The sequence below is a fragment of the Ranitomeya variabilis genome, chromosome 2 (genome assembly GCF_051348905.1).
Source record: "Ranitomeya variabilis isolate aRanVar5 chromosome 2, aRanVar5.hap1, whole genome shotgun sequence".
NCBI classification, from domain to species: domain Eukaryota; kingdom Metazoa; phylum Chordata; class Amphibia; order Anura; family Dendrobatidae; genus Ranitomeya; species Ranitomeya variabilis.
The window spans coordinates 285,119,365-285,191,453 of NC_135233.1; the positions used below are offsets into that span (position 1 = coordinate 285,119,365).

Below are 72,089 nucleotides of genomic sequence, written 5' to 3' on the forward strand. Positions count from 1 at the left end.
CAAATAGACAATAAGGTGCTCAATGAGAGTTGCAAGGGGTATATAACCTTACCACAATAAGCAGGGTATCTTGGGGGGGAATAAGATCTGTGTGTGCACGTGCACCCTGACGCGCGTTTCGGTTAGACTTCCTTAGTCAGGAGGAGTACCGATAATGTGAAAACGCCCTATATTTATATCACCTATCGTTGGTGATATAGCGCGGTCCGGGTGTATTCGGCGCATGCGCAGTCAGGAGGTACCAAGAGTCCCAGAACGCCGCGTCACGTGACCTGCCGCACGGCATTATGGATCCGGTCCAGGTGTATTCGGCACATGCGCAGCCAGGAGGTACCAAGAATCCCAGAATGTCACGTGACCGGCCGCACAGCATTATGGATCCGGCGTTGCCAAGGACACGACGAAGCGGGGCCCGAGGACACAGGCCGCGCACACGCACTGCCAGGAGCGCGATATCAGCGATGGATTAAGCTAATGGGAACAGAACCGCCGTACAAGGCACACAAATGGCCGAGAGGATCACATACTGACTCAAAGTGGGGCCATAAAAAATCTAAATGCTTAGACATATGCTGTCCCATTAAAGGAGAGGGGAGAAAAGACTACAAATGTGATAGGGATGGAGAAATATATATGGAAAGGAGGAAAAAAGAATGATATAATAATAATAAAGAAAATTATATATAAGAAAAAGAAAAATAAATAAATCAAAAAATATATAATAAAAAAGTTTTTAAAAAAGAAAGTAAAGATGAATCTAAATAAGGTGAATAATAACATAATAAATATGAAGGAAAAGGGACAAATTAATAACATTTTATTTGGGATTTATTAATTTATTGAGAATTGTGACAAATAATATATTAATAATTAATGAAAAGGAAAAATAATATAAAATAATAACATAGTCCCAATTATAAACAGAAAATGTCCATATAGTCTCCAATTGTAGTAAGAAAATATAAATTGGGTGGTCACTTGAAGATGGAATATATCCGTAGAAAATATCCATAAGATGTCAAAAAGTAAGCGATCGGTGATAAGGAGTATAACTTCAAGAGAAATCCACAGGCCATAGTAGTCAAGACAATAGAGAAATCATCTAAATAAATAAAATAAGGTTAAAATAATAAAAAGCGTATACACACTCCATAAAAATTAAAATATTACATTAAAATGAGAGGGTGTACAAGAGAGAATCATAAGAAGGACGCAAAGGATAAATTCTCATTCAAACCTTTGGGAGAGACAGTATCTAATGTCCAGATCCATTTAGTTTCCAACATAGCCAAACGAGAACCAATTCTCCCACCCCGTTCATTAGGCTTGATCAAATCAATACCCATCACTTTCAATAGTGATGCGTCACAATTATGGAAGATTTTAAAATGTTTAGGTAAAGTTTTTAGGGTGGAGGTATCATTGGTTTCCTTGGCCGCTTGTATCCCTAAGGGTATGTGCACACGATGCGGATTTTGCTGCGGGTCCGCAGTAGTTTCCCATGCGTTTGCAGTTCAATGTAAACCTATGGGAAACCAAAAACGCTGTGCACATGCTGCGGAAAAAAACGCGTGGAAACACAGCGGTTTACATTCCGCAGCATGTCACTTCTTTCTGCGGATTCCGCAGCGGTTTTACAGCTGCCCCTATGGAAAACCGCAGTTGTAAAACCACAGAAAAACCACGGTAAATCCGTGATAATCCGTGCCCTGCAGATTTATCAAATCTGCTGCGGAAAAATCTGCAGTGGCCAAGAATACGTGTGCACATAGCCTAAAACATGACGGCTGATTGCCGTATGTGGAGTCGGGAAGGCATTTTTTTCCCCAATGTGGAGCTTACTCTTTGCCACATGGTTTTTTTTTTGCCTTCCTCTGGATCAACATGTTAGGGCATGTTGGGTTAGGCTATGGGTTGAACTAGATGGACTTAAAGTCTTCCTTCAACCTTAATAACTATGTAATAACTATGTAATAACTATGTAACTATGTTCTCGAATCCAGACTTTCAATTGCCTCGTTGTCATGCCTACGTAGATAAGGTCACATGGGCAAGTGGCATAATAGATAACTGCCTTTGTTTTGCAAGTTATTTCATTTTTAATATCAAAGGTTATATTCCCTTTTGAATTTGAGAAGGACTTGGCTCTCAAGATGTTGGGGCAAGCAACACAGCTATTACAGGTTTACAGTTTACGCCGCGTCGTCATCAGTTTACGCCGCGTCGTCATGTCCTTGGCAACGCCGGATCCATAATGCCGTGCGGCCGGTCACGTGGCGTTCCGGGACTCTTGGTACCTCCTGGCTGCGCATGCGCCGAATACACCTGGACCGGATCAATAATGCCGTGCGGCAGGTCACGTGACGCGGTGTTCCAGGACTCTTGGTACCTCCTGGCTGCGCATCCGCCGAATACACCTGGACCGCGCTATATCACCAACGATAGGTGATATAAATATAGGGCGTTTTCACATTATCGGTACTCCTCCTGACGAAGGAAGTCTAACCGAAACGCGCGTCAGGGTGCACGTGCACACACAGATCTTATTCCCCCCAAGATACCCTGCTTATTGTGGTAAGGTTATATACCCCTTGCAACTCTCATTGAGCACCTTATTGTCTATTTGCAATTGCCTGCTTTTCACTGCACTTTATATTTTGGGTACTATGGTACCAGTTGCTCTATGACACATTTTTTTTTTATCAGCAATTGATCTTTGTTCTCCCTTTTTTCTGGCACTTTTAGTTCCTCATTTTGCACTGTTTGCACAATATTGCACCAAGATTTTGGTCCTTTTTTTCAATTTTTGTCTTGTTGCATAATAAGTATATATTTAACTACTATATAATACCTTCCCACATATATAACAGGACTCTATTATTGGTATTTACCTAAAGAGGGGGGTAAATATTTATTATATACTGTGGTGTGCACATTTTTAACAATTTTTATTGTTTGTTATTGCATCATTACCTGATGATAAAATAAAAATGAACTTATATCATACCTATCCTTGTCTGGCATTTCCTTCCTGTTACCTGTGCGTTGGTTTGGGTTTATCCTATCACTAATATATATATATATATATATACTATTTTATTTTTATTTACTTTTTCAAGAGCTGTGGTTTGCTCATAATCAGCGCAGCCTACAGACGCTAAGGCCATGTTCACACAGTATCTGTAAGCCAAAACCAGGAGTGGGTGATAAATACAGAAGTGGTGCATATGTTTCTATTATACTTTTCCTTTAATTTTTCCACTCCTGGTTTTGACTTACACATACTGAGGTAAAATACTGACCAAATACTGAACGTGGCCTAACAGTGGACAGGTTGCAACCCCACAACCTATAAAATACAACCAGCCAAACAGCACTCAAAAGGTAGATTCTGAAAGGCAGCGTGACTACTTTCATTGTCCTATGTTACAACGTTTTGTTCAACTGAGTTTTTTTCATGCAAAGGTCGGGGTCACACTACCGTATAATACAGACGAGTGCTATGTGAGGAAACATTGCATAGCACTAGGACCAATATTAATCCATGGGGAAGCTCACATCACCGTATTTATTCTCGGGCATATTATATGTGCGTGTAAAATCCCAGCATCCTGTGATTGTACGCGTATATCGGCCGAATCTCACCAATCAAGTCTATGGGTGCGAGAAAACATCGGACACCACACGGACCATTCATGTGACTTGCAAGAAATACGCACACATTTTTCTTTCAATGGGGAAAATCAGTAAGAAATGTAAAGCCATACAGATGACATACGGATGTCACACGGATACATAGGTGCGAGAAAATCGCATCATCACATTAGGGCAGCAGGGTAACTCAGTGGTTAGCACTGCAGCCTTGCAGCGCTGTGGTCCTGGGTTCTAATCCCACCTTGGACAGCATTTGGAAGGAGTTTGTATGTTCTCTCCGTGTTTGCGTGGGTTTCCTCCGGGTTCTCCGGTTTCCTCCCACATTACAAAGACATACTGATGGGAATTTAGATTGTGAGCCCCATCGGGAACAGCGCTGATAATGTGGGCAAACTTTAAAGCGCTGTGGAATATGTTAGCGCTATATAAAAATAAAGATTATTATCACATTGCAAACGCATGACACACAGATTCCCATATGGTGAACACTTGTGCGACTCTCAGCCGAGAGAATCGGACCGATGTTTCATGCGTTAAGTGTGACCCAGGCCAAAGAGAAAGTTACAAGTTGATATATATTTATATTTAGCAAACATGTCCATATTTAAATATATGGCAGTGTCCAAAAATACTGTAATATTGCACAACACCTTGATTTCTAGGTGCTTCTCACAGGTTTATTATAAGGCCGGTGTCCCACTTGTGAGTGCAATGCGAGAAACTCGCTCATCAATACCCGGCACTGCCGCCGGCACTCGGGACCGGAGCGTTCAGCTGCATAGAAATACATGTAGCCGCACACTCCGATCTCGAGTGCCGGCAGCAGTGCATAGTATTGATGCAGATTTCTTGCATTGCACTCACAAGTGTGACACTGGCCTAAGGCACAATATGTGACTCATCAATCACGAAAGAAAATCATATTCAAAGAAGAATCAGCTGCCACTATCAGCATCCTATATAACCCCATTAATTGCACAGCGCCATATACATTATCATCACTGTCCCCAATGGGGCTCACAGTCCAATTTCCGTATCAGTATGTATTTGGTGGGTGGGAGGAACCTGGAGGAAACCCAAACAAACATGGGGAGAACATACAAACTCCCTGCAGATGTCTTCCTTGGTGAAATTTGAACCTAGTACCCCACTGCTGTAAAGTAAACATGTTATCCATTAAAGGGAATCTGTCATCACGTTTTTGCTATGTAATCTGAAGACAGCACGCTGTATGGGTTAAACACACATTTCAGCAATGCCTCTCTAAAGGTACCGTCACATTAAGCGGCGCTGCAGCGATATCGACAACGATGCCGATCGCTGCAGCGTCGCTGTGTGGTCGCTGGAGAGCTGGACTTCAGCTTCCCTGCACTGTGTAAGCGCCGGCCCTAAAGCACAGCGGTGACATCACCGCTGTGCTTTGCTTTACGGCCGGCACTGACACATTCAGTGCAGGAAGCTCTGAGCAGCAGCGCGGACGCCGGGGGACGTGACGTGACAGACATCAGAGGGTGAGTATGTAGTGTTTTTTTATTTTACTTTTACAATGGTAACCAGGGTAAATATCGGGTTACTAAGAGCGGCCCTGCGCTTAGTAACCCGATATTTACCCTGGTTACCATTGTAAAACATTGCTGGCATCGTTGCTTTTGCTGTCAAACACGACGATACACGCTGATCTGACGACCAAATAAAGTTCTGGACTTTCAGCAACGACCAGCGATATCACAGCGGGATCCAGATCGCTGCTGCGTGTCAAACACAACGATATCGCTATCCAGGACTCTGCAACGTCACGGATCGTTGTCGTTCTCGTTGCAAAGTCGTTTAGTGTGAAGGTACCTTTAGGCTTTGTTCACATGTCCAGTATGGATCAGTTAGATCGGATCCAGCAGGACTCCATTGGCAAAAAAGTTCTGCAAACACAACTTTCTAGTCCATTTTTAAATAACTGAACTCTGCTGGATCCATTTTTTAACAGTGGTCTATGGAAGGATCCGTTAATTAGCCATCCATTTTTTGCTTACTCGATCAAAAACCTGCTGACAGATCCCTTTAAAGATAATCTTCATTGAGTATTACATGAAGAGACAGCATGATTCAAGAGACAGTGAGATTTTAACTCAGGACCCTAAAAGTGCCAACCACAGAGCCACTGCACTGCGTCCTATATATACCAAAAGGGCCAACCACCAAGCCACTGCACTGTGTCCTATATATACCAAAAGGGCCAACCACCGAGCCACTGCACTGCGTCCTATATATACCAAAAGAGGCAACCACCGAGCCACTGCACTGCGTCCTATATATACCAAAAGGGCCAACCACCAAGCCACTGCACTGCGTCCTATATATACCAAAAGAGGCAACCACCGAGCCACTGCACTGCGTCCTATATATACCAAAAGAGGCAACCACAGAGCCACTGCACTGCGTCCTATATATACCAAAAGGGCCAACCACCAAGCCACTGCACTGCGTCCTATATATACCAAAAGAGGCAACCACCGAGCCACTGCACTGCGTCCTATATATACCAAAAGCGCCAACCACCGAGCCACTGCACTGCGTCCTATATATACCAAAAGCGCCAACCACCGAGCCACTGCACTGCGTCCTATATATACCAAAAGCGCCAACCACCGAGCCACTGCACTGCGTCCTATATATACCAAAAGCGCCAACCACCGAGCCACTGCACTGCGTCCTATATATACCAAAAGCGCCAACCACTGAGCCACTGCACTGCGTCCTATATATACCAAAAGCGCCAACCTCCGAGCCACTGCACTGCGTCCTATATATACCAAAAGCGTCAACCACCGGGCCACTGCACTGCGTCCCATATATACCAAAAGCGCCAACCACCGAGCCACGCACTGCGTCCTATATATACCAAAAGCGCCAACCACCGAGCCACTGCAATGCGTCTTATATATAGTCATGGCCAAAAGTATTCACACCCCTGCAATTCTGTCAGATAATACTCAGATTCTTCCTGAAAATGATTGCAAACACAAATTCTTTGTTATTATTATCATCATTTAATTTGTCTTAAATGAAAAAACACAAAAGAGAATGAAGCAAAACATTGATCATTTCACACGAAACTCCAAAAATGGGCCAGACAAAAGTATTGGCACCCTCAGCCTGATACTTGGTTGCACAACCTTTAGCCAAAATAACTGCAACCAACCGCTTCTGGTAACCATCAATGAGTTTCTTACAATGCTCTGCTGGAATTTTAGACCATTCTTCTTTGGCAAACTGCTCCAGGTCCCTGATATTTGAAGGGTGCCTTCTCCAAACTGCCATTTTTAGATCTCTCCACAGGTGTTCTATGGGATTCAGGTCTGGACTCATTGCTGGCCACCTTAGAAGTCTCCAGTGCTTTCTCTCAAACCATTTTCTAGTGCTTTTTGAAGTGTGTTTTTGGGCATTGTCCTGCTGGAAGACCCATGACCTCTGAGGGAGACCCAGCTTTCTCACACTGGGCCCTACATTATGCTGCAAAATTTGTTGGCAGTCTTCAGACTTCATAACGCCATGCACTCGGTCAAGCAGTCCAGTGCCAGAGGCAGCAAAGCCACCCCAAAACATCAGGGAACCTCCGCCATGTTTGACTGTAGGGACCGTGTTCTTTTCTTTGAATGCCTTTTTTTTTCTCCTGTAAACTCTATGTTGATGCCTTTGCCCAAAAAGCTCTACTTTTGTCTCCTCTGACCAGAGAACATTCTTCCAAAACGTTTTGGACTTTTTCAGGTAAATTTTGGCAAACTCCAGCCTGGCTTTTTTATGTCTCGGGGTAAGAAGTGGGGTCTTCCTGGGTCTCCTACCATACAGTCCCTTTTCATTCAGACACCGACGGATAGTACGGGTTGACACTGTTGCACCCTCGGACTGCAGGGAAGCTTGAACTTGTTTGGATGTTAGTCGAGGTTCTTTATCCAACATCCGCACAATCTTGTGTTGAAATCTCGTCAATTTTTCTTTTCCGTCCACATCTAGGGAGGTTAGCCACAGTGCCATGGGCTTTAAACTTCTTGATGACACTGCGCACGGTAGACACAGGAACATTCAGGTCTTTGGAGATGGACTTGTAGCCTTGAGATTGCTCATGCTTCCTCACAATTTGGTTTCTCAAGTCCTCAGACAGTTCTTTGGTCTTCTTTCTTTTCTCCATGCTCAATGTGGTACACACAAGGACACAGGACAGAGGTTGAGTCAACTTTAATCCATGTCAACTGGCTGCAAGTGTGATTTAGTTATTGCCAACACCTGTTAGGTGCCACAGGTAAGTTACAGGTGCTGTTAATTACACAAATTAGAGAAGCATCACATGATTTTTCGAACAGTGCCAATACTTTTGTCCACCCCCTTTTTTATGTTTGGTGTGGAATTATATCCAATTTGACTTTAGAACAATTCTTTTTGTGTTTTTTCATTTAAGACAAATTAAATGAAGATAATAATACCAAAGAATTTGTGTTTGCAATCATTTTCAGGAAGAAACTGAGTATTATCTGACAGAATTGCAGGCGTGTGAATACTTTTGGCCATGACTGTATACCAAAAGAGCCAACCACCGAGCCACTGCACTGCGTCTTATATATACCAAAAGTGCCAACCAAAGGAGCCACTGCACTGCGTCCTATATATACCAAAAGCGCCAACCACCGAGCCACTGCACTGTGTCCTATATATACCAAAAGAGCCAACCACCGAGCCACTGCACTGCGTCCTATATATACCAAAAGAGGCAACCACCGAGCCACTGCACTGCGTCCTATATATACCAAAAGCGCCAACCACCGAGCCACTGCACTACGTCCTATATATACCAAAAGAGCCAACAACCGAGCCACTGCACTGCGTCCTATACAGTTTATACCAAAAGCGCGAACCACCGAGCCACTGCACTGCGTCCATACCAAAAGCGCCAACCACCGAGCCACTGCACTGCGTCCTATATATACCAAAAGCGACAACCACCGAGTCACTGCAATACGTTCTATATATACCAAAAGTGCCAACCACCAAGTCACTGCACTGCATCCTATATATGCGAAAAGAGCAACCACCGATCCACTGCACTGCATCCTATATATACCAAAAGCGCCAACCACCGAGTCACTGCACTACGTTCTATATATACCAAAAGTGCCAACCACCAAGTCACTGCACTGCATCCTATATATGCGAAAAGAGCAACCACCGATCCACTGCACTGCGTCCTATATATACCAAAAGCGCCAACCACTGAGCCACTGCACTGCGTCCTATATATACCAGAAGCGCCAAACACCAAGTCACTGCACTGCATCCAATATATGCCAAAAGAGGCAACCACCCATCCACTGCACTGCATCCAATATGTGCCAAAAGAGGCAACCACCGATCCACTACACTGCGTCCTATATATACCAAAAGCGCCAACCACCGAGCCACTGCACTGCGTCCTATATATACCAAAAGCGCCAACCACCGAGCCACTGCACTGCGTCTTATATATACCAAAAACACCAACCACCGAGCCACTGCACTGCGTCCTATATATACCAAAAGCGGCAACCACCAAGTCACTGTACTGCATTCAATATATGCCAAAAGAGCCAACCACCGATCCACTGCACTGCGTCCTATATATACCAAAAGCGCCAACCACCGAGCCAATGCAGTGCGTCCTATATATACCAAATACACCAACCACTGCACTGCGTCCTATATATACCAAAAGCGCCAACCACCAAATCACTGCACTGCATTCAATATATGCCAAAAGAGGCAACCACCGATCCACTGCACTGCGTCCTATATATATACCAAAAGCGCCAACCACCGAGCCACTGCACTTCGTCCTATATATACCAAACACACCAACCACCGAGCCACTGCACTGCGTCCTATATATACCAAAAGCGCCAACCACCAAGTCACTGCACTGCATTCAATATATGCCAAAAGAGCCAACCACCGATCCACTGCACTGCGTCCTATATATACCAAAAGCGCCAACCACCGAGCCAATGCACTGCGTCCTATATATACCAAAAACACCAACCACCGAGCCACTGCACTGCGTCCTATATATACCAAAAGCGCCAACCACCAAATCACTGCACTGCATTCAATATATGCCAAAAGAGGCAACCACCGATCCACTGCACTGCGTCCTATATATACCAAAAGCGCCAACCACCGAGCCACTGCACTTCGTCCTATATATACCAAACACACCAACCACCGAGCCACTGCACTGCGTCCTATATATACCAAAAGCGCCAACCACCGAGCCACTGCACTGCATCCTATATATACCAAAAACGCCAACCACTGAGCCACTGCACTGCGTCCTATATATACCAAAAGCACCAACCACCGAGCCACTGCACTGCGTCCTATATATACCAAAAGCGCCAACCACCGAGCCACTGCACTGCATCCTATATATACCAAAAGAGCCAACCAGCGAGCCACTGCACTGCGTCCTATATATACCAAAAGAGCCAACCACTAAGCAACTGCACTGCGTCCTATATATACCAAAAGAGCCAACCACCGAGCCACTGCACTGCGTCCTATATATACCAAAAGCACCAACCACCGAGCCACTGTACTACGTCCTATCTATACCAAAAGAGCCAACCACCGAGCCACTGCACTGCGTCCTATATATACCAAAAACACCAACCACCGAGCCACTGCACTGCGTCCTATATATACCAAAAGTGCCAACCACCAAGTCACTGCACTGCATTCAATATATGCCAAAAGAGGCAACCACCGATCCACTGCACTGTGTCCTATATATACCAAAAGCGCCAACCACCGAGCCACTGCACTGCGTCCTATATATACCAAAAGAGCCAACCACCGAGCCACTGCACTGCGTCCTATATATACCAAAAGCACCAACCACCGAGCCACTGTACTACGTCTTATATATACCAAAAGAGCCAACCACCGAGCCACTGCACTGTGTCCTATATATACCAAAGTGCCAACCACCGAGCCACTGCACTGCGTCCTATATATACCAAAAGTGCAAACCACCGAGCCACTGCACTGCGTCCTATAAAAACAAAAAGAGCCAACCACAAAGCCACTGCACTGCGTCCTATATTTACACCAAAAGCGCCAACCACCAAGTCACTGCACTGCGTCCTATATATGCCAAAAGCACCAACCACTGAGCCACTGCACTACGTCCTATATTTACCAAAAGCGCCAACTACCGAGCCACTGCACTACATCCTATATATACCAAAAGCGCCAATCACCGAGCCACTGCACTGCATCCTATATATACCAAAAGAGAAAACCACCGAGCCACTGCACTGCGTCCTATATATACCAAAAGAGCTAACCACAGAGCCACTGCACTGCGTCCTATATATACCAAAAGCGCCAACCATCGAGCCACTGCACTGCGTCCTATATATACCAAAAGAGCCAACCACCAAGTCACTGCACTCTAGGTAATGTGAGGTCAGAGAAGGATTTGGCAGATGGCATAAGTAGAAAAGTAGCGAGGGGAGTAGTGAATTAATCATGCAGTGGAGCGAATCAAGCACTTCCAAGAAATGTTTTATTCCCTAAACGAGTGTAAATGTGAAAGCAGTGTAGTATAAGTGGAGTAAAATACTGATTCCTGATTTCTATTGCCACTTTGGTCCTCTTCTCACTGACATGACTTAAAATTTGAACCACTTCATGACATTTGACATACTTATACGTCATGGTCTGTTGGGGTTCCCAACCAATGACGTATAGGTACATCATGTTGGTCGTACATGGCACAGGAGCTGTGCCAGCGCTGCCCCAGTCTGTTTAACCCGCTAAATGCTGTGATATCGATTGCAATATTTAGAAGGCTAGGAGAGGGAGGGGGCTCCCTCTCTCTTCCAATCGGTGCCCCTGCGACGATATTGCGAGGGTCCGATGGTCGTCATGGCAACTTGAGGTCGTTATGACAACCTCCACTTGACTGTGTCCTGCTTAGACCATCGTCTAAGAGGCTTCCGACAGTGTAACACTTAAAGGTATAAAGCATTACAATGCATTATACCAGCGATCAGGCTAATAAAAGTTAAAGTCCCACAGAGGGACTAAGTAAAAAAAAATTGTAAAAATATAACAAAAAAACAGTTGAAGATGCCCTATAATGAGGCAGATGAAGACACTGTGGACACTGTCTGGCCTATGATCCGGCGATGTCCATCATTTTAGGAGTGCATAAAAGCGTGGCCGACCACAGGTTTGTGCACTTCTGAAAAGAAGTAGACTACTGCTAAACAGAGGCCAGATGGTGTCCACAGTAACGCTGATGCCTCATTGTAGTGGTTGGATTCATTAGGAGTTTCATATGAATCACGCCATTCGGAGATTTAGATGGAAACCCCGTTGTAAGAGGTCAGCGTAGAGCACCGGATAAATGTGATCCCAAATGTTATGTAAAATGTTCCCAATAAAAGCTTCAACCTAATCCACAAAAAAACAAGTCCCCACTCAGGTCCGTCAACTGTCAGTGGAAATTTAGGGGCTTCGACGTTATTGTGTTATGACCCCAATGGCGAGGGTCTCAGAGGAACGTGGAAGTCTGCAGAATACAAAAATCCAGCTCATAGGGCAGTGGTAACTGGGTTGACCATATATCTACTCCTAACGCCAACACTAGAAGTAGCCGGGGATAATTCCTACGTTGATTCTAGATGACACGCGCCAGCCGGAGAATCTAGCTACCCCTAGTAGAGGAAAACAAAGACCTTTCTTGCCTCCAGAGAAGGGGACCCCAAAGCTGGACAGAAGCCCCCCACAAATAATGACGGTGAGGCAAGAGGAAACGACAAACACAGAAATGAACCAGGTTTAGCACAGAGAGGCCCGCCCACTGATAGCAGAATAAAGAAAGGTAACTTATATGGTCAACAAAAACCCTATCAAAATCCACACTGGAAATTCAAGAACCCCCGAACCGTCTAACGGTCCGGGGGAAGAACACCAGCCCCCCTAGAGCTTCCAGCAAAGGTCAGGATATAGATTTGGAACAAGCTGGACAAAAATACAAAACCAAAACAAATAGCAAAAAGCAAAAGGCAGACTTAGCTGATATAACTGGAACCAGGATCAGTAGACAAGAGCACAGCAGACTAGCTCTGATAACTACGTTGCCAGGCATTGAACTGAAGGTCCAGGGAGCTTATATAGCAACACCCCTAACTAACGACCCAGGTGCGGATAAAAGGAATGACAGAAAAACCAGAGTCAAAAAACTAGTAACCACTAGAGGGAGCAAAAAGCAAATTCACAACATTATTGGTAACACAAAGGCTCTGGAAAAGCACTATGGTTCCTCCCTACCCCCAAAAAAAGAAAACCAGCTAATTTTGTACTCTCAAATTCTAATGCCCCCTCCTTTCTGAGCCCCAGTGTGCCTTAACCACATTTAGCATCCACATGTTTGGCATTTTTGTAGTGATGAGAGCCCGCCTAATTTATGGGTGTGTGCCTCCAGAAGCATGAGCTGGGTATAACATATTGGTGACTGCAATGTACGGGAACTACCATGGCAGATTTTGTATTTTCACTTAGCTACATCCACTGCTGCTCTGGAAAACAACTGTGGAGTTAAAATTATCACTGCACATGTAGATAAATTCCCAGAGGGGTGTAGTTTCCAAAATGGGGTCACTTGAGGGGGATTCTACTCTTCTGGCACTTAGGGGATCTGCATTTTGAGTCTGCAAACTATTCTAGGAAAATCTGCACTATAATATGGCCTCATTTCTTTTTGAGCTTTGCAATGGGTCTGAAAAGTATTTCCCGATTAGGCAGGCGTCACACACAACGTCTAAAAAAAAATCGGTCCGTTTTACACGGACGAGAATCGCAGAATTGTTCACTGAACAGTGATCCGTATGTCATCCGTGTGCAGTGCGAGGATGCGATTTTCTCGCATGTAAGCATCCGTGTGACATCCATATGGCGAGATTTTCTCACCGGCTTGCAAAATTTACATATAATGGATCCGTGGGCTCAAATATTCGTGAACACACATATAATAATAATAATAATAATAATCTTTATATAGCTCTAACATATTCCGCAGCGCTTTACAGTTTGCACAGATCATCATCGCTGTCCCCGATGGGGCTCACAATCTAGATTCCCTATCAGTATGTCTTCGGAAGGAAACCGGAGAACCCGGAGGAAACCCACGCAAACACGGAGAGAACATACAAACTCTGCAGATGTTGTCCTGGGTGGGATTAGAACCCAGGACCCCAGCGCTGCAAGGCTGCAGTGCTAACCACTGCACCACCATGCTGCCCTATATATCTACTATATAACTGTCTAAGGGTCACTTCCGTCTTTCTGTCTGTCCTTCTGTCTGTCTGTCACGGATATTCATTGGTCGCGGCCTCTGTCTGTCATGGAAATCCAAGTCGCTGATTGGTCGCGGCAAAACGGCCACGACCAATCAGCGACGGGCACAGTCCAGCGGCAAAATGGCTGCTCCTTACTCCCCGCAGTCAGTGTTCGCTCCATAATCCCCTCCAGTCAGCGCTCACACAGGGTTTATGGCAGCGGTAACGGACCGCGTTACGCCGCGGTGTAACGCACTCCGTTACAGCTGCTATTAACCCTGTGTGACCAACTTTTTACTATTGATGCTGCCTATACGGCATCAATTGTTAAAAGATCTAATGTTAAAACTAATAAAATAAAAAATCGTTATATACTCACCGTCAATCGGTCCCTCGGATCCAGAACCGGCCTTTCCCGCTCCTCGCAACGCTCCGGTGACCGCTCCATGCATTGCGATCTCGCGAGATGATGACGTAGCGGTCTCGTGAGACCGCTATGTCATCATCTCGCGAGACCGCAATGCACTCTTGGGACCAGAGCGCGCGAGGAGCGTCGGTAACCGCTTTTCCTGGATCCGGGGCCAACAGAAGGTGAGTATATAACTATTTTTTATTTTAATTCTTTTTTTTAACAGGGATATGGTGCCCACATTGCTATATACTGCGTGGGCTGTGCAATATACTATGTGGGCTGTGCAATATACTACGTGGCTGTGCAATATACTACGTGGGCTGTTATATACTACATGGCCGGCCGCAAACAATCAGCGACAGGCGCAGTCCTGCCGCGAATTGGCGCGGGATTTGAACCACGCTTCGCTAATTGGTCGCAGCCGGCCGAATCCTGTGTATTCAATGTATTATTCTAAAATCTTCATAAATAAACTACATACATATTCTAGAATACCCGATGCATTAGAATCGGGCTACCAACTAGTGTATATATATATATATATATATATATATATATATATATATATATATATATATATATATATATATATATATATATATATACACACTGTATATATCAGTGAGACATATATATATATATATATATATATATATATATATATGTTTATATCTCATAGAGAGTTAGGTAACAGAATAGCCAGAATTGCACAAGGCAATCTTGCCTTACACAGGCGTGTACTATGGAGGACAGAGAATGAACTTCAATCCAATATTGCAGCCAGCATGCAGCCAGCGGCTAAGGAAAGGTTGAATCAAACACCCGAAAACCCCGCCCATATGACTGAAAATTGTTCCCTCCACATTCAGGTGACAGAGTCCCTTTAAGAAGGCTGTTCCACATTATTAAGCAGCCTACATTTTTTGCCAAAATCGGAAAGAAAAAGGATGTGTCGGCTGCTGAGAAGCAACAAATTGTGGAGTATTTAGGTCAAGGCATGACTACAATCAACATTGCCAAGACACTTCATCGTGATCATCGCACAATCAAGAAGTATATAGCTGATTCCCAGCACACACGTGTGCGTGCTGATAAAGAAGAATCGAGGACTTTTTCCAACAGGCAATTGCGTAAGGTTAAAAGAGCAGCTGCAAAAGTGCCTTGTCATAGCAGCAGACAAGTTTTTGAAGCTGCTGGTGCCTCCAACGTCCCCAGAACAACAAGATGCAGGGTCCTTCAGAGGTTTGCAGCTGTGCATAAGCCATCCTGTCGACCACCTCTATCTACTGCACACAAGCAGAAACGGCTCCAGTGGGCCAAACGATACATGAAGACTGACTTCCAAACTGTTTTGTTCACCGATGAGTGCCGTGCAACACTCGATGGTCCAGATGGATGGAGTGGAGGATGGCTGGTTGATGGACACCCCATGAAAACACGGCTAAGGCGCCAACAAGGAGGTGGAGTAATGTTTTGGGCTGGAATCATGGGGAGAGAGATTGTCGGCCCCTTTATGATCCCTGAAGGGGTAAAGATGAACTCCATAATCTATGTGGAGTTTCTAAAACAACACTTCCTGCCATGGTTCAAGAGGAAGAACCGTGCTTTCCGCAGCAAGATCATTTTCATGCATGATAATGCACCGTCTCATGCTGCAAAAAACACATCTGCATCTCTGGCTGCTATGTGTATAAAAGTAGACAAACTTATGGTGTGGCCACCATCTTCCCCTGACCTCAACCCCATTGAGAACCTCTGGAGCATCATCAAAAGGAGTGTCTATGATGGCGGGAGGCAGTTCACATCTAAGCAACAGCTCTGGGAGGGTATTCTGTCCACATGCAAAACAATTGAAGCAGAAACCATCCAAAAACTGACAAATTCAATGGACGAGAGAGTTCAGAAGCTTCTTTCGAACAAGGGGTCCTATGTGCCAATGAAACATCACCTAGAATAAAGTTTTCACTTTAAAACTGTTTGATTTCATTTTGTAATAAGCTGATAATGCTTATAACTTCACAATTGACCATTTTTTTGTTCAAAATAAAAAAACTCTGCTGTGCATAATAATTTGGAACATGCATGTTGAGTGTTTGTTTGTTTTTTAAAGATACTGTTTTCATAGGCAGTTTGTTCCAAAACATTGCAATTATACTAGAATAGTAGATGACTGGAAAATAACAATGACTGCAATTCAGATAGGTAATTTAGAGAAAATATGAGGAAATATTATTTGCATAATAATTTGGAACACAGTGTAGTTTTTAAAATAGTCACTTTTGGGTATTTTCTGTCATTTTAGCCCTTCATAGTCAATTCAAATGTGATGTGGTCCAAACAAAAATTGGTTTTGTAATTTTTTGTTGGAAAAATAAGAAATTGCTGATAAACTTTTAACCCTTCTAATTTCCTAACCCAAAAAATGTTTTAAGGGGGGCGTGGCTATGTAATCCAGGAGAGAGGACGCACCTTGTGGGAGCTCCGGTCATCCTGGTCCCAATCCTGCCATAAATTCCCCTGACTCACCGACTGTACCGGCTGGAACGGTGCCCTTGGGACCTCAGGAGACCGGCGATCTCCTTAGACGGTAGTTCTGGAGCCCTGGGACGTCGGGTGTTAAGGCGGCCTGGACGGGCGGCAGAATCCCTGAGCTGCGGCGGCCATCTTTGAACGCGCGCTCCAACGAGCAGGACACAGCGCCGGCAGCTGCCGAAGCCGGGTGTATTCCCCTGGGACACGGCAGATACCTGCACTGCAGCGGGGACGCTGTGGAGCACCGCAACACAGGTGCTGGGTCCGGAGTGGCGGGCGGTGCCTGGGGAGACAACAGCCATCATCGCAGCGCGCACTCCAGCAGTAAGGAGAGCGGCGCTTTACAGCATAATTGCGGTGCAGCTCAGGAGGTCAGCAAATAACCTGAAATAGTAGAGGGGTGGTGCGGTGTGTGCCCTGGAAGATTGGGCCCTGCACCCCCTTACCAGACAAACTCCTGTCGGCACCATAACTCTGGAGGGATTACCCCCCCTCCCTACTGCTCTGCCTGTGGGGGCTGTGGGCTGCTCTAGTGCGCAGTGCCTGGGCAAATCCTCAGTTGCTGCTCCTATAAATATCTGACAATCCTTTTGCCTGGCCGGTAGCCTTCCTGGGATCTATTCCAGTGTTTGACTTTGCCGGGTCTGCTGTTGGAGAGTAGACCAGCCATAACTATAAGTGTGGTCCTTTTGTGGGGTCCTTCTGTTGATCGCCATGCATCATTCTAAAGGAGCGGGGGCTGCTGACAAGTTAAAGAAATATGCCAGAGAAGATACCCCTGATAATGTACGCACCCTCAGAAATAATCCCACGCAGAACCAACGCAAAAATCGTCTTTCTGACAGTAATGAGGAGGGAGAACAAGACGAACTGACTCTTAAACAAGTGTCTGAGCAATTGATGCAGGCCATATCCCTCACTAGATCTTCTCTTACTGAGAAAATAGAAGACGTACATACTGAAGTGGGTCGTTTGCGACATGATATGCAAGCTATGAGAGGGCGTATCTCGGAGGTTGAAACAAGAGTGTCTCAGATAGAGGACACCATTACCCCTATGGAAGCTAAGCTGTCAAAGGCCGCCGGCTCTGTGAATGCCTGGAAGCAAAAAGCAGATGACCTGGAAAACAGATTGCGCCGTAATAACATTTGAATTATTTGCCTACCGGAACGCTCGGAGGGTCAGCAACCTGAGCAATTTCTGGAGGACTGGCTTAAAACCTCCCTGCGCGATGGATTCTCCTCAACATTTTCTGTGGAAAGGGCCCATAGGGTTCCAAGGAGGCCTCTTCCCTCCGGAACTCCACCCCGGCCTTTTTTGGCGCGTCTCCTTAATTGCAGAGACAGGGATGCGATTCTTCGCTTGGCGAGGCAGAAGGGCCCTATTAAATTCAATAACGCTACTATATCAATTTTCCCAGATTTCTCCATGGAGCTCCAAAAACAGCGAGTTCGATTTATGGAAGTTAAAAAGCAGCTCAGGGATAAAAACATCATTTACTCCATGCTTTACCCAGCTCGACTCCGCATTGTCCATGAAGGCTCTTCCTTGTTCTTTACAGATCCGGCGGAGGTAGCCGAATGGTTGCAGTCATACAAGGTGTCTAGTGTGCCGGACTCCTAAGCAGTTCTCCTTATCTAATGGCAACACAAATTGGAGCTCTCCGTATAGGTGCTGAGCTTATCAACAATACCGGACGCTGATTCCAGTGAGGGTATCCCCTTTTCTATCTGACTGTAGGAGTGTAGGATTATACTCCTCCACTGTTCAAGCTGTTTTGTTTGGGTTTTTATACCAGTTTTGATGGTTTGATATCTTTGTTAGTTGGTGATTTTGTGCTCTGCGTGATGTCCCTGATCCCTGCTCAAGTTATGGTGTATATTATTCCTTTTCCTAAGTGTGGATATGGGGTCTGAGATTATATGCATGACGTCGAATATGCGGGGTATTAAGACTCCCCGAAAGAAAATCAAGGTATTTTTGCAGATTAAACGGTATCATCCCCATGTTATAGCACTTGTAGAGACACATCTGACCAGAGACACAGCTAAATGTACATAAAAGCCGTGGGTGCAGTGGTCCCTTCACGCATTCCATACCAGCTATTCAAGAGGGGTCTCTCTGCTGATACATAGGCGTGTTAGATGGGAGGCCTAGGAGGCACGACGAGATCCTGAGGGTCGCTTTGTTTTTGTGCACGCCTTTATTAACACGCGGGAATACGTGATATTATGTGTCTATAACCCACCCCCGGCTAATATATCGGTTCTCCGCATGGCAATGGGTTTCTCCCTAAATTATCCTGATGCTAGTGTTATTTGTATGGGAGATTTTAACTTAGTCATGGATAATTTCATGGATAGATTGAGACTAGACGACGAGATATCTGGGGGGGCCTCCTCCTCAATCCCCCTCTCAATTGGCACTATTTATGAGTGGTAGCAGATGGCTGGACCTGTGGAGAACACGTCACCCTGAGATAAGGAAATATACCTGCCACTCATCAACTAGGCGGTCTCTATCTCGTATAGATTACATATTTGGATCTAGTGACCTGGCATTATGGGTGGATTGTGTTGAGCATGGCAATAGGGATATATTGGACCACAGTCCAGTTATTCTTAAATTTAAATACGGTCAGTCAAATAATAATATACCCTGGAAATTGAATCCCTTCTGGTTGAAATTAATAGATTCTAGTGATAGAACGGTTGATCAGCTGAACTGCTTTATCTCTACCCATCCAGACCCCTCAAATCTTAGTCTGTTTTAGGATACTCTAAAAGCATACCTAAGGGGATGTCTGTCCTCCACAATTTCTTATATCAAAAGGATGACGGCAGGGGAGGATGATGAGATGGAGCGGCAGCTGAGGGACTTGGAGGCCGCCTATGTAACCAATCAAACCAGTGGCAACAGGGTAGAATGGCTCACTTCCCAAAAGTTATATACTCAGCATATAGACACTAAATCAAAACGCTAATTATTCTTTACCCGTCAATCCTATTTTGAATTGGGGAATCAAGCCAGTACACTTCTAGCTTTTTTAGTACACCAACACAACACCTCTAATACAGTACTACAGATCCGGGCACTTGGTGGTTCATTGGTATCCTCTACTGAGGAAATTCTCCGGTGTTTTCATTACTATAAATCATTATACAAATCTGGTAGTGGTCTTGGTATCCCTGAATGTGTAGACTATTTATCGGACATAACGTTCCCCTCACTGAGTCCAACCCAGCAAGCCTTTATGGAGGCCGAGTTTTCTCTGGAGGAAGTGAAGCACGCTATAATGGACATGGCCACCGGGAAGGCCCCTGGACCCGACGGGTTTCCCGTTGAGTTATGTAGAAAATATCGAGGTCACCTGGCACCACTTTTACTGAAGGTACTCCGGAGTATATGGGAGGGAGAATCCATGCCTGAAACATTTTACGATGCAAATATTATTGTACTTAAAAAGGAGGGGAAAGATCCTTTGGAATGTGGATCGTATCGCCCCATATCATTGGTGAATGTAGATTATAAAATTTTCACCAAAATTTTGGCTACTAGACTAAATACGATCATACTAGACCTTATACACCCAGATCAAACCGGCTTTATGCCTGGGAAAAGTACTTCCATCAATATCAGGCGGGTCCAATCGGTGATTCAATATAGTTCTCTAGAGTCGGATAATTGGGCACTGGTATCGCTAGACACAGCCAAGGCGTTCGACTCTCTCGAGTGGCCTTTCCTCTCTGCATGTCTACAGAAATACGGTTTTGGGGATAAATTTATTAGAGGGATAGACACACTATATAGGAATCCCAAGGCGCGTGTAATTGTGAATAACTCCATCTCTGACTTTTACCTTGCATAGGGGAACCCGTCAAGGATGTCCTCTGTCCCCGGCTCTCTTTGCCCTTGCGATAGAGGCTTTAGCAATACGCATAAGGTCCTCCACGGATATTAAGGGAATAAATATTGCGGATCGTGTGGATACCATCGGTCTTTATGCCAATGACATGATAATATTTATGGATAAAATAGAAGAAACACTACCACAAGTAATAACGACCATAGATAAATTTAGTAAATTCTCCGGTCTTTATATAAATTGGGATAAATCTGCCCTGATACCTCTGTCTCATGCTCCGATGCCCTGTCTCAAGACTCTCTCGTCGCTACCTGTAGTCTCCAATTTCAAATATCTAGGTATCCATATGTCTCAATATAGTCGGCTAGACCTACAACTTAACATTTATCCACTACTGGATTTGGTCAAATCTAAATTTATAACCTGGAGCAAACTCCCTCTCTCTGTTGCAGGCCGCATTAATCTAATTAAAATGATATTGCTTCCCAAACTTAATTACTGTTTCCAACATAGTGCTGTGCCAATACCCAAGTCTTTCTTTGCGAATTTAAACTCCTTAATCACATCCTTTATATGGGGGAAGACCAGGCCCAAACTTAAGCTATCTACTCTACAGAGACCGAAAAAGGGGGGTGGGGCGGCCCTACCAGACTTTTATCTGTACTATCTTGCCGGGCAAGCTAAGGCGATAAACAAATGGATGCCCAATAACTCCCTACCTAATTCTGAGAGTCATTTAATTCATTCTGCCCGGACTTATTGTCCACTGGGATTTTTGGAGATTGAGAAAGTCAGTACTCCCCATTTGCTACCTTTACTTCGACTGGCGAGATTAATATGGAGACAAATTAAAAAAGTTATTAAATTTGTAGATATAATAGCCGAAATGCCACTGTGGAATAATAGTTTTTGCTGCGTCCAAAATCAATGAAAAAAAGGACGCATGCGGCGCAAATCCATATGATTTGGAGGTGCCCGGTAGTTGTTCATTACTGGAAAGAAGTCACGACATTACTAACGTCTTTATTGTCGATCCCTGTCCCACTTGAGCCATTGACCTGCTTATTCGGGGTGTGGGATACAGAGACCTGGGATCACTATACTGGGATCTTTCTTCGAGAGACGCTCTTTTTGGCATGGAAGGTACTGGCGTTAAGGTGGATGGGTGGTTCTTCCCCGTCTCTCAGAGCTTGGATTGATTTGGTGAATTCGATTATCCCGTATGAAAGAACACTGTACCAAAATAGAGGATGCCCAGGTAAATTCGAAAAGATTTGGGGTAGATGGAATTCCTCTTATCATACTCTAAAGTCTACACTGATTAGACACACAGGAAGGTGGGCTTGTGGTTTTGGGGCATCACTTGCGGAGCAGGATTTAAGTCTGTTTTTCCTTTTGGCGACTTACTATTGACGGTTAAAGTTGCTAAAGTTGTACAATAGGTATTTTATAGGTACTAATGATTTAACATGCACAGTTTATTACCCCTGTAAACTTTGGATATGATGATACTCTGCGATTATTTGTATTCCATGGTATAATTGATAATGATAAATGCAAATGTGTGCAATGTTTGTTTTATTCTGGAATTAATAAACGAATTAAAAAAAAAAAAAAAAAAAAAATGTTTTAACCCCTTAGTGACAGAGCCAATTTGGTACTTAATGACAGAGCCAATTTTTACAATTCTGACCACTGTCACTTTATGAGGTTATAACTCTGGAACACTTCAACAGATCCTGCTGATTCTGAGACTGTTTTTTCGTGACATATTGTACTTCATGTTAGTGGTAACATTTCTTCGATATTACTTGCGATTATTTATGAAAAAAAACGGAAATATGGCGAAAATTTTTAAAATTTTGCAATTTTCAAACTTTGTATTTTTATGCCCTTAAATCAGAGAGATATGTCACAAAAAATAGTTAATAAATAACATTAACCACATGTCAACTTTACATCAGCACAATTTTGGAAACAAAATTTTTTTTTTTTAGGGACCACATCACATTTGAAGTCATTTTGAGGGGTCTATATGATAGAAAATAACCAAGTGTGACACCATTCTAAAAACTGCACCCTCAAGGTGCTCAAAACCACATTCAAGAAGTTTATTAACCCTTTACGTGCTTCACAGGAACTGAAACAATGTGGAAGGAAAAAATGAACATTTAACTTTTTTTGCAAATATTTTACTTCAGAACCATTTTTTTTTATTTTCACAAGTGTAAAAACAGAAATTTAACCATAAATTTTGTTGTGCAATTTCTCCTGAATACGTCGATACCCCATATGTGGGGGTAAACTACTGCAGAGCTTGGAAGAGAAGGAGCGCCGTTTGACTTTTTCAATGCAGAATTGGCTGGAATGGAGATCGGATGCCATGTCACGTTTAGAGAGCCCCTGATGTGCCTAAACAGTGGAAACGCTCCACAAATGACACCATTTTGGAAACTAGACCCCTTAAGGAACTTATCTAGATGTGTGGTGAGCACTTTGAGCCCCCCAAGTGCTTCACAGAAGTTTATAAAGTAGAGCCATGAAAATAAAAAATCGCATTTGTTTACACAAAAATGATCTTTTCGCCCACAAATTCTTATTTTCACAAGGGTAACAGGAGAAATTAGACCACAAAAGTTGTGCAATTTCTCCTGAGTACGTCGATACCCCATATGTGGGGGTAAACCACTGCTTGGGCGCACCGCAGAGCTTGGAAGAGAAGGAGTGCAGTTTTACTTTTTCAATGTAGAATTGGCTGGAATTGAGATCGGACACCATGTTGCGTTTGGAGAGCCCCTGATGTGCCTAAACAGTAGAAACCCCCCACAAGTGACCCCATTTTGGAAACTAGACCCCTTAAGGAACTTATCTAGATGTGTGGTGAGGTGAGCACTTTAAACCCCCAAGTGCTTCACAGACATTTATAACGTAGAGCAGTGAAAATAAAAAATCCTTTTCTTTTTCCTCAAAAATGATTTTTTAGCCTGCAATTTTTATTTTCTCAAGGGTAACAGGAGACATTGAACCCCAAAATCTGTTGACCAGTTTGTCCTGAGTACGCCGATACCCCATATGTGGGGGGGGGGGGCACTGTTTGGGCACACATTGGGGCTCGGAAGGGAAGGAGCGCCGCTTGGAATGCAGACTTTGATGGGATGGTCAGCTGTGCGTCATGTTGCATTTGCAGAGCTCCTGATGTACCTAAACAGTAGAAACCCCCCACAAGTGACCCCATTTTGGAAACTAGACCCCCCAAAGAGCTTATCTAGATGTGTGGTGAGCACTATGAACCCCCAACTGCTTCACAGAAGTTTATAATGTAGAGCCATGAAAATAAAAATAATTTTTTCCACAAAAACGATATTGTCACCCCCAAATTTTTACTTTTACAAGGGTAACAGGAGAAATTGGACCCCAAAATTTATTGTGCAATTTATGCTGAGCAGGCTGATACCTGGGGGGTAAACCACTGTTTGGGCGCATGGCAGAGCTCGGAAGAGAAGGAGCGCTATTTTGGAATGCAGACTTTGATAGAATGGTCTGTGAGCGTTATGTTGCGTTTGCAAAGCCCCTGATGTACCTAGACAGTAGAAACCCCCCAGAAGTGACCCCATTTTGGAAACTAGACCCCCCCAAGGAACTTATCTAGATGTGTGGTGAGAACTTTGAATGCCCAAGTGCTTCACAGAAGTTTATAATGCAGAGTCGTGAAAATAAAAAATATTTTTTTTTCCACAAAAAAGATTTTTTAGCCCCCAAGTTATTTTCACAAGGGTAACAAGAGAAATTGGACCCTAAAAGTTGTTGTCCAATTTGTCCTGAGTACACTGATACCCCATGTGTGGGGGGGACCACTGTTTGGGTGCACAGCAGAGCTCGGAAGGGAAGGAGCGCCGTTTTGGAATGCAGACTTTGATAGAATGATCTGCGGGCGTTATGTTGCGTTTGCAGAGCCCCCGATGTACCTAAACAGTAGAAACTCCCCTCAAGTGACCCCATTTTGGAAACTAGACCCCCCAAGGAACTTATCTAGATGTTTTGTGAGAACTTTGAATGCCCAAGTGCTTCACAGAAGTTTATAATGCAGAGTCGTGAAAATAAAAAAATAATTTTTCCACAAAAAAAGATTTTTTAGCCCCCAAATTTTTATTTTCGCAAGGGTAACAAGAGAAATTGGACCCCAAAAGTTGTTGTCCAATTTGTCCTGAGTACACTGATACCCCATGTGTGGGGGGACCACTGTTTGGGCGCATGGCAGAGCTTAGAAGGGAAGGAGCACCGTTTTGGAATGCAGACTTTGATAGAATGGTCTGTGGGCGTTATGTACACTGATGCCCCATATGTGGGGGTAAACCACTGTTTGGGCGCACAGCAGAGCTCAGAAGGGAGGGAGCACCATTTGACTTTTTGAGCGCAAAATTGGCTGTGGCGTTTAGAGACCCCCTGATGTACCTAAACAATGGAAACCCCCCAATTCTAACTCCAACCCTAACCCCATCACACCCCTAACCCCATCACACCCCTAACCCTAATCCCAACCCGATCCATAATCCTAATCACAGCCCTAACGATAATCACAACCCTAACAAAAAAAACAACCCTAATCCCAACCCTAACCAGAACCCTAAATCCAACACACCCCTAATCCTAATCTGAACCCTAACCTCAAACCTAACCCTAATCCCAATACACCCTAACTCTAATCCCAACCCTAACCTTAACCCTAATCCCAAACCTAACCATAACTTTAGCCGCAACCCTAGTCCTAACTTTAGCCGCAACCCTAACCCTAACTTTAGCCCCAACTCTAAATTTAGCCCCAACCCTCACCCTAAATTTAGCCCCAACCCTAACCCTAAATTTAGCCCCAACACTAAATTGAGCCCCAACCTTAAATTGAGCCCCAACCCTAAATTGAGCCCCAACTCCTCTAGCTGCCGGCCGGCAGATCATGGAGGGCGCACTGAGCATGAGCCCGCCATTTTCTTACCGGAGAAAGAAGACAGCGGCCAGGAGGAGACACAGGAGGACCCAGGGACACCGGTAAGTATAACAGGGTCCCCAAATCCCCCTATTTCTCTGTCCTCTGATGTGCGATCACATCAGAGGACAGAGAATTACACATCGCTTTTTTTTTTTTTTTGCGGTCGCCGGTAACAGTTAATTACCGACGATTGCAAAACAGGGGTCGGTAAAAACCGACCCCGATCATGTCCTTTGGGATCTCGGCTACCCCCGGCAGCCGAGACCCCAAAGATCTTCCGAGTGCCGGCCGGCGGGCGCATTGCGCATGTCATTTTTTTGGCCAGAACAAGATGGCGGCACCCATCAGGAGCCACGAGGAGCATCGGGGGAGACAGGTGAGTATCGGGGGGCGATCGGGGACCCCATTTCTCTGTCCTCTGATGTGGGATCACATCGGAGGACAGAGAAATTAAATGGGAAATCACGTTTTTTGTTTTTTTTTGGCGACCGCCGGTAAACGGTTAATTACCGGCGATCGCAACCCGGGGGTCGGTAAAAAACCCCAAATCATGTTCTCTGGGGTCTCGGCTACCCCCGGTAACCAAGACCCCAGAGAAAATCCGACTCTGGGGGGGCGCTATTCACTTTTTCCCCAGCGCCGTTAATTAACGGCGCTGTGGTTTAAGTACCCTTAACTGCCGCCGTTAAAAGGCGTATTGGCGGTTGTTAAGGGGTTAAAAATGATGCTGATGTAAAGTAGATATGTGGGAAATGTTATTTATTAACTATTTTGTGTGATGTAAACTATCTGGTGTAAGGGCATTAAAAGTTTGAAACTTGCAAAATTTTCACCAAATTTCCAATATTTTTACAAATAAACAAAAAATATCGACCTAAATTTACCACTAACAAAGTACAATGTATCGTGAAAAAACAATCTCAGAATCACCGGATATGTTGAAACGTTCTGGAGTTATTATCTTATAAAGGGACACTGGTTAGGATTGTAAAATTTGAAGTGTCATCAGAGCAGGGGCCAGAGGCTGCGGTCACTCCTCCCTGAGACAAAGCGTCATCAGTGACGCTCGTTTCAGGGGCTGTGCCCGTCCCTGCTGTGTCCCTCCCTGCGATCTGTGTACTGTGCGACCTGCACAGTGACAGCATCAGCTCTGTTGTCGGCTCAGATTAGTGATAATCAGCCGGCAACAGAGCAGTGTCACAATACCGAGCAGGCAGGAGACCAGAGATGTCACTAGAGGGGGTGGTGCTAGTCTTCAGTATGCTGGGTATTCTGATGCCGCTCTGTTGCCGGCTAATTTGAGCCGACAACAGAGTGGACTCTGTCACTGTGCAGATGGCACAGTGCACAGCTTGCAGAGAGGGACACAGCGGGGATGAGCACAGACCCTGAAACGAGCATCACTGATGACACTTCGCTACAGGGAGGGGACAATGTCTGTGACAGTGATGGCAGCCTCTGCCCCCTACTCTGATGACACTTCGTTTGAGTATTCCAACATGCACTGGGATTCTCAAACAAAGTGTCTTCACATAGGAGTTAGAAAAGAAAATAGAATAGCAGTTAGATAGTTAGGGAATTTTTAATACACATTTTTTTGATAACAGCTTTGATTATGGATTATTGCAGTAAATAGAGAGGGATTTAGAATACAATTTTGTTTGACTTTGGATCACCCCTTTAACCCCTTCCCAACATCTGCTGTACATGTACGGTGGAAGTCGGAAGCAGATGTATGGAGTAGGTTCACATGTTGAGCCCGACACATACCAGGCAGGTAATGGTTGCTTATCACAGCCAGAATCAACCTCTATCAGCTGCAGGTGGAGCTCCATAGATGACTTTTAAATTGTTAAATGCCACTGTCAATTTCTGACAACAGCTTGCCAGCATGGGGACGACGTCATCAAGAGGCGTCGATGGGCTATTACAGCAGGGGGTCTGTTGAAGACTTCCATGCCAGCCATCACAGAGCTCCATTGAAAGAAAATCATGATTTTGATTATACACAGCAGTCAAGCGGTCAGATGATCGCAGGTTTAAGGGACCCCAGGGGGCAAACAAATACAGCAATATTTCCTCCATTAAAAATAGATACTGAGAAATTTTTAAAAATTCACATATGAAGTATCGGTGTGCATCAAGTCTATCAAAATCTAAAAATAATTAATTCAGTCGGAAACACTGCAAAGAGAAGTATATTCAAAATTAAAAACTTGCGTTTTTTTGGTTGCCACAACGCAGAGAAAAAAATGCAATTAGAAGCGATCAAAGTGATCAGACTCCTCAAAAAGAACAAAACCATCTATCCCCAAATAGTTTCAATAAAAATGTCAGCTCACCTCGCAAAAAATAAGCCATCACACGTTACACGTCTCGGAAAATGGCGACATAAAAAATAAAATATCTTTTTACAAATTTCTAATTTGTTTTTCACTATTGAAATAAAAAATAAACTCAGTTTGGAATCACCATAATCATACTGATGAGAATAATCATGGTGCCAGGTCATTTTTACCACACAATGTACGCCGTAAAAGCAATTTCACTGCACTTTGTGTACTGTAAAATGGGAAAAAAGTGGTAAAATGTGTAATACAAAAGTGCAAAGTGAAATAAAAGCAAAAAATGTTATTGTGACTTAATTAAAATAGCAGCATGGGCATAAAAATTCTGACACATTACGAATCAGGCTAACTTTTAATCGTAGATAAACTATCAGCTATACCCGAAATGCATCAGTATTTCTCTATGCCCATGCTAATATTTTAATGAAGTCACAAAGAATTTTTACTTTTAATTTGCTTTGCTGGATTGAAAAATCTTTTTTCAACAGTTTTCTGTCGAGTTTTAGAAGGTGTAACGAGGAGGATATGGCTGATAGACACTCAGATTCAGATTATAAGTTCATGCTTAAAACATACAACTCTGCTCTTCACCTCTCCAAACAAACCTATTTTAACACCCTCATCACCTCACTGTCCAATAACCCTAAACGTCTCTGACACTTTCCAGTCCCTAATCAACCCAAGAGAGCAGGCCCCAACCACAGATCTCCATGCTGACGATCTGGCCAATTACTTCAAAGAAAAAATTGACCACATTCAACAGGAAATTATCTCCCAATCCCTTCATACCATGCACTGTTCTCCCTCCCCCCACTGCATCTAGTTCACTCTCTAACTTTGAACCAGTCACAGAAGAAGTAATCAGGCTCCTTGCATCTTCTCGCCCGACCACTTGCACCAATGACCCCATTCTGTCACATCTCCTCCAGTCCCTTTCCCCGGCTGTCACCTCTCACCTAACAAAAATATTCAACCTCTCTCTCTTCCGGTATTTTTCCCTCCTCATTTAAGCATGCCATCATACATCCATTACTTAAAAAAACCATCCCTCGATCAAAACTGTGCCGCTAATTATAGACCTGTCTCTAATCTTCCCTTCATCTCTAAACTCCTCGGACGCCTGGTCCACTCCTGTCTTATACGCTATCTCTCAGATAACTCTCTTCTCGACCCTCTTCAATCTGGTTTCCGCTCTTTACACTCTACTGAAACTTCCCTCACTAAAGTCTCTAATGATCTACTAACAGCTAAATCTAATGGTCACTACTCCATGCTAATTCTCTTGAATCTCTCCGCAGCATTCGATACTGTGGATCATCAGCTCCTCCTCACTATGCTCCGCTCCGTTGGCATCAAGGACACCGTTCTCTCCTGGTTCTCCTCCTATCTCTCCAATCGCTCCTTCACTGTATCTTTTGCTGGTTCCTCCTCCTCTCCCCTTCCCCTTACTGTTGGGGTTCCTCAAGGATCAGTCCTAGGCCCCCCTCCTCTTCTCTTTGTATACTGCCCCTATTGGACAAACAATCAGTAGATTTGGGTTCCAGTACGATCTCTATGCTGATGACACCCAATTATACACTTCTACTCCTGATATCACGACTGCCTTTTTAGAAAACACCAGTGATTGTCTTACTGCTGTCTCTAACATCATGTCCTCCCTCTATCTGAAACTGAACCTGTCAAAAACTGAACTCCTCGTGTTCTCTCCCTCTACTAACCTACCTTTGCCTGACATTGCCATCTCCGTGTGTGGTTCCATCATTACTCCCAAGCAACATGCCCGCTGCCTTGGGGTCATCCTTGATTCCGAGCTTTCCTTCACCCCCCACGTCCGATCATTGGCTCGCTCTTCTTATCTGCATCTCAAAAACATTTCTAGAATTCGCCCTTTTCTTACTTTCAACACTGCAAAAACTCTTACTGTTTCACTCATTCATTCTCATCTTGACTATTGTAACTCTCTCTTAATCGGCCTCCCTCTTACCAAACTCTCCCCGCTCCAAGCTGTCCTGAATGCTGCTGCCAGGATTATATTCCTCACGAACCGTTACACCGATGCCTCTACCTTGTGCCAGTCATTACACTGGTTACCCATCCACTCCAGAATCTAGTGCAAAACTACTACCCTCATCCACAAAGCTCTCCATGGCTCAGCACCACCCTACATCTCCTCTCTGGTCTCAGTCTACTACCCTACCTGTGCCCTCCGCTCTGCTAATGACCTCAGGTTAGCATCCTCAATAATCAGAACCTCCCACTCCCGTCTCCAAGACTTTACACGTGCTGCGCTGATTCTTTGGAATGCACTACCCAGGTTAATACGATTAATCCCCAATCCCCACAGTTTTAAGCGTGCCCTAAAAACGCATTTGTTCAGACTGGCCTACCGTCTCAACGCATTAACCTAGCTATCCCTGTGTGGCCCATTCATAAAAAAAAACCAAAAACATAATCAGGTTCCTCACATCATGTTCTCATACACTTCATGCAGTTAATAGCCCTCTGTGTCTGTACTATTACATACTTAGGCAGTTAACTGGTTCATATACAGCTTTACATTAACACCCAATTCTTACACTATGGCTGGTCCGAACAACGAAAGCAATTGTTACCATCCACCTCTCGTGTCTCCCCTTTTCCTCATAGTTTGTAAGCTTGCGAGCTGGGCCCTCACTCCTCTTGGTTTCTATTTTGAACTGTGTTTTTGTTACGCTGTAATGTCTATTGTCTGTACAAATCCCCTCTATAATTTGTAAAGCGCTGCAGAATATGTTGGCGCTATATAAATAAAATTATTATTATTATGGACAGCACAGAGGAGACATCTGGACCAGAGAGGCATTTTTTTTAAGTCATCAGGATATAGGTGGCACGACGCCATGGGACTTAGAGTTGTCCCAGACAAAAGGTATAGAAGAGTACAGTAGTTATCTCAAGACACCAACGCTGAATTAGGTCATCAGAGTAGATGGGAAAAGTGTTGCTCTGATGAGAAGACTGTAGCCATTCACTTTTCTTAAGTGACTGATGATTTGGCAAAATGAAGTGTCTGCACATTTCCATGTCGTTAATGCATTATGAAAGAAAAGGGACGGTGTGTGAGTCAAAATACCCTCCTCTTCCTATACAGATGACATAACACCAGGATTATATAAAAATGGTTACTTTAATTGATCTGTCCATGTATTTATGTCTCCGTTCAGCATCAGTTGTTTTGGTGCTGCAAGTATTTTACTATCTTTTGTGGAATCTTTAGCTGGTCAATGAGACGTAACTTTCCCATTTGGTTTAGCCTTCTCCTTATGGTCAGACGACACTGAGACATCAGGGATCTGGGATGTTCTGCAAGGCAACACACATATATAAATCAATGTTCAATATACTTATTTGTATCAATATTATTTTATCATCTGGTCTCCATAATCATGATATCCTGTACCACTAGACCACCTGTTGCGAAATGGTGTATTCATGAACATTAATTGATTCAGGACAGTTTTTTTTTGCCTGATCTGGACACAACTGATGAACAAGTTGGTCCTTTTATGCATCTGATAAGAGCTAGTGGCACTTTAGATAGAATCTATAATTTGCCTACGGGTATGGTCCCACATAGGGCCCGATTCATCAAAGCTTGCACACCAGCATAAAAGCTTTGAAAAAAAACAAAATTTAAGAGCAACTCAGAGCTGCACCTAAATTTATCAACTTTAGCAATTTCACACCAGTTTCTCCCAAGTCTGCCAAAATGTGCTCAGCTGAGGTGGAACGGGGGTGCGGCGGGGACATGATGCCACAACCCAGCTAATGACAAGCTGTGACATTGCATACGTCAAAAATCTCAAAGCAGTGACTTCTGATGTAGAACATGGAGGTGCACTCCACTGGTCAGATGCTCCAGATTCATGAAGAGGCGTGCAACCATTCCCGAATCAGGAGCATCTGACTCCATCACGCCTCTTCATCAAGACCGGCATGAACGACCGAGGCCTTGATTAATTCGGCCTGTCATTTTTTGAGGTTCATTCTGATGAACTTGCACCAAAATTTACTAAAAAAAACACTTTTGATCTGTTTCAAATTAGCTTCCCATTAATTTTAGTGGGAAAACAAGTTATTTTTTCTGTATGTTTTCTTGGCCAGAAAATAAAAATGTTAATTATTAGATTGGGATGAGCATCAAAGGCAGCCTTAACCCACCCGATGCATGCACTTAGCTGAACTCTGCGGGGAGGAAGTTAACTTTATTCTCCCTGACAGCGGTCGGATTTCAGTCCCGGGGTCGTGCCTATGTGGGTTGAGACACAGAGCGCCAGCTGTAACCACACCCCCAGCCCTGGCTGACACAGGCTCTGTATATTTCTCCATTTTTACACCATCAAACATTTTTGATAAACTTTCCCCAGCACGTATAAAATACTCCATATTGTCCTATTAACTATCAGCCAGGGACATACCTAGAGGCCTCAGAGCTATGAAAGTTATAGGCCACCACGTTTATAGTTCGTTCCCACACCCCATTGCTGATAGAACTGTATTAATAAAAAAAAATTACTTCTCCCGCATCAACCAAAGGATGGGTAATGTTAAAATACAACTTTACCTTTTTCTTTCTCTACAAGCGCCAATGAGTGGCGGTGTGCAAATGACCGGTATGTATGCACATTGGGTAAATATAAGCGTGCACCAAAATCTATGAGAAGACGTATAAACTCTGGGCTACAGACATTCTTCAGACATGTCTCTAGCACGGACACAGGATGCTTACTTCTTCTTAAAATGTCCTGCTCCGTGCAATTATAATTAGGTTCGGCTCCATGAAGGAGAAGAGTCGTGAAGCACTCCAACTGACCATACACAGCAGCGAGGTATAAGGGTCCGGTGCAGCCTGTGCCCAGTATAGTCCTCATTGGTGGCTGTTTCAGTCTAACGTTAGCGTCTGCGCCATAATCCAGAAGCTCCTTCAGAATTTTGTCTCTACCATCCCGAGATGCTGTCAGCACGGGGGTGCAGTTATTATAGACACTGCCACAAGGGTTGGCACCGGCTTTTAGTAATTCTCGAACACAGTCAAAGTGTCCAGCACTCACAGCTGCGAAGAGCGGAGTCTGCGCTTTTACATCTAAGCAGTCCACTTCTGCCCCATTGGCCAGAAGTACCTTCAGACACTCCAGAGAGCCCTGGGAAGCCGCCAGGCGGAGAGGGGTGACTGGCACGCCCCAGCCCCTTCTGCTCTCTATATATTCCTTATATTGGTTCTGGCACAGCAGCTCTGATAAGTGTTGTGGTTCGTCCATCTGCACTGCCAGGTGGAGCACCCAGCTCTCCGCGTGGACATCTTCAGCTCGTCTGTATCTGTATTTTAGCATCACGAATCTTCTAAAAAGAAAAGTCACACCATTACCATACAAAGTGTCAAAATATTTAGTCTACTTATCTTTTTCATATTGGTCCAATGTGCCTAAAATAAGAAATGAAGCAACTTTGCCACAGGCTTTAACCCCTTAGTGACAGAGACAAATTTTAAAAATCTGACCATTGTCACTTTATGTGGTAATAACTCTGGAACGCTTCAACAAATCCCAGTGATTTTGAGATTGTTTTTCCGTGACACATTATACCGTATATACTCGAGTATAAGCCGAGATTTTCAGCAAATTTTTTTGGGCTGAAAGTCCCCCTCTCGGCTTATACTCGAGTCACACCCGGTGGTCGGCAGGGGATAGGGGGGCGGGGGCTATCTAATTATACTCACCTACGGCTGGCGCGGTCCCTGTGCGTCCCTGCTTCTTCCAGCGCTGCATATTCTTCCTGTACTGAGCGGTCACATGGTCCCGCTCATTACAGTAATGAATATACGGCTCCACCTCCCATAGAGGTGGAGCCGCATATTCATTTCAGTAATGAGCGGTAACTGTGACCGCTCAATACAGGAAGAAGATGCAGCGCTGGAAGAAGCAGGGACTGCACAGCGCCAGCAGTAGGTGAGTATACTTTACAGCTCCTCGTTCCGGTGCCGCTCCGTCATCAACGTCCTCTGGCTGTGACGCTCAGGTCAGAGGGCGCGGTGACAGTCAGTGCGCGCCCTCTGCTGAACGTCAGTGCTGAAGACGGAGCCGCACGAGGAGCAGGTAAATATTGAAAGTGCCGGGGGTCCTGAGCGAAGAGAGGTGAGTATGTGATTTTTTTTTTTTTTATCGCAGCAAAAGCATATGGGGCAGTGACTGTACGGATCATCTGTATGGGGCCATAACGATTGTGCAGCACTATAAGGGGCAGTGACTGTACGGAGCATCTGTATGGGGCCATAACGATTGTGCAGCACTATAAGGGGCAGTGACTGTACGGAGCATCTTATGGGGCCATAACGCTTGTGCAGCATTATATGGGGCAAGTGACTGTACGGAGCATCTTATGGGGCCATAACGCTTGTGCAGCACTATATGGGGCAAGTGACTGTATGGATCATCTGTATGGGGCCATAACGATTGTGCAGCACTATAAGGGGCAGTGACTGTACGGAGCATCTTATGGGGCCATAACGCTTGTGCAGCATTATATGGGGCAAGTGACTGTACGGAGCATCTTATGGGGCCATAACGCTTGTGCAGCACTATATGGGGCAAGTGACTGTATGGATCATCTGTATGGGGCCATAACGATTGTGCAGCACTATAAGGGGCAGTGACTGTACGGAGCATCTGTATGGGGCCATAACGATTGTGCAGCACTATAAGGGGCAGTGACTGTACGGAGCATCTTATGGGGCCATAACGCTTGTGCAGCATTATATGGGGCAAGTGACTGTACGGAGCATCTTATGGGGCCATAACGCTTGTGCAGCACTATATGGGGCAAGTGACTGTATGGATCATCTGTATGGGGCCATAACAATTGTGCAGCACTATAAGGGGCAGTGACTGTATGGATCATCTGTATGGGGCCATAACGATTGTGCAGCACTATAAGGGGCAGTGACTGTACGGAGCATCTTATGGGGCCATAACGCTTGTGCAGCATTATATGGGGCAAGTGACTGTACGGAGCATCTTATGGGGCCATAACGCTTGTGCAGCACTATATGGGGCAAGTGACTGTATGGATCATCTGTATGGGGCCATAACACTTGTGCAGCACTATAAGGGGCAGTGGCTATACGGAGCATCTTATGGGGCCATAACGCTTGTGCAGCATTATATGGGGCAAGTGACTGTACGGAGCATCTTATTGGGCCATAACGCTTGTGCAGCACTATATGGGGCAAGTGACTGTATGGATCATCTGTATGGGGCCATAACGATTGTGCAGCACTATAAGGGGCAGTGACTGTACGGAGCATCTGTATGGGGCCATAACGATTGTGCAGCACTATAAGGGGCAGTGACTGTACGGAGCATCTTATGGGGCCATAACGCTTGTGCAGCATTATATGGGGCAAGTGACTGTATGGAGCATCTTATGGGGCCATAACGCTTGTGCAGCACTATATGGGGCAAGTGACTGTATGGATCATCTGTATGGGGCCATAACGATTGTGCAGCACTATAAGGGGCAGTGACTGTACGGAGCATCTTATGGGGCCATAACGCTTGTGCAGCATTATATGGGGCAAGTGACTGTACGGAGCATCTTATGGGGCCATAACGCTTGTGCAGCACTATATGGGGCAAGTGACTGTATGGATCATCTGTATGGGGCCATAACGATTGTGCAGCACTATAAGGGGCAGTGACTGTACGGAGCATCTTATGGGGCCATAACGCTTGTGCAGCATTATATGGGGCAAGTGTCTGTATGGAGCATCTTATGGGGCCATAACGCTTGTGCAGCACTATATGGGGCAAGTGACTGTATGGATCATCTGTATGGGGCCATAACGATTGTGCAGCACTATAAGGGGCAGTGACTGTACGGAGCATCTGTATGGGGCCATAACAATTGTGCAGCACTATAAGGGGCAGTGACTGTACGGAGCATCTTATGGGGCCATAACGCTTGTGCAGCATTATATGGGGCAGGTGACTGTACGGAGCATCTAATGGGGCCATAACGCTTGTGCAGCACTATATGGGGCAAGTGACTGTATGGATCATCTGTATGGGGCCATAACGATTGTGCAGCACTATAAGGGGCAGTGACTGTACGGAGCATCTGTATGGGGCCATAACGATTGTGCAGCACTATAAGGGGCAGTGACTGTACGGAGCATCTTATGGGGCCATAACGCTTGTGCAGCATTATATGGGGCAAGTGACTGTATGGAGCATCTTATGGGGCCATAACGCTTGTGCAGCACTATATGGGGCAAGTGACTGTATGGATCATCTGTATGGGGCCATAACGATTGTGCAGCACTATAAGGGGCAGTGACTGTACGGAGCATCTTATGGGGCCATAACGCTTGTGCAGCATTATATGGGGCAAGTGACTGTACGGAGCATCTTATGGGGCCATAACGCTTGTGCAGCACTATATGGGGCAAGTGACTGTATGGATCATCTGTATGGGGCCATAACGATTGTGCAGCACTATAAGGGGCAGTGACTGTACGGAGCATCTTATGGGGCCATAACGCTTGTGCAGCATTATATGGGGCAAGTGTCTGTATGGAGCATCTTATGGGGCCATAACGCTTGTGCAGCACTATATGGGGCAAGTGACTGTATGGATCATCTGTATGGGGCCATAACGATTGTGCAGCACTATAAGGGGCAGTGACTGTACGGAGCATCTGTATGGGGCCATAACAATTGTGCAGCACTATAAGGGGCAGTGACTGTACGGAGCATCTTATGGGGCCATAACGCTTGTGCAGCATTATATGGGGCAGGTGACTGTACGGAGCATCTAATGGGGCCATAACGCTTGTGCAGCACTATATGGGGCAAGTGACTGTATGGATCATCTGTATGGGGCCATAACGATTGTGCAGCACTATAAGGGGCAGTGACTGTACGGAGCATCTGTATGGGGCCATAACGATTGTGCAGCACTATAAGGGGCAGTGACTGTACGGAGCATCTTATGGGGCCATAACGCTTGTGCAGCATTATATGGGGCAAGTGACTGTACGGAGCATCTTATGGGGCCATAACGCTTGTGCAGCACTATATGGGGCAAGTGACTGTATGGATCATCTGTATGGGGCCATAACGATTGTGCAGCACTATAAGGGGCAGTGACTGTACGGAGCATCTTATGGGGCCATAACGCTTGTGCAGCATTATATGGGGCAAGTGACTGTACGGAGCATCTTATGGGGCCATAACGCTTGTGCAGCACTATATGGGGCAAGTGACTGTATGGATCATCTGTATGGGGCCATAACGATTGTGCAGCACTATAAGGGGCAGTGACTGTACGGAGCATCTGTATGGGGCCATAACGTTTGTGCAGCATTATATGGGGCAAGTGTCTGTATGGAGCATCTTATGGGGCCATAACGTTTGTGCAGCACTATATAGGGCAAATATCTCTATGGAGCATCTTATGGGGCCCTTATTACCCTTTATGCAGGATTATATGGGGCATATTTTAATATGGAGCATCTTATGGGGCCCATCAAACTTTATGGAGCATTATATGGGGCTCCTGATTCAATACGGATATTCAAAAACACTTAACCTACTGATGTCTCAATTAACTTTACTTTTATTGGTATCTATTTTTACTTTTGAAATTTACCGGCAGCTGCTGCATTTTCCACCCTAGGCTTATACTCGAGTCATATATATATATATATATATATATATATATATATATATATATATATATATATATATATATATATATATATATATATATATATATAGTATATATATATATATATACTCATCAAGTTTTCCCAGTTTTTTGTGGCAAAATTAGGGGGGTTGGCTTATACTCGGGTCAGCTTATACTCGAGTATATACGTAAATATGATAATGGTAAATTTAGGTTGATATGTTTTGTCTATTTATAAAAAAATTTTTTTAGGGGCCTATCCAGGTTTGAAGGGACTCTGGGGGATCATATATTGGAAAACACCCAAAACGGATACCATTTTAAAAACAACACCTCCTGACATACTGAAAACTGCTAACAAGTAGTTTATTAACCCTTCAGGTGCTTTTCAGGAATTAACCCCTTTCTGACCCTGGACGAGATAGTACATGCGAGGTCAGAACCCCCGCTTTGATGCGGGCTCTGGTGGTGAGCCCGCATCAAAGCCGGGACATGTCAGCTGTTTTGAACAGCTGACGTGCCCGCAAAAGCGGCGGGTGAAATCGCGATTCACCCGCCGCTACTAACTAGTTAAATGCCGCTGTCAAACGCAGGCAGCGACATTTAACCGGCGCTTCCGGCCATCGGGCCGGAAATGAGCGCATCGCCGACCCCCGTCACATGATCGGGGGTCGTTGATGCTTCTGCAGAGTAACCATAGAGGTCCTTGAGACCTCTAAGGTTACTGTTGCCGGTTTGCTGTGAGCACCACCCTGTGGTCGGCGCTCATAGCAAGCCTGCAATTCAGCTGTATAGCAGCGATCATAGCTGCTATGTAGAAGAGCCGATCGCGTTGTGCCAGCTTTTAGCCTCCTATGGAGACTATTGAAGCATGGCAAAGGTTAAAAAAAAAAAAGGCAAAAAAAAAATGTGACAAAAATAAAAAACATAAGTTTAAATCGGGGGTGATTTAAACTTATGTTTTTTATTTTTTTTGCCTTTTTTTCCCCCCCATTTCGCCCCATTCAAAATAAAACAATAATAAAAAAAAAAAAAATCAAACCTACACATATTTGGTATCGCCGTGTTCAGAATCGCCCAATCTATCAATAAAAAAAAGCATTAACCTGATCTCTAAACAACGTAGTGAGAAAAAAATTCTAAACGCCAGAATTACGTGTTTTTGGTCGCCGCGACACTGCATTAAAATGTAATAACAAGCGATCAAAAGAACGTATCTGCACAAAAGTGGTATCATTAAAAACGTCAGCTCAGCACGCAATAAATAATCCCTTACCCGACACCAGATCCTGAAAAATGGAGACACTACGGGTATCGGAATATGGCGCAATTTTTTTTTTTTATTTTTTATTTTAAGCAAAGTTTGGAATTTTTTTTCACCACTTAGATAAAAGAGAACCTAGACATGTTTGGTGTCTGTGAACTCGTATTGACCTGGAGAATCATAATGGCAGGTCAGTTTTAGCATTTAGTGAACCTAGCAAAAAAGTCAAACAAAAAACAAGTGTGGGATTGCACTTTTTTTTGCAATTTCACCGCACTTGGAATTTTTTTCCCGTTTTCTAGTACATGACATGGTAAAACCAATGATGTCGTTCAAAACAACAACTCGTCCCGCAAAAAATAAGCCCTCACATGGCCATATTGACGGAAAAATAAAAAAGTTATGGCTCTGGGAAGGAGGGGAGCAAAAAACGAACACGGAAAAATGGAAAATCCCAAGGTCATGAAGGGGTTAATACAAAGTGGCATTATAGGAATGAAAACGTTGATGTTTACAACCTAAATGTCGTACACTTTTTAACAGGTCAATGTAGCCGGCAGACTCTAAGGCCGCTATTTGCTCGTGAATTGCTATGACAAACATCAGGACCACACAATCATGATCTCAGTGTGCCAATGGGGATAAAGAGGGAGAAGCCACACTCTTTTAAACATTTATATGACAGTCGTTATTGACAGCAGCATCTAAGGGGTTAAACAGATATGGATGGTGACAACACTGATCGTGCAGCTAATTGTCAGCTATAGTGTCCAGCTGACGGCTGCTGGATTGTCACCTGTATGGGGAGGCTAGTCTCTTACATCTCAGGTCAGTTAAAAGACGTATCGGCGGTGATTAAGAGGTTAATGAAAACTATACTAATGTTTTGGGTTTCCAGATTCTATGCAGACCAGTGAGTTCCCATGGGGTGGCGCTTGTTTCTTGCATTGCCAAGCATTATTTCTCCCTTACCTTTTCTCTCATGGTTGATTCTGCCTGATCACTACCTTTGATTTTCTTGCACATGTTAATAACTTGTATTGTACTGGCAGCATATATTCCTAACAGGATTTTGGTTGGAATAGATTTTTTATGTTTTCACCCTATGTTATAATATTGGCACATTGTGCACTGAGGATTAAGCATTATATTAATCATTTATTGATTGTTATAAACAATTTTTACGGTTATTAGGTCAGTAGTAGGTATTGGATATTTCATTATGGATCATTTGCTACAGTCCATCAATATGGACTTTTTACGGTAAGTGTTTTTAATTGTTTGTTTACTAATAAAAACTTTATATAATTCTTTGATCCCCAGTTCTGCATCAACTTTTTATCTTGTTGGTTGTTTCAATTAGTATGCTTTAGGTGATCCCATAAGTATTGGATGATGCCCGCTAGCTATCTATCTATATACTCTGTGTGTATAAAAGCACATGTAAAAAAAAACACACTAAATGAAAAAACCGCACGTAACCGAATTGGTGCAGAAATGATACAAAAAGTCTGCACCATCAAAACCAGCTCTATGGTGGTAACGTCGCCATAGAGGCAATTGGCGGCTGTATAATGACCCCGCATGATCTAAGATATAACAGCACATCCTGGTGGAGAAAGGTTATGGAAGATACGAAACACAGGCCCATTTCCCACTAAAGTGGTGACTTTTTTACATTTCAGTGCTGGAGTGGTGCCACTAATGTAAGGCCCTGCACTTAGCCTAAAGGCCCCGTCTCACATAGCGAGATCGCTAGCGAGATCGCTGCTGAGTCACAAGTTTTGTGACGCAACAGCGACCTCAGTAGCGATCTCGCTATGTGTGACACGTACCAGCGATCAGGCCCCTGCTGCGAGATCGCTGGTCGTGTCGGAATGGCCTGGGCCGTTTTTTGATCGTTGAGGTCCCGCTGACATCGCTGAATCGGTGTGTGTGACACCGATCCAGCGATGTCTTCACTGGTAACGAGGGTAAACATCGGGCTACTAAGCGCAGGGCCGCGCTTAGTAACCCGATGTTTACCCTGGTTACCAAAAAAAACAAACAGTACATACTCACCATCATCATGATGTCCGTCAGGTCCCTTGCCGTCTGCTTCCCACACTGACTGAGCGCCGCAAAATGAAAGTGAAAGTACAGCACAGCGGTGACGTCACCGCTGCGCTCTGCTCTCACTGTACGGCGGCACTCAGTCAGAGCAGGAAGCAGACGGCAAGGGACCTGACGGACATCAGATGGTGAGTATGTACTGTTTGTTTTTTTTGGTAACCAGGGTAAACATCGGGTTACTAAGCGCGGCCCTGCGCTTAGTAACCCGATGTTTACCCTGGTTACCCGGGTGCTGCAGGGGGACTTCGGCATCGTTGAAGACAGTTTCAACGATGCCGAAGTCGTTCCCCTGATCGTTGGTCGCTGGAGAGAGCTGTCTGTGTGACAGCTCCCCAGCGACCACACAGCGACAAAACAGCGACGCTGCAGCGATTACCATCGTTGTCTGTATCGCTGCAGCGTCGCTGTGTGTGACGGGGCCTTAGGGCTATGTGCACACGTATTCTGGTCCACTGCGGATTTTTCCGCAGCGGATTTGATAAATCCGCAGTGCAAAACCGCTGCGGTTTTTACTGCGTATTTATCGCGGTTTTTAGGCTATGTGCACACGTTGCGGATTATGCTTAGGAATTTCTGGTGCGGATTCTGTCTCTCCTGGCAGAAAACGCACCTGCGGTTTTTTGTGCGGTTCCGCAGCGTTTTTTTGTGCGTTTTTGCTGCGGTTTTTACCCCTGCGGTTTTCTATAATGAAGTGGGTACAAAAACACTGCAGATTCACAAAAAAGAAGTGACATGCTACTTCTTTTAAACCGCAGCGTTTCCGCAGCGGATTTTCCGCAAAGTGTGCACAGCATTTTTTTTTTTCTCATTGATTTACATTGTACTGTAAATCAATTGCGGATCTGCAGCGTTTCTGCACCTCAAAAAACGCTGCGGATCCGCAGAGAATCCGCAACGTGTGCACATACCCTAAGTGCGGTTTCCTCTGCGGGTTTTCACCTGCAGATTTCTATTGGAGCAGGTGTAAACCCGCAGCGGAATCCGCACAAAGAATTGACATGCTGCGGAAAATAAACCGCTGCGTTTCTGTGCGTTTTTTTCCGCAGCATGTGCACTACGGATTTCATTTCCCATAGCTTTACATGGTACTGTAAGGGTATGTGCACACGTTGCGGATTTGCTGCGGATCCGCAGCATTTTTTGAGGTGCAGAAACGCTGCAGATCCGCAATTGATTTACAGTACAATGTAAATCAATGAGAAAAAAAAATGCTGTGCACACTTTGCGGAAAATCCGCTGCGGAAACGCTGCGGTTTAAGAGAAGTAGCATGTCACTTCTTTTTTGTGAATCTGCAGCATTTTTGTACCCACTCCATTATAGAAAACCGCAGGGCTAAAAACCGCAGCAAATCCTCAAGAAAACCGCAGCAAAAACGTACAAAAAAACGCCGCGGAACCGCACAAAAAACCGCAGGTGCGTTTTCTGCCAGGAGAGACAGAATCCGCACCAGAAATTCCTAAGCCTAATCCGCAACGTGTGCACATAGCCTAAATGCATGGGAACCCGCTGCGGATCCGCAGCGTGTGCACATACCCTTATACTTAGCAGCCGCCGCCTCGTGCTCTTCCTGGCGCTGCTCCAGTCCCGGGCCGCCATCTTGTGACCTCAGCTCCTGGCAGTCAGCGGTAACGGTCACACGCTCTGTTAGGCTACTTTCACACTAGCGTCGTGCACTGCATGTCGCTATGCGTCGTTGCAGCGCATCGACGCTAGCAGTGAAAGCGCCGCACAACAGGGGCAGCGGATGCAGTTTTTCAACGCATCCGCTGCCCCATTGTGTGGTGCGGTGAGGAGGGGGAGGAGGAGTTCCAGCCGCACATGAGCGGTCGGAAATGCTGCAGACGACGCACCAAGAAACGTTACATGCAACGTTTTTTGGTGGCGACGGTCCGACGCAACGTGTGGCAATGCGTCGGTAATAAAAGTCTATGGAGAAAAAACGCATCCTGCAAGCACTTTTGCAGGATGCGTTTTTTCTACAAAACGACGAATAGCGACGTGCAGTCCGCGACGCTAGTGTAAAAGAGGCCTTAGGGGAGCCGGGCTCTGGCCCCATACACTTACACGGGGTTGTGACCGCTGGGTCGTGCAGCAAACACCTGACAGATCACGACCTATAGAAGCTGACTGCGGCGGCGCTGAGAAGATGGCGGCTGCTAAGTATAATATTAGGGCGAGGAACTTACAATTAGTGACACCACTTCAGCGGTAAAATATTAAAAACACTGAAGTGGTGTTTTTAAAATATCAGTAAAATCAGTAAAGACGCCCAGGCTGTCTGCCGGCGCACACATACCTGCTCTGCTGTAGCCCAGCACTTCATGCACAGCTCCGACTAACAGCAACAGGAAGCAACCGGCACAGAACGGGCGTGCACGGAGCCTGCAACCCCGCTGACTGCTTCCTGCCAGTGCCCGGCTCTAGTGTACACTGCCCGACGCATGACCGCAGCAGCCGTGCGATTTCCGGGTCAGCCAGCAGATGGCGCTGTTTGCACGGTGTCAGGGCGGCTGTGGTAACTACTGACTCAATGTCTTGCACCAGTTACCGCGGGCACTAGACGATGCTGAAGTTGGTTTCTTATTCGTTCAGTTTCTTATTCGGGCTGAAGTTGGTTTCTTATTCAGCAGTTTCTTATTCGGCTATTTTTTATTTTCTGTTTTTTTTCAGGTTTTTGTATAAAAATAAACCATTCTGAGTATACAATAATATGCGGTCATGTGTCCTTTTGTGAATACACTTAAAAATAGATAAAAATATTAGAAGGCTGGCACAAAATTGGGCATCAAAGTGGGCACTGAGGTATGGTATTGAAGGGGTTAAATGGCTTTGTGCCACTGATCTGACACCTGACTTGCATACCTTGTGATGCCACACATCAAGTTCCTGTCAATCCAGCCTGGCACAAATGGGTTCTGGGCATCAGAACTGGCATCAAAGTGGGCAGAGAACCAATTTTCACACATGCGAATAAGTAACAGCTATTTTAAAGGGGTTAAATGCCTTTGTGCCACTTATTAAACACCTGATTAACATACCTACTGATGCCCCACATGAAATCCATGTCACTTCAGCCTGGCACAAATGTGTTCTGGGCATCAAAACTGGCATCAAATGGGGCAAATCGCCCATTTTCACAGATTTGAATAAGTAACAGCTATTTTTAAGGGGTTAAATGCCTTTGTGCCACTGATCTAACACCTGATTTACATACCTACTGATGCCCCACATGAAATCCATGTCACTCCAGCCTGGCACAAATGGGTTCTGGGCATCAGAACTGGCATCAAAATGGTCAAATCGCCCATTTTCACGTATTTGAATAAGTAACAGCTATTTTTAAGGGGTTAAATGCCTTTGTGCCACTAATCTAACACCTGATTTACATACCTAGTGATGCCCCACATCAGAGTCAAATCACTTCAGCCTGGCACAAATAGGTTCTGGGCATCAAAACTGGCATCAAAGGGGGCAAATCGCCCATTTTCACAGATTTGAATAAGTAACAACTATTTTTAAGGGGTTAAATGCCTTTGTGCCACTGATTTAACACCTGATTTACATATTTACTGATGCCCCACATGAAATCCATGTCACTCCAGCCTGGCAGAAATGGGTTCTGGGCATCAGAACTGGCATCAACATGGTCAAATCGCCCATTTTCACAGATTTGAATAAGTAACAGCTATTTTTGAGGGGTTAAATGCCTTTGTGCCACTGATCTAACACCTGATTTACATACCTACTGGTACCCCACATGAAATCCATGTCACTGCAGCCTGGCACAAATGGGTTCTGGGCATCAGAACTGGCATCAAAATGGTAAAATCGCCCATTTTCACAGATTTGAATAAGTAACAGCTATTTTTGAGGGGTTAAATGCCTTTGTGCCACTGATCTAACACCTGATTTACATACATACTGATGCCCCTCATGAAATGCATGTCAATCCAGCCTGGCACAAATGGGTTCTGGGCATCAGAACTGGCATCAAAGTGGGCAAATTGCACATTTTCACAGATTTGAATAAGTAACAGCTATTTTTAAGGGGTTAAATGCCTTTGTGCCACTGATCTAACACCTGATTAACATACCTAATGATGCCCTACATGAAATGCATGTCAACACAGCCTGGCACAAATGGGTTCTGGGCATCAAAACTGGCATCAAAGTGGGCAAATCACCCATTTTCACAGATTTGAATAAGTAACAGCTATTTTTAAGGGGTTAAATGCCTTTGTGCCACTGATCTAACACCTGATTTACATACCTACTGATGCCCCACATGAAATCCATGTCACACCAGCCTGGCACAAATGGGTTCTGGGCATCAGAACTGGCATCAAAGTGGGCAAATTGCACATTTTCACAGATTTGAATAAGTAACAGCTATTTTTAAGGGGTTAAATGCCTTTGTGCCACTGATCTAACACCTGATTAACATACCTAATGATGCCCTACATGAAATCCATGTCACTCCAGCCTGGCACAAATGGTTTCTGGGCATCAGAACTGGCATCAAAGTGGGCAAATTGCACATTTTCACAGATTTGAATAAGTAACAGCTATTTTTAAGGGGTTAAATGCCTTTGTGCCACTGATCTAACACCTGATTAACATACCTAATGATGCCCTACATGAAATCCATGTCACTCCAGCCTGGCACAAATGGTTTCTGGGCATCAGAACTGGCATCAAAGTGGGCAAATCACCCATTTTCACAGATTTGAATAAGTAACAGCTATTTTTAAGGGGTTAAATGCCTTTGTGCCACTAATCTAACACCTGATTTACATACCTACTGGTACCCCACATGAAATCCATGTCACTGCAGCCTGGCACAAATGGGTTCTGGGCATCAAAACTGGCATCAAATTGGGCAAATTGCACATTTTCACAGATTTGAATAAGTAACAGCTATTTTTAAGAGGTTAAATGCCTTTGTGCCACTGATTTAACACCTGATTAACATACCTAATGATGCCCCACATGAAATGCATGTCAATACAGCCTGGCACAAATGGGTTCTGGGCATTAAAACTGGCATCAAAGTACTCAAATCACCCATTTTCACAGATTTGAAAAAGTAACAGCTATTTTTAAGGGGTTAAATGCCTTTGTGCCACTAATCTAACACCTGATTTACATACCTACTGATGCCCCACATGAAATCCATGTCACTCCAGCCTGGCACAAATGGATTCTGGGCATCAGAACTGGCATCAAAGTGGGCAAATCACCCATTTTCACAGATTTGAATAAGTAACAGCTATTTTTAAGGGGTTAAATGCCTTTGTGCCACTAATCTAACACCTGATTTACATACCTACTGGTACCCCACATGAAATCCATGTCACTGCAGCCTGGCACAAATGGGTTCTGGGCATCAGAACTGGCATCAAAGTGGGCAAACAGCGCATTTTCACAGATTTGAATAAGTAACTGATGTTTTTAAGGGGTTAAATGCCTTTGGGCCACTGATCTGACACTTAAAATACACAGACAGTGATGCCCTGCATCAAACCCAGGTCCCTTCAGCCTGGCCCAAATGGGTTCTGGGCACCAGAACTGGCATCAAAGTGGGCAAACAGCCCATTTTCGCAGATTTGAATAAGTAACTGATGTTTTTAAGGGGTTAAATGCCTTTGGGCCACTGATCTGACACTTAAAATACACAGACAGTGATGCCCTGCATCAAACCCAGGTCTCTCCCGCCTGGCCCAAATGGGTTCTGGGCACCAGAACTGGCATCAAAGTGGGCAAACAGCCCATTTTCACAGATTTGAATAAGTAACTGATGTTTTTAAGGGGTTAAATGCCTTTGGGCCACTAATACGACACGTAAAATACACAGACAGTGATGCCCTGCATCAAACCCAGGTCTCTCCAGCCTGGCCCAAATGGGTTCTGGGCACCAGAACTGGCATCAAAGTGGGCAAACAGCCCATTTTCACAGATTTGAATAAGTAACTGATGTTTTTAAGGGGTTAAATGCCTTTGGGCCACTAATTCGACACTTAAAATACACAGACAGTGATGCCCTTCATCAAACCCAGGTCTCTCCAGCCTGGCCCAAATGGCTTCTGGGCACCAGAACTGGCATCAAAGTGGGCAAACAGCCCATTTTCACAGATTTGAATAAGTAACTGATGTTTTTAAGGGGTTAAATGCCTTTGGGCCACTAATACGACACTTAAAATACACAGAAAGTGATGCCCTGCATCAAACCCAGGTCTCTCCAGCCTGGCCCAAATGGGTTCTGGGCACCAGAACTGGCATCAAAGTGGGCAAACAGCCCATTTTCACAGATTTGAATAAGTAACTGATGTTTTTAAGGGGTTAAATGCCTTTGGGCCACTAATACGACACTTAAAATACACAGACAGTGATGCCCTGCATCAAACCCAGGTCTCTCCAGCCTGGCCCAAATGGCTTCTGGGCACCAGAACCGGCATCAAAGTGGGCAAACAGCCCATTTTCACAGATTTGAATAAGTAACAGCAATTTTTAAGGGGTTAAATGCCTTTGTGCCACTAATCTAACACCTGATTTACATACCTAGTGATGCCCCACATCAAAGTCAAGTCACTTCAGCCTGGCACAAATGGGTTCTGGGCATCAAAACTGGCATCAAAGGGGGCAAATCGCCCATTTTCACAGATTTGAATAAGTAACAGCTATTTTTAAGGGGTTAAATAGCTTTGTGCCACTGATCTAACACCTGATTTACATAACTACTGATGCCCCACATGAAATCCAAGTCACTGCAGCCTGGCACAAATCGGTTCGGGGCATCAAAACTGGCATCAAAGTGGGCAAATCACCCATTTTCACAGATTTGAATAAGTAACAGCTATTTTTAAGGGGTTAAATAGCTTTGTGCCACTGATCTAACACCTGATTTACATACCTACTGATGCCCCACATGAAATACATGTCACTCCAGCCTGGCACAAATGGGTTCTGGGCATCAGAACTGGCATCAAAATGGTCAAATCGCCCATTTTCACAGATTTGAATAAGTAACAGCTATTTTTGAGGGGTTAAATGCCTTTGTGCCACTGATCTAACACCTGATTTACATACCTATTGATGCCCCACATGAAATCCATGTCACTCCAGCCTGGCACAAATGGGTTCTGGGCATCAAAACTGGCATCAAAGTGGACAAATCACCCATTTTCACAGATTTGAATAAGTAACAGCTATTTTTAAGAGGTTAAATGCCTTTGTGCCACTGATTTAACACCTGATTAACATACCTAATGATGCCCCACATGAAATGCATGTCAATACAGCCTGGCACAAATGGGTTCTGGGCATCAAAACTGGCATCAAAGTACTCAAATCACCCATTTTCACAGATTTGAAAAAGTAACAGCTATTTTTAAGTGGTTAAATGCCTTTGTGCCACTAATCTAACACCTGATTTACATACCTACTGATGCCCCACATGAAATCCATGTCACTGCAGCCTGGCACAAATGGGTTCTGGGCATCAGAACTGGCATCAAAGTGGGCAAATTGCACATTTTCACAGATTTGAGTAAGTAACAGCTATTTTTAAGGGGTTAAATGCCTTTGTGCCACTGATTTAACACCTGATTTACATATTTAATGATGCCCCACATGAAATCCATGTCACTCCAGCCTGGCACAAATGGGTTCTGGGCATCAAAACTGGCATCAAAGTGGTCAAATCGCCCATTTTCACAGATTTGAATAAGTAACAGCTATTTTTAAGGGGTTAAATGCCTTTGTGCCACTAATCTAACACCTGATTTACATACCTACTGATGCCCCACATGAAATCCATGTCACTGCAGCCTGGAACAAATGGGTTCTGGGCATCAGAACTGGCATCAAAGGGGGCAAATTGCACATTTTCACAGATTTGAATAAGTAACAGCTATTTTGAGGAGGTTAGATGCCTTTGTGCCACTGATCTAACACCTGATTTACATACCTACTGATGCCCCACATAAAATCCATGTCACTCCAGCCTGGCACAAATGGGTTCTGGGCATCAAAACTGGCATCAAAGTGGACAAATCACCCATTTTCACAGATTTGAATAAGTAACAGCTATTTTTAAGAGGTTAAATGCCTTTGTGCCACTGATTTAACACCTGATTAACATACCTAATGATGCCCCACATGAAATGCATGTCAATACAGCCTGGCACAAATGGGTTCTGGGCATCAAAACTGGCATCAAAGTACTCAAATCACCCATTTTCACAGATTTGAAAAAGTAACAGCTATTTTTAAGTGGTTAAATGCCTTTGTGCCACTAATCTAACACCTGATTTACATACCTACTGATGCCCCACATGAAATGCATGTCACTCCAGCCTGGCACAAATGGGTTCTGGGCATCAGAACTGGCATCAAAGTGGGCAGAGAACCAATTTTCACACATGCGAATAAGTAACAGCTATTTTAAAGGGGTTAAATGCCTTTGTGCCACTTATTAAACACCTGATTAACATACCTACTGATGCCCCACATGAAATCCATGTCACTTCAGCCTGGCACAAATGTGTTCTGGGCATCAAAACTGGCATCAAATGGGGCAAATCGCCCATTTTCACAGATTTGAATAAGTAACAGCTATTTTTAAGGGGTTAAATGCCTTTGTGCCACTGATCTAACACCTGATTTACATACCTACTGATGCCCCACATGAAATCCATGTCACTCCAGCCTGGCACAAATGGGTTCTGGGCATCAGAACTGTCATCAAAATGGTCAAATCGCCCATTTTCACGTATTTGAATAAGTAACAGCTATTTTTAAGGGGTTAAATGCCTTTGTGCCACTAATCTAACACCTGATTTACATACCTAGTGATGCCCCACATCAGAGTCAAATCACTTCAGCCTGGCACAAATAGGTTCTGGGCATCAAAACTGGCATCAAAGGGGGCAAATCGCCCATTTTCACAGATTTGAATAAGTAACAGCTATTTTTAAGGGGTTAAATGCCTTTGTGCCACTGATTTAACACCTGATTTACATATTTACTGATGCCCCACATGAAATCCATGTCACTCCAGCCTGGCAGAAATGGGTTCTGGGCATCAGAACTGGCATCAACATGGTCAAATCGCCCATTTTCACAGATTTGAATAAGTAACAGCTATTTTTGAGGGGTTAAATGCCTTTGTGCCACTGATCTAACACCTGATTTACATACATACTGATGCCCCTCATGAAATGCATGTCAATCCACCTGGCACAAATGGGTTCTGGGCATCAGAACTGGCATCAAAGTGGGCAAATTGCACATTTTCACAGATTTGAATAAGTAACAGCTATTTTTAAGGGGTTAAATGCCTTTGTGCCACTGATCTAACACCTGATTAACATTCCTAATGATGCCCTACATGAAATGCATGTCAACACAGCCTGGCACAAATGGGTTCTGGGCATCAAAACTGGCATCAAAGTGGGCAAATCACCCATTTTCACAGATTTGAATAAGTAACAGCTATTTTTAAGGGGTTAAATGCCTTTGTGCCACTGATCTAACACCTGATTTACATATTTACTGATGCCCCACATGAAATCCATGTCACTCCAGCCTGGCACAAATGGGTTCTGGGCATCAGAACTGGCATCAAAGTGGGCAAATTGCACATTTTCACAGATTTGAATAAGTAACAGCTATTTTTAAGGGGTTAAATGCCTCTGTGCCACTAATCTAACACCTGATTTACATACCTACTGATGCCCCACATGAAATCCATGTCACACCAGCCTGGCACAAATGGGTTCTGGGCATCAGAACTGGCATCAAAGTGGGCAAATTGCACATTTTCACAGATTTGAATAAGTAACAGCTATTTTTAAGGGGTTAAATGCCTTTGTGCCACTGATCTAACACCTGATTAACATACCTAATGATGCCCTACATGAAATGCATGTCAATACAGCCTGGCACAAATGGGTTCTGGGCATCAAAACTGGCATCAAAGTGGGCAAATCACCCATTTTCACAGATTTGAATAAGTAACAGCTATTTTTAAGGGGTTAAATAGCTTTGTGCCACTGATCTAACACCTGATTTACATACCTACTGATGCCCCACATGAAATCCATGTCACACCAGCCTGGCACAAATGGGTTCTGGGCATCAGAACTGGCATCAAAGTGGGCAAATTGCACATTTTCACAGATTTGAATAAGTAACAGCTATTTTTAAGGGGTTAAATGCCTTTGTGCCACTAATCTAACACCTGATTTACATACCTACTGGTACCCCACATGAAATCCATGTCACTGCAGCCTGGCACAAATGGGTTCTGGGCATCAGAACTGGCATCAAAATGGTCAAATCGCCCATTTTCACAGATTTGAATAAGTAACAGCTATTTTTGAGGGGTTAAATGCCTTTGTGCCACTGATCTAACACCTGATTTACATACATACTGATGCCCCTCATGAAATGCATGTCAATCCAGCCTGGCACAAATGGGTTCTGGGCATCAGAACTGGCATCAAAGTGGGCAAATTGCACATTTTCACAGATTTGAATAAGTAACAGCTATTTTTAAGGGGTTAAATGCCTTTGTGCCACTGATCTAACACCTGATTAACATACCTAATGATGCCCTACATGAAATGCATGTCAACACAGCCTGGCACAAATGGGTTCTGGGCATCAAAACTGGCATCAAAGTGGGCAAATCACCCATTTTCACAGATTTGAATAAGTAACAGCTATTTTTAAGGGGTTAAATGCCTTTGTGCCACTGATCTAACACCTGATTTACATACCTACTGATGCCCCACATGAAATCCATGTCACACCAGCCTGGCACAAATGGGTTCTGGGCATCAGAACTGGCATCAAAGTGGGCAAATTGCACATTTTCACAGATTTGAATAAGTAACAGCTATTTTTAAGGGGTTAAATGCCTTTGTGCCACTGATCTAACACCTGATTAACATACCTAATGATGCCCTACATGAAATCCATGTCACTCCAGCCTGGCACAAATGGTTTCTGGGCATCAGAACTGGCATCAAAGTGGGCAAATTGCACATTTTCACAGATTTGAATAAGTAACAGCTATTTTTAAGGGGTTAAATGCCTTTGTGCCACTGATCTAACACCTGATTAACATACCTAATGATGCCCTACATGAAATCCATGTCACTCCAGCCTGGCACAAATGGTTTCTGGGCATCAGAACTGGCATCAAAGTGGGCAAATCACCCATTTTCACAGATTTGAATAAGTAACAGCTATTTTTAAGGGGTTAAATGCCTTTGTGCCACTAATCTAACACCTGATTTACATACCTACTGGTACCCCACATGAAATCCATGTCACTGCAGCCTGGCACAAATGGGTTCTGGGCATCAAAACTGGCATCAAATTGGGCAAATTGCACATTTTCACAGATTTGAATAAGTAACAGCTATTTTTAAGAGGTTAAATGCCTTTGTGCCACTGATTTAACACCTGATTAACATACCTAATGATGCCCCACATGAAATGCATGTCAATACAGCCTGGCACAAATGGGTTCTGGGCATTAAAACTGGCATCAAAGTACTCAAATCACCCATTTTCACAGATTTGAAAAAGTAACAGCTATTTTTAAGGGGTTAAATGCCTTTGTGCCACTAATCTAACACCTGATTTACATACCTACTGATGCCGCACATGAAATCGATGTCACTCCAGCCTGGCACAAATGGGTTCTGGGCATCAGAACTGGCATCAAATTGGGCAAATTGCACATTTTCACAGATTTGAATAAGTAACAGCTATTTTTAAGGGGTTAAATGCCTTTGTGCCACTAATCTAACACCTGATTTACATACCTACTGATGCCCCACATGAAATCCATGTCACTCCAGCCTGGCACAAATGGATTCTGGGCATCAGAACTGGCATCAAAGTGGGCAAATCACCCATTTTCACAGATTTGAATAAGTAACAGCTATTTTTAAGGGGTTAAATGCCTTTGTGCCACTAATCTAACACCTGATTTACATACCTACTGGTACCCCACATGAAATCCATGTCACTGCAGCCTGGCACAAATGGGTTCTGGGCATCAGAACTGGCATCAAAGTGGGCAAACAGCGCATTTTCACAGATTTGAATAAGTAACTGATGTTTTTAAGGGGTTAAATGCCTTTGGGCCACTGATCTGACACTTAAAATACACAGACAGTGATGCCCTGCATCAAACCCAGGTCCCTTCAGCCTGGCCCAAATGGGTTCTGGGCACCAGAACTGGCATCAAAGTGGGCAAACAGCCCATTTTCGCAGATTTGAATAAGTAACTGATGTTTTTAAGGGGTTAAATGCCTTTGGGCCACTGATCTGACACTTAAAATACACAGACAGTGATGCCCTGCATCAAACCCAGGTCTCTCCCGCCTGGCCCAAATGGGTTCTGGGCACCAGAACTGGCATCAAAGTGGGCAAACAGCCCATTTTCACAGATTTGAATAAGTAACTGATGTTTTTAAGGGGTTAAATGCCTTTGGGCCACTAATACGACACGTAAAATACACAGACAGTGATGCCCTGCATCAAACCCAGGTCTCTCCAGCCTGGCCCAAATGGGTTCTGGGCACCAGAACTGGCATCAAAGTGGGCAAACAGCCCATTTTCACAGATTTGAATAAGTAACTGATGTTTTTAAGGGGTTAAATGCCTTTGGGCCACTAATTCGACACTTAAAATACACAGACAGTGATGCCCTTCATCAAACCCAGGTCTCTCCAGCCTGGCCCAAATGGCTTCTGGGCACCAGAACTGGCATCAAAGTGGGCAAACAGCCCATTTTCACAGATTTGAATAAGTAACTGATGTTTTTAAGGGGTTAAATGCCTTTGGGCCACTAATACGACACTTAAAATACACAGAGAGTGATGCCCTGCATCAAACCCAGGTCTCTCCAGCCTGGCCCAAATGGGTTCTGGGCACCAGAACTGGCATCAAAGTGGGCAAACAGCCCATTTTCACAGATTTGAATAAGTAACTGATGTTTTTAAGGGGTTAAATGCCTTTGGGCCACTAATACGACACTTAAAATACACAGACAGTGATGCCCTGCATCAAACCCAGGTCTCTCCAGCCTGGCCCAAATGGCTTCTGGGCACCAGAACCGGCATCAAAGTGGGCAAACAGCCCATTTTCACAGATTTGAATAAGTAACAGCAATTTTTAAGGGGTTAAATGCCTTTGTGCCACTAATCTAACACCTGATTTACATACCTAGTGATGCCCCACATCAAAGTCAAGTCACTTCAGCCTGGCACAAATGGGTTCTGGGCATCAAAACTGGCATCAAAGGGGGCAAATCGCCCATTTTCACAGATTTGAATAAGTAACAGCTATTTTTAAGGGGTTAAATAGCTTTGTGCCACTGATCTAACACCTGATTTACATAACTACTGATGCCCCACATGAAATCCAAGTCACTGCAGCCTGGCACAAATCGGTTCGGGGCATCAAAACTGGCATCAAAGTGGGCAAATCACCCATTTTCACAGATTTGAATAAGTAACAGCTATTTTTAAGGGGTTAAATAGCTTTGTGCCACTGATCTAACACCTGATTTACATACCTACTGATGCCCCACATGAAATACATGTCACTCCAGCCTGGCACAAATGGGTTCTGGGCATCAGAACTGGCATCAAAATGGTCAAATCGCCCATTTTCACAGATTTGAATAAGTAACAGCTATTTTTGAGGGGTTAAATGCCTTTGTGCCACTGATCTAACACCTGATTTACATACCTATTGATGCCCCACATGAAATCCATGTCACTCCAGCCTGGCACAAATGGGTTCTGGGCATCAAAACTGGCATCAAAGTGGACAAATCACCCATTTTCACAGATTTGAATAAGTAACAGCTATTTTTAAGAGGTTAAATGCCTTTGTGCCACTGATTTAACACCTGATTAACATACCTAATGATGCCCCACATGAAATGCATGTCAATACAGCCTGGCACAAATGGGTTCTGGGCATCAAAACTGGCATCAAAGTACTCAAATCACCCATTTTCACAGATTTGAAAAAGTAACAGCTATTTTTAAGTGGTTAAATGCCTTTGTGCCACTAATCTAACACCTGATTTACATACCTACTGATGCCCCACATGAAATCCATGTCACTGCAGCCTGGCACAAATGGGTTCTGGGCATCAGAACTGGCATCAAAGTGGGCAAATTGCACATTTTCACAGATTTGAATAAGTAACAGCTATTTTTAAGGGGTTAAATGCCTTTGTGCCACTGATTTAACACCTGATTTACATATTTAATGATGCCCCACATGAAATCCATGTCACTCCAGCCTGGCACAAATGGGTTCTGGGCATCAAAACTGGCATCAAAGTGGTCAAATCGCCCATTTTCACAGATTTGAATAAGTAACAGCTATTTTTAAGGGGTTAAATGCCTTTGTGCCACTAATCTAACACCTGATTTACATACCTACTGGTACCCCACATGAAATCCATGTCACTGCAGCCTGGCACAAATGGGTTCTGGGCATCAGAACTGGCATCAAAGGGGGCAAATTGCACATTTTCACAGATTTGAATAAGTAACAGCTATTTTGAGGAGGTTAGATGCCTTTGTGCCACTGATCTAACACCTGATTTACATACCTACTGATGCCCCACATAAAATCCATGTCACTCCAGCCTGGCACAAATGGGTTCTGGGCATCAAAACTGGCATCAAAGTGGACAAATCACCCATTTTCACAGATTTGAATAAGTAACAGCTATTTTTAAGAGGTTAAATGCCTTTGTGCCACTGATTTAACACCTGATTAACATACCTAATGATGCCCCACATGAAATGCATGTCAATACAGCCTGGCACAAATGGGTTCTGGGCATCAAAACTGGCATCAAAGTACTCAAATCACCCATTTTCACAGATTTGAAAAAGTAACAGCTATTTTTAAGGGGTTAAATGCCTTTGTGCCACTAATCTAACACCTGATTTACATACCTACTGATGCCGCACATGAAATCGATGTCACTCCAGCCTGGCACAAATGGGTTCTGGGCATCAGAACTGGCATCAAATTGGGCAAATTGCACATTTTCACAGATTTGAATAAGTAACAGCTATTTTTAAGGGGTTAAATGCCTTTGTGCCACTAATCTAACACCTGATTTACATACCTACTGGTACCCCACATGAAATCCATGTCACTGCAGCCTGGCACAAATGGGTTCTGGGCATCAGAACTGGCATCAAAGGGGGCAAATTGCACATTTTCACAGATTTGAATAAGTAACAGCTATTTTGAGGAGGTTAGATGCCTTTGTGCCACTGATCTAACACCTGATTTACATACCTACTGATGCCCCACATAAAATCCATGTCACTCCAGCCTGGCACAAATGGGTTCTGGGCATCAAAACTGGCATCAAAGTGGACAAATCACCCATTTTCACAGATTTGAATAAGTAACAGCTATTTTTAAGAGGTTAAATGCCTTTGTGCCACTGATTTAACACCTGATTAACATACCTAATGATGCCCCACATGAAATGCATGTCAATACAGCCTGGCACAAATGGGTTCTGGGCATCAAAACTGGCATCAAAGTACTCAAATCACCCATTTTCACAGATTTGAAAAAGTAACAGCTATTTTTAAGTGGTTAAATGCCTTTGTGCCACTAATCTAACACCTGATTTACATACCTACTGATGCCGCACATGAAATCCATGTCACTCCAGCCTGGCACAAATGGGTTCTGGGCATCAGAACTGGCATCAAATTGGGCAAATTGCACATTTTCACAGATTTGAATAAGTAACTGATGTTTTTAAGGGGTTAAATGCCTTTGGGCCACTGATCTGACACTTAAAATACACAGACAGTGATGCCCTGCATCAAACCCAGGTCTCTACCACCTGGCCCAAATGGGTTCTGGGCACCAGAACTGGCATCAAAGTGGGCAAACAGCCCATTTTCACAGATTTGAATAAGTAACTGATGTTTTTAAGGGGTTAAATGCCTTTGGGCCACTAATACGACACTTAAAATACACAGACAGTGATGCCCTGCATCAAACCCAGGTCTCTCCAGCCTGGCCCAAATGGGTTCTGGGCACCAGAACTGGCATCAAAGTGGGCAAACAGCCAATTTTCACAGATTTGAATAAGTAACTGATGTTTTTAAGGGGTTAAATGCCTTTGGGCCACTAATTCGACACTTAAAATACACAGACAGTGATGCCCTGCATCAAACCCAGGTCTCTCCAGCCTGGCCCAAATGGCTTCTGGGCACCAGAACTGGCATCAAAGTGGGCAAACAGCCCATTTTCACAGATTTGAATAAGTAACTGATGTTTTTAAGGGGTTAAATGCCTTTGGGCCACTAATATGACACTTAAAATACACAGAGAGTGATGCCCTGCATCAAACCCAGGTCTCTCCAGCCTGGCCCAAATGGGTTCTGGGCACCAGAACTGGCATCAAAGTGGGCAAACAGCCCATTTTCACAGATTTGAATAAGTAACTGATGTTTTTAAGGGGTTAAATGCCTTTGGGCCACTAATACGACACTTAAAATACACAGACAGTGATGCCCTGCATCAAACCCAGGTCTCTCCAGCCTGGCCCAAATGGCTTCTGGGCACCAGAACCGGCATCAAAGTGGGCAAACAGCCCATTTTCACAGATTTGAATAAGTAACTGATGTTTTTAAGGGGTTAAATGCCTTTGGGCCACTAATACGACACTTAAAATACACAGACAGTGATGCCCTGCATCAAACCCAGGTCTCTCCAGCCTGGCCCAAATGGGTTCTGGGCACCAGAACTGGCATCAAAGTGGGCAAACAGCCCATTTTCACAGATTTGAATAAGTGGTGTTTTTAAGGGGTTAAATTCTTTTGTGCCACTGATACCAGAGTGCATACATATAGAACAGGGAGCCCCACAATAAAACCAGGTCTCTTCAGCCTGGCCCTAATTAGTTCTGGGCATCAGAACTGTCATCAAACTGGGCAAACAGCCAATTTTAACAGATTTTAATAGGGACCTGCTGTTTTTAAGGGGTTAAATGGCTTTGGGCCACTGATCTGACACTTAAAATACACAAATAGCGATGCCCTGCATCAAACCCAGGTCCCTCCAGCCTAGCCCAAATGGGTTCTGGGCACCAGAATTAGCATCAAAGTGGGCAAATATAGTGGGTTGGTGTCGGGAATGCCTTGGTTACAGCATCAAAACCCTGTTATTAACTGGGTTACTGAGGAAATTGTTCAATGGTCCTTATCTAAGTCCTTGAAGTGTGTATCTGTGTTGTCTGTCGGTCTGGAAGCTATTCCGGAGTATCTGAAGGTCTTTGAAGACGTGTTCTCTGAAAGCGAGGCTGAGGTTCTACTGCCACATCCATCTTTTAATTGTGCCATCAATTTAATCTGTCTTGTCCTGAGCGGCTGGCCATGAAGGAGTATATTGCCGAGAGTCTTCGTAAGGGGCATATCCGCCCTTATGTTTCTCCTATGGCAGCTGGCTTTTTCTTTGTAAAGAAAAAAGATGGTGGTTTGAGTCCTTGCCTCGACTTTCGGGAACTCAACAAAATCACTGTGAGAAACACTTACCCACTTCCTCTCATTCCTGACTTGTGTAACCAGTTGTCTGGGGCCAAATGATTTTCAAAGTTGGATTTGTGGGGAGCCTATAATTGGATAAGTGTTTGAGAGGGAGACGAGTGGAAGACGGCGTTTCTCACGTGAGAAGTTCTTTTTGAGAATCTTTTTACGTCCTTCGGGCTAACAAACACCCCTGGCCATTTTTCAAAATTTTATTAATATTGTGTTTGCTGATCTGATCGGTCACTTTGCGATTATTTACCTTGACGACATCTTGGTTTACTCCCCTGACAGTGAAACCCATTTTCACTATTCGCGTACTGTCCTTCATAGACTCAGGGAAAAACTACTTTTTTCAAAATTTGAAATGTTAATTTTTTGTACAGGAGTTATCATTTTTGGGTTTGATTGTTTCCAATGAGGGGTTTCACATGGATCCCAAGAAGGTGCAGGCTATTAGTGATTGGGTTCAGCCCCGTGACTTGAAGGGTTTGCAACTAGTGATGAGTGAGTATACTCGTTACTTGGGTTTTCCCGAGCACACTCGGGTGGTCTCCAAGTATTTATGTCTGATCAGAGATTTAGTTTTCCTTGCCGCAGCTGCATGATTTACAGCTACTAGACAGCTTGATTACATGTGGGGATTCCCTGGCAAACAGGCAACCCCCACATGTACTCAGGCTGGCTAGCAGCCATACATTATGCAGCTGCATCAACAAAAACTAAATCTCTGAGCAGTCACAAATACTCGGGAGACCACCCGAGCGTGCTCGGGAAAGCCCGAGCAACGAGTATACTCGCTCATCACTATTTGCAACGCTTCTTGGGGTTTGCAAACTACTATCGAAAGTTCATCAAGTGTTTTTTGCAGGTAGTTAATAGTGATGAGCGAATATACTTGTTGCTCGGGAAATCTCCGAGTATTTGTGACTGCTCAGAGATTTAGTTTTTGTTGACGCAGCTGCATGATTTATGGCAATTATGGCACTTAGCCTCTCTCTTCCCACTGCCCTGTAGCGGTGGCAATGGGGTAATAGTTGGGTGGTTGATGTGACCTTTGAATTGTAAGGTCACATCAAGCCCGGCTTAGTAATGGAGAGGTGTCAATAAGACAGCTATCCATTACTAATCCTATAGATCTCCTGTAATGAATAAAAAAAAACAAAAACAACAATATACCTGTCCGTTGTTCTGTCGCACGCAGTAATCCATATCTGGTGAAAATACAGTTTGCAACCAGGACTGTGCTAAGATGCTACCAGCCCAGCTGCAAACTACTGGGGAATGAGGAGATGCTGCCAGCGCAGCCTCAGTGACTAGCGGTGAAGTCACTGAGTCTACCCTCCCTGCTTGCCTGACCCGCGCTGAACTCTGGAGCGTGGGAAAATGCCAGTTCATTTTCCCACGCTGCAGAGTTCATTGCAGTTCAAGCCGGAAGGGAGGGCAGACTATGTGACATCAGCACTAGTCTCTGTAGCTGCACTGGCAGCATCTCCTCATTCCCCAGTAGTTTGCAGCCATGGCGGTTGCATTTCAGCACCGCTCCTAGTTGCAAACTGTATTTTCCCCAGATATTGATTACTGCGTGGGACAGAACGACTGACAGGTATGGTATATTGTTGGGTTTTTGGTTTTGTTTTTTTTTTAATTACAGGAGAACAAGGGCGTTGTATGTATTAGCTGCATAATAAGGATGAAAAACTGTGTTTAGTGTTTTATTTCATTAAAAGACTTTATCCTGGCTGCGTCTTTATTGAACCTGTAACAACTATAGGATTAGCAATGGATAGGTGTCTTCTTGACACTTCTCCATTACTAAGCCGGGCTTGATGTGACCTTACAATATAAAGGTCACATCAACCCCCAAACTATTACCCCATATACCACCGATACAGGGCAGCGGGAAGAGAGAGGCTAAGTGCTGAAATTGGTGAATCTTAAAAATGCGACATTTCTGGGGAGGCTGAGAGCTAGTGTTTGTAGCCATGAGGGGTCAATATCCATGGCCCCTTCCTAGGCTATGAATATCAGCCCGCAGCTGTCTGCATAGCTTTTTCTGGAATTTAATTATAAGGGTACCCCATGTCATTTTTGGGGGGCCACCCTATTTTAATAGCCAGTAAACACTAAAAATACAGCTGTGGGCTCATATTCATAGCCTGGGGAGATCCATGGGTATTAACCCCTTCTTAGGCTATAAACATTGGCCTCCAGTCGCTGGCTTTCCCTCTCTGGATTGGAAAATTATGCGGGAGCCCGCAACATTTTTTCCCCCCAAAATAATCTTTTATTAATTACATACATGTCCTCTAATTTGCACACACACTATACTAATTGTATTGATCACTGACATATACAGTACATATCTAACTATTCTGCATCTACTTAGTGTATGTAAACCATGTCTTCTATCCTGTCGGCTCCAGCAGTGATTTTAGAGAGGCTGACAAATGAATTACCGGCTATTCTTCTATGTATCTCTCTCTGCAATATAAAGACTATATATATACAGTGTATATATATATATATATATATATATATATAAAACCATATGCAAGAAGAAAGAGAAGGCACTCACCGATCTAAATTTCCCAACTTTATTTCATCTTAATGTTAAAAAAATTCCATGGCCGGGGGAGTGAGGAGCGGAGTTCTTGTGAGCAGGGATAGACGATGGCCATTTGTGCTTGTGCTTCCACGGGTCAGTATTTTTTTAACATGAAGATAAAATAAAGTTGGGAATTTTAGATCGGTGAGTGCCTTCTCTTTCTTCTTGCATATGGTCATGGATTTTCGTGTATTTTCAGAAGAGCACCTATGATCTTGATGCATGGCTGATGCTAGGACTATTATTCATTAATACCTGAACCCGAAATTTTTGGATAACCTCTTTTCACAGACAGTGCCGTTCGTTTTTGGTCTTCTTGGCGTTAGATATATATATATATATATATATATATATATATATATATATACACACACACCCACTAGCTATTGAACCTGTTCTACGCCCGGGTGGCGAGCATTTATATTGGTATATGGTCTCCATCCTGGTATGCGCCTCTTCCATCCTGCCCCCTAATCTTGTCATGTGCTGCTACCATCTTGCACCCCCATCCTGTCATACGCTGCTCCCATCCTGCGCCCCCTTCCTGTCATGTGCAGCCCCATCCTGCGCCCTCATCCTGTTTTGTGCGCCTCCATCTTGTCATGTGCTACTCTTTTCCTGTGCCCTCATCCTGTCATGTGCTGCTCCCATCCTGCGCCCCCATCCTGTCATGTGCTGCTTTCATCCTGCGCCCCATCCTGTCATGTGCTGCTCCCATTCTGCGCCCCCATTCTGTAATGTGCTGCTCCCATCCTGCGCCCCCATTCTGTCATGTGCTGCAACCATTCTGCGCCCCCATTCTGTCATGTGCTGCTCCCATCCTGTGCCCCCATTCTGTCATGTGCTGCTCCCAACCTGCGCCCCATTCTGTAATGTGCTGCACCCATTCTGCGCCCCCATTCTGTCATGTGCTGCTCCCATCGTTGATGGCCCCCATAAGATGCTCCATAGCATAATATGCCCCGTATGCTGATGCTGCGATTTAAAAAAAAAAAATGACAGACTCACCTCTCGTCGCTGGGCGCCGAGTGCCTAAGCAGGCGGGAACACCAGCGCACTATGGGGGTCAGGTACTGGAGTCGCCGCTGGCTAAGGCCCCCGGTGTAACAGCGTGTCCCTCCCCCGGCCTGTGTCCCTGGACTGCTATGTAATCAGGCTTGAGTCAACAACCAGAAGGGGGAGCTTTCCCTCATGGAGGGATGGATCCCAGGACACAGAACAATAGACTCATGTGTTGGCTGATTCAATTGTGTGGTGACTTGCGAAGGGCTGGGATCGTATGCTGAGGCGAGATCCTGGTGCCCGTGTGTGGAGGATTAAAAGCTGCCACGTGGAATGGTGTTGTGTCCCTCATCTGCTGGATCCAGTAAACCCATCCCAGGATTATTTTTCTTTTCCCTGGCTTCGGATTGCCAGGTGGCGCCCCCGGACCTGCTCCCTTTGTGTGGACTCATTGTAGACTAATTACGGACGCTGCAGAATTACTTTGATTTGTGTTGTCCCAGTTCCCTGTTCCGATAAATTTTATTGGATTGATTACTGGCGTGGTGTTTCTTCCTGCTCTGTCGCATGCCCCGTCACACCCGGCACTTGCGATATTCACCTGTCCCTGTTCCACCACCGCGCGCCACTCTGTCATCCGTGTCCTCTGGCTGTGACTGTTGAGGCAGGGGGCGCGCACTGACCACGTCATCGCGCCCTATGACCTGAACGTCACAGCCAGAGGATGCGGAAGACCCGGCGGTGGAACGGGGACAGGTGAATATAGCATGGCTCACCCTCCCCCTTCATACTCACCCTCCTGGTGCGTCTCTGCTTCTACGTTGGAGATAGCGGTATGCGTTCAGTGCTTACTCATACCGCGATCTCCTGGGCCACAATCCTCCTCCCCGGATGTGTCACACTGTGGGATCCAGACTGTGCAGACGCGTCGCGCTTGTGCAGTCTATAAAGGCTTTGGACAGAGTGACGCTATCAGCGTTATAATATATATATATATACAATGGTGTTCAAAAGTCCTGCATAGGCGTGAAGAAAACTATATGTTTCATACTTCTGCATCTCTACAGTGAAACTGGTGGGACATATATGTTTTTGTAATCCCTCATCGTATGCCATACTCATTTTTGAATGTCCCAAGTGTATAAATTGTTATGGTATGCGCATTTTTGATAATTTTTTTTACAGCATAACCATACCTACACCAGTACAGTGTGTAGAATGGTGAACAGGTTTCTAAGTTCATTAACTTCCAATGCAAGTTCACACAGACTTAAATTTAACTTTTTAAGATTTATTATTTTTTATTTAATTCAGAGTCCTGAAAAGGGCCTTTAGAGTGCATCTTTAGCTTCTAATACTTTATTGGCCAGCCTTTGCTCTTGAGCACCAGCTTGCATCTCTGTGGCATTGAGTGAACAAGCTTCTGCAGATGTTCACGAGTGATGATGTGGTTCCAGGCCTGTATCAGAGCCTCAATCAACTCACTCTTGGTCCTTGGCTGTTTTCTAGATATCTCTAATGATACCTTGTGCCACAAATTTTCAATTGGATTGAGGTCCGGGGACTGAGCTGGCCAGTCAATAGTAGCCACCTTGTTCTTTTTTTTCCTTTCCGTTACTGTCTTAGCTCTGTGACAAGGAGCATTATCATCCTGGAAGATGTAATCCCCTGAAAAGAGGTGTTGAGCAGAAGGAAGCATTTTCTTATTAAGGATGTCTATGTATTTTTTTGCATTAACCATACCCTCCACAATATGAAGCCTTCCAACACCATTGGCTGCCATACAGCCCCAGACCATTATTTTCATCGGATGTTTCACAGAGAAGCTCAAACACTCTGGCTTGTGCTCTTCATGTGGGAACCTTCTCACATAAGACTTGCCATCATTTCCTAAAATGCAAAAAGTGCTTTCATCACTAAATAGCACTTTTTCCCACTCCTCCTTCCTCCATTTTAAATATTTCAATGCCCACAGTTTTCGCCTTTGTCTTTGTATGGATGTCATCAATGGCTTCTTTCGGGCCTTGCACCCTCTCAATCCTGCTTCCAAACATCTCTTCCTAACAGTTGATGTTGCTACCTCAATATTGCACTTTTCTTGCCATTCTCGCAGAAGCTGAGGAGAGGTGAGTTTTCGATTGGCAAGGGATGTTCTTATGAGTACTCTATCCTCCCTTTTAGTTGACTTTCTGGGCCGACCAGATCTGGGCCTGTCCTGGGTAATTCCAAGCTGCTTATGTTTCTGCAAAATTCTTACGACTGTAGTCTGATTACAGCCGACCTTCCTTGCGATCTGGGGGCCAGTATAACCCTCTTCATGTAGCACCACAACTCGCACACGATCCTCCGCTGACAAAAATCTGAAGGCTCCCATCATAAAACTCTACAGTATGATTCAGCTAGATAGACCAACAGATAAAACAAACAAAGCAGCAGATGGGATGTAATGTGATTGGCTGCCATATCCAGGTTATGATTGGTCACAAGAACCTCATCTGTGATTGGCTAATTTTGGATCTGAAGCTGTACAATATTTAGTTGTGCTTTCAATTCCCATATTGTTGCAATAATATCAGGCAAAACTGCTTCAAAAGCTAAAAATATTACAGGGAGAAAATGCAAAATTGTATTCTGAACAAGACCATATATAATATGTCATATTAGCATCGAAGATATTCGACAGAAAACGTTTAAAACTTGAAAAATCAATTATCCTATGCCTATGCAGGACTTTTGAACACCACTGTATATATATACTGTATATATGTATACACACACACACATTTATTCTATGTGTATATCTCTATTCTATCGTAATCTAACCTGTCACTCTGATTAAAATGTACGTGGCTGATCATTTGCCGGCTTTTAATCTATCTATCTATCTAGAATATATATATACATTTTGAAGAATATTACGTTTTAAAACTATGTGTAAATGATTAATAACATTTCTGTATGTAAAATCTCATGTTAAAATCGCACTGCAGTCGGATGTAGATCGGGTGTTAGGTGTGAAAAGTCAGATTGTACTCGCACAAAAAACGCCTGACACTCACATGACACTTGCATTGCACTCGTCACACTTTCCTGCAATAAATCGGACCGATTTTTAAATCGCTAGTGTGTCTCCAGCCTGTGTATGTAATAGTGGTGTGAGATCAGTGGCCCAAGGTTATTTAACCCCTTAAAATTCAGTTACTTATTCAAATCATTAAAATCAATGCCAACTTTGATGCCAATTCTCACGGCCAGAACCCATTTGGGAAAAGCTAAAGTGACATGAATTTCATGCAGGGCATCAAAATGCATGTAATAATGGTGTCAGATCAGTGGCCCAAAGTCATTTAACCTCTTAAAAAATCACTTACTTATTCAAATATGTGAAAATGGGCTGTTTGCCCACTTTGATGCCAGTTCTGATGCCCAGTACCCATTTGGGCCAGGCTAAAGGGACCTGAGTTTGATGCAGGGCATCACTATCTGTGAATTGTAATCGTCAGATCAGTGGCCCAAAGTCATTTAACCCCTTGAAAACACCAGTTGCTTATTCAAATCTGTGAAAATGGGCTGTTTGCCGACTTTGATGCCAATTCTGGTGCCCAAAACCCATTTGGGCCATGCTGAAGGGACCTGGGTTTGATGCAGGGCATCACTTTCTGTGTATCTTAAGTGTCAGATCAGGGGCCTAAAGGCATTTAACCCCTTAAAAACATCAGTTACTTATTCAAATCTGCGAGAATGGGCTGTTTGCCCACTTTGATGCCAATTCTGGTGCCCAGAACGCATTTGGGCCAGGCTGGAGGAACCTTGGTTTGATGCAGGGCATCACTGTCTGTGTATTTTAAGTGTTGTATCAGTGGCCCAAAGGCATTTAACCCCTTAAAAACATCAGTTACTTATTCAAATCCGTGAAAATGGGCTGTTTACCCACTTTGATGCCAGTTCTGATGCCCAGAACCCATTTGGGCCAGGCTGAAGAGACCTGTTTTTGATGTGGGGCTCCCTGTTTTATATGGATGCACTGTGGTATCAGTGGCCCAAAGGCATTTAACCCCTTAAAAACATCAGTTACTTATTCAAATCTGCGAAAATGGGCTGTTTGCCTAAATTGATGCCAGTTCTGATGCCCAGAAAACATTTGGGCCAGGCTGAAGGGACCTGGGTTTGATGCAGGGCATCACTTTCTGTGTATTTTAAGTGTCAGATCAGTGGCCCAAAGGCAATTAACCCCTTAAAAACATCAGTTACTTATTCAAATCTGTGAAAATGGGCGATTTGCCCACTTTGATGCCAGTTTTGATGCCCAGAACCCATTTGTGCCAGGCTGGAGTGACATGGATTTCATGTGGGGCATCAGTAAATATGTAAATCAGGTGTTAAATCAGTGGCACAAAGGCATTTAACCCCTTAAAAATAGCTGTTACTTATTCAAATCTGTGAAAATGTGCAATTTGCCCCCTTTGATGCCAGTTCTGATGCCCAGAACCCATTTGTGCCAGGCTGGATTGACATGCATTTCATGAGGGGCATCAGTATGTATGTAAATCAGGTGTTAGATCAGTGGCACAAAGGCATTTAACCCCTCAAAAATAGCTGTTACTTATTCAAATCTGTGAAAATGGGCGATTTGACCATTTTGATGCCAGTTCTGATGCCCAGAACCCATTTGTGCCAGGCTGGAGTGACATGGATTTCATGTGGGGCATCAGTAGGTATGTAAATCAGGTGTTAGATTAGTGGCACAAAGGCATTTAACCCCTTAAAAATAGCTGTTACTTATTCAAGTCTGTGAAAATGGGTGATTTGTCCACTTTGATGCCAGTTTTGATGCCCAGAACCCATTTGTGCCAGGCTGTATTGACATGGATTTCATGTGGGGCATCAGTAGGTATGTAAATCAGGTGTTAAATCAGTGGCACAAAGGCATTTAACCCCTTAAAAATAGCTGTTACTTATTCAAATCTGTGAAAATGTGCAATTTGCCCCCTTTGATGCCAGTTTTGATGCCCAGAACCCATTTGTGCCAGGCTGAAGTGATTTGACTTTGATGTGGGGCATCACTAGGTATGTAAATCAGGTGTTAGATTAGTGGCACAAAGGCATTTAACCCCTTAAAAATAGCTGTTACTTATTCAAATCTGTGAAAATGTGCAATTTGCCCACTTTGATGCCAGTTTTGATGCCCAGAACCCATTTGTGCCAGGCTGGAGTGACATGGATTTCATGTGGGGCATCAGTAGGTATGTAAGTCAGGTGTTAGATCAGTGGCACAAAGGCATTTAACCCCTCAAAAATAGCTGTTACTTATTCAAATCTGTGAAAATGGGCGATTTGACCATTTTGATGCCAGTTCTGATGCCCAGAACCCTTTTGTGCCAGGCTGGAGTGACATGGATTTCATGTGGGGCATCAGTAGGTATGTAAATCAGGTGTTAGATTAGTGGCACAAAGGCATTTAACCCCTTAAAAATAGCTGTTACTTATTCAAATCTGTGAAAATGTGCAATTTGCCCCCTTTGATGCCAGTTCTGATGCCCAGAACCCATTTGTGCCAGGCTGTATTGACATGCATTTCATGTAGGGCATCATTAGGTATGTTAATCAGGTGTTAGATCAGTGGCACAAAGGCATTTAACCCCTTAAAAATAGCTGTTACTTATTCAAATACGTGAAAATGGGTGATTTGTCCACTTTGATGCCAGTTTTGATGCCCAGAACCCATTTGTGCCAGGCTGAATTGATTTGACTTTGATGTGGGGCATCACTAGGTATGTAAATCAGGTGTTAGATTAGTGGCACAAAGGCATTTAACCCCTTAAAAATAGCTGTTACTTATTCAAATACGTGAAAATGGGCGATTTGCCCCCTTTGATGCCAGTTCTGATGCCCAGAACCCATTTGTTCCAGGCTGCAGTGACATGGATTTCATGTGGGGCATCAGTAGGTATGTAAATCAGGTGTTAGATTAGTGGCACAAAGGCATTTAACCCCTTAAAAATAGCTGTTACTTATTCAAATCTGTGAAAATGGGCGATTTGCCCACTTTGATGCCAGTTTTGATGCCCAGAACCCATTTGTGCCAGGCTGGAGTGACATGGATTTCATGTGGGGCATCAGTAAATATGTAAATCAGGTGTTAAATCAGTGGCACAAAGGCATTTAACCCCTTAAAAATAGCTGTTACTTATTCAAATCTGTGAAAATGTGCAATTTGCCCACTTTGATGCCAGTTCTGATGCCCAGAACCCATTTGTGCCAGGCTGGAGTGACATGGATTTCATGTGGGGCATCAGTAGGTATGTAAATCAGGTGTTAGATCAGTGGCACAAAGCTATTTAACCTCTTAAAAATAGCTGTTACTTATTCAAATCTGTGAAAATGGGTGATTTGCCCACTTTGATGCCAGTTTTGATGTCCAGAACCCATTTGTGCCAGGCTGTATTGAAATGCATTTCATGTGGGGCATCAGTAGGTATGTAAATCAGGTGTTTAATAAGTGGCACAAAGGCATTTAACCCCTTTAAAATAGCTGTTACTTATTCGCATGTGTGAAAATTGGTTCTCTGCCCACTTTGATGCCAGTTCTGATGCCCAGAACCCATTTGTGCCAGGCTGGAGTGACATGGATTTCATGTGGGGCATCAGTAGGTATGTAAATCAGGTGTTAGATTAGTGGCACAAAGGCATTTAACCCCTTAAAAATAGCTGTTACTTATTCAAATCTGTGAAAATGGGTGATTTGTCCACTTTGATGCCAGTTTTGATGCCCAGAACCCATTTGTGCCAGGCTGTATTGACATGGATTTCATGTGGGGCATCAGTAAATATGTAAATCAGGTGTTAGATTAGTGGCACAAAGGCATTTAACCCCTTAAAAATAGCTGTTACTTATTCAAATCTGTGAAAATGGGTGATTTGTCCACTTTGATGCCAGTTTTGATGCCCAGAACCCATTTGTGCCAGGCTGAAGTGACATGCATTTCATGTAGGGCATCATTAGGTATGTTAATCAGGTGTTAGATCAGTGGCACAAAGGCATTTAACCTCTTAAAAATAGCTGTTACTTATTCAAATCTGTGAAAATGTGCTATTTGCCCCCTTTGATGCCAGTTCTGTTGCCCAGAACCCATTTGTGCCAGGCTGGAGTGACTTGGATTTCATGTGGGGCATCAGTAGGTATGTAAATCAGGTGTTAGATTAGTGGCACAAAGGCATTTAACCCCTTAAAAATAGCTGTTACTTATTCAAGTCTGTGAAAATGGGTGATTTGTCCACTTTGATGCCAGTTTTGATGCCCAGAACCCATTTGTGCCAGGCTGTATTGACATGGATTTCATGTGGGGCATCAGTAGGTATGTTAATCAGGTGTTAGATTAGTGGCACAAAGGCATTTAACCCCTTAAAAATAGCTGTTACTTATTCAAATCTGTGAAAATGTGCAATTTGCCCCCTTTGATGCCAGTTTTGATGCCCAGAACCCATTTGTGCCAGGCTGAAGTGATTTGACTTTGATGTGGGGCATCACTAGGTATGTAAATCAGGTGTTAGATTAGTGGCACAAAGGCATTTAACCCCTTAAAAATAGCTGTTACTTATTCAAATCTGTGAAAATGTGCAATTTGCCCACTTTGATGCCAGTTTTGATGCCCAGAACCCATTTGTGCCAGGCTGGAGTGACATGGATTTCATGTGGGGCATCAGTAGGTATGTAAATCAGGTGTTAGATTAGTGGCACAAAGGCATTTAACCCCTTAAAAATAGCTGTTACTTATTCAAATCTGTGAAAATGTGCAATTTGACCATTTTGATGCCAGTTCTGATGCCCAGAACCCATTTGTGCCAGGCTGGAGTGACATGGATTTCATGTGGGGCATCAGTATGTATGTAAATCAGGTGTTAGATTAGTGGCACAAAGGCATTTAACCCCTTAAAAATAGCTGTTACTTATTCAAATCTGTGAAAATGTGCAATTTGCCCCCTTTGATGCCAGTTCTGATGCCCAGAACCCATTTGTGCCAGGCTGGATTGACATGCATTTCATGAGGGGCATCAGTATGTATGTAAATCAGGTGTTAGATCAGTGGCACAAAGGCATTTAACCCCTCAAAAATAGCTGTTACTTATTCAAATCTGTGAAAATGGGCGATTTGACCATTTTGATGCCAGTTCTGATGCCCAGAACCCATTTGTGCCAGGCTGGAGTGACATGGATTTCATGTGGGGCATCAGTAGGTATGTAAATCAGGTGTTAGATTAGTGGCACAAAGGCATTTAACCCCTTAAAAATAGCTGTTACTTATTCAAGTCTGTGAAAATGGGTGATTTGTCCACTTTGATGCCAGTTTTGATGCCCAGAACCCATTTGTGCCAGGCTGTATTGACATGGATTTCATGTGGGGCATCAGTAGGTATGTAAATCAGGTGTTAAATCAGTGGCACAAAGGCATTTAACCCCTTAAAAATAGCTGTTACTTATTCAAATCTGTGAAAATGTGCAATTTGCCCCCTTTGATGCCAGTTTTGATGCCCAGAACCCATTTGTGCCAGGCTGAAGTGATTTGACTTTGATGTGGGGCATCACTAGGTATGTAAATCAGGTGTTAGATTAGTGGCACAAAGGCATTTAACCCCTTAAAAATAGCTGTTACTTATTCAAATCTGTGAAAATGTGCAATTTGCCCACTTTGATGCCAGTTTTGATGCCCAGAACCCATTTGTGCCAGGCTGGAGTGACATGGATTTCATGTGGGGCATCAGTAGGTATGTAAGTCAGGTGTTAGATCAGTGGCACAAAGGCATTTAACCCCTCAAAAATAGCTGTTACTTATTCAAATCTGTGAAAATGGGCGATTTGACCATTTTGATGCCAGTTCTGATGCCCAGAACCCTTTTGTGCCAGGCTGGAGTGACATGGATTTCATGTGGGGCATCAGTAGGTATGTAAATCAGGTGTTAGATTAGTGGCACAAAGGCATTTAACCCCTTAAAAATAGCTGTTACTTATTCAAATCTGTGAAAATGTGCAATTTGCCCCCTTTGATGCCAGTTCTGATGCCCAGAACCCATTTGTGCCAGGCTGTATTGACATGCATTTCATGTAGGGCATCATTAGGTATGTTAATCAGGTGTTAGATCAGTGGCACAAAGGCATTTAACCCCTTAAAAATAGCTGTTACTTATTCAAATACGTGAAAATGGGTGATTTGTCCACTTTGATGCCAGTTTTGATGCCCAGAACCCATTTGTGCCAGGCTGAATTGATTTGACTTTGATGTGGGGCATCACTAGGTATGTAAATCAGGTGTTAGATTAGTGGCACAAAGGCATTTAACCCCTTAAAAATAGCTGTTACTTATTCAAATACGTGAAAATGGGCGATTTGACCATTTTGATGCCAGTTCTGATGCCCAGAACCCATTTGTGCCAGGCTGGAGTGACATGGATTTCATGTGGGGCATCAGTAGGTATGTAAATCAGGTGTTAGATTAGTGGCACAAAGGCATTTAACCCCTTAAAAATAGCTGTTACTTATTCAAATCTGTGAAAATGGGCGATTTGCCCACTTTGATGCCAGTTTTGATGCCCAGAACCCATTTGTGCCAGGC

General features: G+C 44.0%; 1 protein-coding gene across 2 annotated transcripts; it reads right to left on the reverse strand.

Moving 5' to 3' along the window:
- Positions 1–31,309: 31,309 nt before the first annotated feature.
- LOC143805571 (ankyrin repeat and SOCS box protein 12-like) lies at positions 31,310–43,818 on the reverse strand. 2 transcript variants are annotated; one of them, XM_077285067.1, is made up of 3 exons: positions 43,559–43,818; positions 32,766–33,541; positions 31,310–31,504 (listed from the first exon to the last, which is right to left on the reverse strand). In XM_077285067.1, exons 2-3 carry the CDS (start codon positions 33,529–33,531, stop codon positions 31,368–31,370), a joined length of 903 nt encoding a protein of 300 aa, XP_077141182.1. In that variant the 5' UTR covers positions 33,532–33,541; positions 43,559–43,818; the 3' UTR covers positions 31,310–31,367. The 2 variants fall into 2 exon arrangements, with proteins under 2 accessions (XP_077141182.1, XP_077141181.1); XM_077285066.1 differs by having other exon boundaries at positions 32,766–33,538; positions 43,559–43,698.
- Between the last annotated feature and the right edge of the window lie 28,271 nt (positions 43,819–72,089).

Bases quoted from the DNA above. Each gene is read 5' to 3' on its own strand.
- LOC143805571 (XM_077285067.1), bottom strand. From the start codon at position 33,531: ATGCTAAAATACAGATACAGACGAGCTGAAGATGTCCACGCGGAGAGC. The intron at 31,505-32,765 runs GTAAAGTTGTAT...GTTGCCTTGCAG, and splicing joins GCTTGTAGAGAAAGAAAAAG to AACATCCCAGATCCCTGATG.